This window comes from Myiozetetes cayanensis, unplaced genomic scaffold, assembly GCF_022539395.1.
Source record: "Myiozetetes cayanensis isolate MyiCay16 unplaced genomic scaffold, myiCay2020 scf16, whole genome shotgun sequence".
In the NCBI taxonomy this organism is placed as follows: domain Eukaryota; kingdom Metazoa; phylum Chordata; class Aves; order Passeriformes; family Tyrannidae; genus Myiozetetes; species Myiozetetes cayanensis.
The window spans coordinates 13,255,922-13,328,010 of NW_026087270.1; positions in this window are offsets into that span (position 1 = coordinate 13,255,922).

The window sequence follows — 72,089 nt, forward strand, 5'->3', positions numbered from 1 at the left end:
AAGCACTGCGGTTTATTTCATACCTTTTAATGAAAGACTGTGTTAATCAAAATACTTTCAAAATACTTTCCATGGAATTAACTATCACTGGTTAACCTGGGTTTCTCCCTGACATCACAGAATCCCAGAATGTGCCAAGTTGGAAGGGTTCCACAAGGATCATCGAGTCCAACTCCTGGTCCTGCACAGGAACCTCCCCAAAAGTCACACCATGTGCCTGGGAGTATCCTCCAGATGTTTCTTGAGCTCTGTCTGATGAGTGTTATGCCTTAAGATGCTCCACCTTGGTCTCTTGTGATCATCTGTCCACGTTCTTACTCTTGTTGGAGTTGAAAGCTCTATGAAGTCCCTTAAATATTGGGGAAGGAATTCTGCTTCCTTGCATAGCCTTTATCCTTCGGGGCCCACAGAGGACCAGGCGTCCTGGTGCAAGTGCAACTCCGGATTAGGGTAAACGGCCACATGAAAATTCTGGCATAAGAAGGAGACACATCCAAAGGGCATCCACAATGGAATGAAGCACTGAATTAATGGTGCTGTGGAAATGCACAGCTGCACCAGGCTGGGAGGCAGCCCACAGGCACAGCCTGGAAATCTTAACAGGGAGAACAGGGATTTCAGATCCTCTCCTATACTTTCCCTAGGCCTCCTGGAGAATACCCTCCCAGGAGTAGATGCTGCCATGGGAACAGCAAGAAAGAGCCCTTTAATATTCAGTGCATAAAGTAGACTTGCTGTCAATATGCTTTTAGGATGGGAACATTTCTGACTTTAATGATTAAAGATGCAAGAGTACGGTTTGGTTCTGTACTTCCCAATGAAAATTAGACCCTGCAGAGATTATGGATAAATGACTACATATCCCAGAACATAATTTGAGCAAGTTCCAGACCAGTGACCAGAAGAAAATTCAACTCCTGAACACAAAGACATGTTTGCAGCCATGAACACTATCTGACAGGGTAACTAGATTATGTCAGATTTTGCTTAAAGGCAAGTGAAAGTAAATAAACCTGAAAAATTACTTTGCAGTGTATGACTGTAGGTGGTGAAAAATACCCCTCATGAAGAATTATGATCCAAGCCAGAATTACCTTTATGTCCCTAATCTGCTCTCAAGGCTTCCTTTTTGTCTTTTTTTTTTTAAAAAAAAAGGAAGCTGCAACCTTAATATTTCTTACATGTCAGCTCAGACCCCCTTGGGTTAATACATTCCACAGTCTTGTTGTTTACTTCTCATTAAGCTAAATGTTTTATGCAAATCATCTGACATAAAGCCAGACGACCAATCTAGAAAGGCTGTAATTCCATCTGATGAGTTCATTCAACTGAAATCTGTACTTAATTTCCATAATTATACTACCCTATTCTCATAATGTGAACTGATTGCTGCAAAAACACGAAATAACTAAAATGCATTCAGATTTAAAATATGAAAATGATATGTCCCTTTGGGCACAAGAGTTATGTTTTACAAACAGTTTCTCTATTTTCTTTTTTTCTCCCACAAAAATATCTCTTTATTTAAGGCTTTGCCAGCCCTATTTAAAGACTATTAAAATGATAAGAGCTATTCCTAATGCAGTTTTACCTTATAGTGGGGAAAAAAAAATGAAAGAGAAGGAAGAATTAGGGGAAACGAAAACAAAATTGAGGAAAAAATGACACCAGGACATTAACAATCATATTAATGTGATGTGCTCAGAAGCCTGAAGATTGTTGTCTTCCTTGTCATGGAGCTTAAACTCAGAACAAACTGGCTGTGTTGATGCTGACAAGTCTAAATGTCTTCTTAATTATACAATCAGACAAATTAAGTTACTACTGCACCAATCAGGCTGCAAAAGACTGAGTGTCACAGCTTTTCATGGGGCTTGATGGAGCTGACAAGGGTCTGAACTTTCTCTGGGGAAACTCAAGTCTTTCCAAAGTCACACTCCAACATCTGCTTTGGTTGCTCAGAACCAGAGAGGGAAGCTGTGCTCCTGCTTTGAGTGGGATTTATTGTGGCGTTTGAAGGATTCTGGTCCAAGAAGTTCTATTATGTTCAGCATGCCCCATCCTACAGGTTCCTAAAGTATTCCAAGGTAACTCCCCTAAAAAGCAAGTCATGAGAAGTAATTAAAAGCCAGGCTTTTCCTCTTTTTGCTGTCTGGTTGTGTAACCACAGTCATCTTGTTGAGAACAGCACGGGAAACCTGATTCAAAGGGTAGGAATCAGAACAGACATTTAAAGGGGTTGAATGGCAATAACCTGATAATGATTCCAACTCTGTCAGTGCACAGCCTGCCCTGTTAGGGAAGGGAAAATCAAAGTGGTACCTCTTACCCAGAGAGAGTAAGAGCAAACCAACCCCTCCACCTCACCCGTGCTGTGTGAAAATCGCTCTGATATTCAGAAATGAAAACTTCTGTTGGAAACAAAACATCCTCTCGGTTTTCTGCCTCCTGCCCAGAACAATCCCACTATTTCCTTGGATTACTCAGAAAGGTAGTGGTTATTTTTATGTAGAAGTCATTGATCCCTCTCTCAGGTTGAGGCACGCCTGTGTGATCTCCTTCTCCAGTGTGAACTGGGGGGCCTTGTCTGTGTCCCAGTTTGTGACTGCCCATTTGTCTGTCATCCAGGATTTGTGTCACCCCCCTGCCTGGTACCCTCTCACAAGGAAGCAATGCTACAGCAATCCAGCTCTGCTAATGATAATTGTAGCATTGTGCTTTGAAACCATCTCCTCCTCTGCTGGGGGAAAAGGGAAAATTGCAGCAGTTTTATTTCTATTATATTTTTAATCACTCTTGTCTTCTTCTTCATCTGAACTTCTTTTTTGTGTGGTAGCTGGTCTCAGGATTTGCTTGAACTCTGTGTGCTCTTAATTTGCAAGGAGCTGAAAAATGTAGTTTTAAATCTTCCAGAGGCTTGAGTGTGCAGTAGACAGTTGTGTATGATGGATGGTGAAACCAGTTAAATATGCCACAGCACTGTGAGCTTGTGCAATAATATTGCTCCAGGAATTCTATAGAATGCAGATAATTCTGCTGTTACCATGATGACTTTTCTGGGGGAAAAAAAAGAGAGCAGAATCACATTATAGCTTTCTAATAAAAATAAGGAGTAATCCTGTTAAATTCAAGCTCATCCAGCTAAATCACTTTAGCTTTCCCATGTCCCTAGTTTAAATATCCTCAGCTGCCTCCCTTGAAATGAGAAACACTCACAGATAAACAGCAGCAGCCACTGCTGCGTGGGGAGATGGATGGCAGCCCATCTGTCATCCCTGCCCAGGAATGCTGAAACGTGCAGACTTTGGTCAGAGGGAAGTTCCTGGGGCCCTGGAATTCAGGAAGTCCTTAAAGAACTGGGGCAAACACAGGACTTGTGTGAAGCTGCCTCCATTCCATGATTTGTTCTGGGAAGGGATGTGTAGTCCAACAGAGCTCCTTGCTGGGGCTCTCGCTGTTTATGCTTCAGAAGCAAGAGTGTCACTTACTTAATTGCCACTATCACTTCCTGGAGCAACTGGTTATTCTGGAAGAATGAATTCTCGCTTATTCAATTAGTTTAATGGCCTGGAAGTCTCTAAACCCAAATGCTCGTTCCAGCTAACTGGAAAGCTTCCTGTGCTGAAAACAAAGGTTGTTCATGGCCTTACGGATTGTTAAGTTTATATTTTTTAATCAGAACTCAGAAAAAAAAAAAGAAATATTATTCCATAAGCCAAGCCCTGGAAGTTTTACAGTTGAGAGAAGTCCCTTTAAGAAACTAAATTGCATTTTACGAGTCTGCAGGAAAGGCTAATGAGGGCAATTTGAGAGGGATGTCATTTGTTCTGAAAAGTGTTGGCCATTGTAGATTCCTTCATCTATTGGAGAGAATGACCTAATTTTACACCAGATGAGCCTAGTTCTGGATCTAGCAGTTTGGATTCATGTGCACTGAATGAATCTGCTTTTACTGGGTTTATTTACATGAAGCAATTTGGATGCAGTTTGGTCATAAAAAGACTCTTCTCTGTATTTTGCTGGAGTTTCTAATCAATCCCAGTATGTTATTGCAACAGTTTTCACCAAATACATATTTTGGTTTGTTTCTCTCCTCCCTTCCTTTTCCTGCCGCTCAAAATTACATTAATTCAAATGGGTTGGGTTTATATTCCATACAATTTCCATGGGTTGCAGCACTGATTTGCATTCCAGTTGATCAGACTTAACCATTAATAGTGCTTTTACTGTGGTTAGAAGCACTACCACTTCAATTTACTACACAAACACCACCACTTTTATTTTTATCTTGAATTCTCTTGTAATGAGATACCTGTGTGCACCTCAGAATTTGTTGGTTTGTACATGTGAGGACTGAAATGAACCAACCTGATGTGAGCACTCTCTTGCCACAGCTTTTCTCCTTCCAGTCCTATTTACAGCTTCTCTGCCTGTACCCAGGTCTGGTACAGGCACATCTTTGGCTGTTCTGGTGCAGCTTCTCAGTATATTGGTACAAAACCTGGGAGATAAAGCACTGAAGGCACAGATGGCTATTGCTGGAAATACCTTTTCCTTGTTCAGCCAACTCACAAAGCACCAGTTAAAGCATTATCCAACGATTAATAACAGAAAATTGGCTTCTAAAGTCTTAGCTGCAGATCTGCTAAATATCAGACCTTGGGAGCGGAGGGAGTTGAATAGTCAACAAGAAAATGATTCAGATGGATTTTTAGTGGCTGCTCAGTGCTTTCAAGACAGCAGTTCACTAAGCAGAGCCTCCCACTGAGGATGCCCTGAGCTGTTCTAAAACCAGCCTTAAGCTACAGTGATGAAAGACCGAACTCAACTGGCTTATGGGGACGTGAGAAGGTCGCTTCCTTTGCTGGGCCCCAGTCCAGAAAGCAGTTTGGGATGTGCTTCTGCCTTGCTAGAGTCCAACAGGGCTTCAAACCCACCCCTTGAAAAGGAGTTTTGATGTTGTTTGCACCAGGTGGAACAAAAAACAGGATGAAATGAGCAACTAAAGAGAGACTTGAGGGATAGCAGGGGAACACATACATGTCAAGGAAATATCTAGTGTGAAAATCAGTGTTTATGAACATGTGCAAATATTGTTGTGTTGTACATGAAGCACCTCTGGTAACATCTTAATGCTTCTACAAGCTAAAGGGAAATTCAGTAGCAGAATCCTCCCTTTCCTACAACATCTTTCTGTAAGAAGTGAATGAGGGTGAAGAAGGAGGGGGAAAATAGAGCTGCCTCTAGAGGAAGAAATGAGATTAAATTGAGGGGTGTGGCTGAATATCTGCTTTGCAAACGTACACCAATTTTACAGACCCACAGATTAATTGAAGTGATTCAGGAAATCTTAAACTATTGCAAGGCTTTACTCACTCTTGGTCTAAAAGTTTTCAATGAAAATATACTCCCTGAATATTGGATCAGTAATTGGAATTCATGTACTGGCTGTTAATTGAATGGCTAATCAGAATCTATTACTGCAGCTCCTCCTAACAAAAAATACGTTCTGGGGTGTAATTCAGCTCAAATTATCTACCAGGTCCATAGATTCAGCCCTTCTAATCTTCAGAGAAACAATTGTGCAGAGCAAATATTGACACATCTTGTACATATCAAGTTGCCATCCCCATCATTCTGGTTTTCACATCACATTTAGAAAATAAACTTGATTTTAATTTTTCTCCAAACATCGGATGATAATCCATTCATGTTTACTTTACAAAGAAGCTAGTTAATTAGCAGGCTTCTAATTAAGTTCATAAACAAAATGGTTATATCAGGTCACTATTTCAAGCATTAGGATCTTTGGAACTCCCAGAATTGCTCGTGGCCCCAAATGACATCCCCATTTGCAGAAGCAAACAGTGTTTAAAGTACTCTAAGTTCATGTGCTTTTGCCTAATAGACTTAGTAACAAATCTTGCACTGCTGTTATAAGTTTAGTCTGAAGAAGGGTGCTCAGGTTAAGCTGCCCAAGATCCTGGTAATGGTTGTGGGACCTCAAGATCATCACTGGGGTCTCAGTCTGGCTGTGAATTAACTGACAAAACTAACCCCGTGCACGTGATTTTGAAAGCTTATGTAGGTGAAGTCAAACATTTGCCCACAAATCCCAATTATGGACACTTTGTTATGAGCCCAGGAATAAAATGAGAATTAGTAATTCTCCTGTTTAACAGTGCTGGTGCAGCACAAGGAGAGGTGCCCTGAGTGCTCAGCAGAGCATTGCCCTGAGTCGATAACGGCAGATCAAGCATTGAGAAAGCTCTGCTGACACATCCTCGTGGTGCAATCCCTGTGCTAATGCCTAATCCTGCCTGTTCACCCTGCTTCAGTGAAATACCTTGCCAGCAGTTTCCTGGTGTCAGAACTTGCTCTGTCTCCAGTGCCTGGAGCTGTACATGATGCTGCATTGTGCAGGGTAAAGAAATAAATCCATTATCTACTTAGTCTCAGTGTTGACAGTATGGTCATGCATAATGAGAGCGGAATTTGGTTGTTAATCCTTCATATGCAATTAATTTCTCTTCCAAGTACATGTTCAGTTCCTCCTTGAGTCCATGTAATTTTCTGGCATCTGTAGCTTCCTTTTGCAATTGTTTCCCAGACCTGCTCTGTGCAGTGGTAGGAATTACATCCTTCCAGGAGTTTTGAAAGTTCCCCCTGCCCCTTTACTTCATGTCCCTGCTCTTCCATGAATGAGACAGTGAACAGTTAGTCCAAAGTTTCTCCCCCTCCATCCTTCCAGATTTTTGTACACTTGTGTCATATCCCACCAAATCATTCTTTTCCTAGGTTGAGTAGTCCCAATTTACTCTATTATTGCTTTTATGCAGAGTTATTACATGGCCTAGTTTCCACTATCTGAATTTTTTCTACTTTTAGTATGTTCTTTTTGAGATGAGAGAACCAGCCTTATGCCCACTATTCAAGGTCTTTTTTTTTTTTAATTTTTATAATGGCTCTTGATACGGTGCATGGGATTGTGGCCTCCCTTTCCTGTGGGTCTGAGATGTTCAGGTCTCTGAGATGCCCCCTCAAGGGGACTTTTAGACTTCTTTGTAAGAGTTTGGCTTCATTGAAACACCTCCTTTCTTTCTTTCTTTCTTTCACTTTTATAGGCATCTCAAAAACATTCCAGAAATATTGTCATGTCCCTTTACACAGTTTGTCAGTTTGTTTTTTGTGGTGAGTACCCTTTACCAGATAACTGTTATCAACAGGAACCATAAAACAATTAGAGGAGCAGCACTTCCCCTCTCTATGAATTGTTAAGGAACATGGTTACTTGGAACCCAGCTGTCTCTCCAGGTTTTTCCCTTTTATTTTTATTCACTGAAAGGCAAAACACTGACGGAAATGGGAAATTTGAAGCTTATTTTGTTATCAACCTGAATCTTGGACCTCTCTCTCTCCTGCTACTCAGTCATTGTTATGGATGCAATCTGATGTCACCTAAATGTCAGATGCATTGTTGGAACACCCACCTTCATTTTAATTGGTGCTCTCTGGGTATTTGGCTGCCACTGGGGCCAATTGTTGTGCCCCAAAAATGCATTACCAACTTTTCAGCTGAACCCTCCAGATTACCTTTGTTATGGCTCTCAGTGAACCCTCATTTGTTTTGTGAGAGGATTTTCACCTGTGAGGCCATAATGAGCAGGTTATTAGAAGCCAGAAATATTTCACTTTGATCCTTTGGAGAGATGACAAGTTCCCTGCATAATCGAATGACTGCAGCAATCAACCTCAGCAGGACCTTATTTTCTAGTTCTAGTTCATTTATAATCCATACAATATTTCACTCTGCTTTTCACTAAAGATATATATGTTCATTTTTATATACATTTTATATGGACTTTACATTATGGCTTCCTAGATGAGAGTCTTAATGGGAGATCATGTATACATTACCCACATACAAATAAATTATACATGTTCTATTAATTCTCCTTTTTCTTCATCACCTCTCGTGTATGGCCCAAGATACCAAAAATACATATTAAATGCCTTGCAGTGCTGCTTAGGGTTCTTCTACCCTTCTGATACATTACTTAGTCCTATTTATTGGACTAGAATGGAGATTAAAATTGGAAAAGATATTTTCATAGTTCTGCTTAGGAAGAGAAATCAAACAGAATGGCCTGATTACTGCATCAATGGAGACACAGATTTAGTGTTGGCTTGTGGGAGAGAGACTGATTGGAATGAGGAATGATTTGTGTTGGTAGCTTATATTTATGATGGATTATAAACCACAGTGATTTACTATTTAATGCAGGGGGAAGAACTGTGGCACTTCTAAGCTTTGATTCAGGGAAGGAGTGAAATATTCACACAGTTCTCAGCATGCAAGTGGCCCGTGTTATTCTAATAACAGTCCCCATAGGTTGTAAGTCAGAGCCAGCCTTGGCACAAGGCACAGCTTTGTAGTAACCATGGTATCACTGCCTTTCTAAGAGCAGCCACTGCAGCAAGGCTGATGAGGAATTCAGGATGCTGAAGTGAATCATCTGTTGGATGACTGGGTAATTAAGTGCCCTGTTTCTGAACACAACATTCTAAAGGACTTTGAAACAGTGGAAGGACTTCCTGCAAAAAAAGAGATGAACAGCAGAAAGAGCTTGGAGCTGTGCTGAGCAGCCTGTGGCAGCTCTCCCTGGAAGGAAGTACAGGTGAGAATCCTGGGTTTTGTAATGCTTAGGGGGATAAAATGGAAGTGGAACTGCCCCTGAATCCCGGGTCAGCATTTCCTGCCAGAGCAGTGCTCTCACACCAGTAGTTGTAGCAATCTACGAAATGTGACAAGTGTAGAATGACCCTCTCTTCCTGGTAAATGCATTTCAGGAGGTTAATTAGGATTCCTTAGTGCAGTGCACCTACACTGCAGAACATTTATCCTCTCAGTGTGTGTTCTGGGGTTTGGATCAAGTACATCAAGGAAAAATAGCCTGGTTTTGATGCCTCACTATTCTGCAGCTGCACTGAAGGCTGGCAGAATATTTTCCATTCTCCACTCCCACCATCCCTCTTGAATACTTATTTAAGTTCTGAAAAGAACTTTCATCAAAATTGAGTTCAGTCCTTCTCCAGACTTCATTTCTTTTGAGTCTTCCACCAAGCAATTTTAATCAAAATAGCCAACCTAAGAGTAATTTTAACAGAAAGCACATTTGTAACTGTCAGGGTTTATTCCAGAAGCCTTGATCTAGATGTTAAATTTTGGGGAAACACAAATATACAATAAATTCTATGCATGCAGCTGAAACAATTTATATTCTTCATCCTGAATATTTGTAAATGAGCACCCAGGCAATAACTACTCAAATAAATTTATTGGAATTGAAATGACATCAGAAACTTATGAGCTGTTCATGTACAATTCACAGAAAGAAAGGGGTGAAATAATGTACAGCTGTAGCTTGAATTTTCTGTACCAAGACATTCACCCTGGCTCCCTCTTTTTTTCTCTTTCTCTCTGACTCTCTCCATCAGTAGCAAAAGGATGAATCCTTTCTGGAGAGGTTTTCCCAGTGCCACAGGGCCGAATATGTGTGATAATGTGCTGAGACATTATGGTTAAGAAACCAAACTGACTCCTCAGGTCTGATTCCTTGGTGTTGCAGCTGATTTGGGTTGTGTGTCTGGTGTAGAAGAGTGCATTTCCCCTGTTCCCTCTGGAGCTGTGTTAGTTTATGATAGGAGAAGAGATTCAGATCAGTGAGGGCTGATTTCTCTGAGGAGATGCCTCAGAGACTGTTTGCCATTTCCTTTCCAGCACCAACTGTGGCTCAGAGAAACAGGAGTGTGGTTTGGAGGAGCAGGATCTGGTCACAGCTCTCCTTCAGGCCTATTGCCCAGATGGCTCTGGGTGATGTGCAGCCAGTGTGGTGCTGGCAGACCCCAAACCAGCCAAAGTGCAGGGAATTTCAAACACAGCTTTCATTCCTTCTTTTTGGCAGCACCCACTCAAACCAAGAGTGCTCACCCCCAACCCCTCTGCTCTGGCACTGTGGACCTGTTCCAAATGCACTGCCACAACAGGTTTTGGGGATAAGCTCGTACAGTGCTTATGCAAATAGGAAAAAATGCGTTTCTAAGATGTATTAAAATGCTGTAGATAGAAAATGCATTTCCTTCCTGCAGTGCCATTCAATAAGAAAACAGTCTTCCACCCCGTCCCCTCATCCTGGATGCAGTACAATGCAGTCTGTACACTGCAGCCCTTCTGCTCCTGCCTCCTTTCCCCTGACCTCATTGCCTGGATGTCAGCGCTCTACAATTAAATTTCCAACCTTATAGAAATAGACTGTACTCCTTACAGTGAGCATTCCTTTCCACCAGGATCATTGAACACCTTTCCTTTCCCTTTTTTCTTCTGTGCAGCCGTAGCTATGATCAGTCTGTTCCCATCTGTTCATGCAGTGGCCCTCATTTAGAAAGGCCCCTCTCCTTGTCAGTAGATTGTATTCTTCTTAAATTCTCAAGCCTTTTAAGAGAATAACTGCATCAATAAGGACCATGAAATAACCTGGTGTCAAACACAGCCTGGAATCCAGTGGTTCTATGCCAAGCTGCAGGGTGAGGTTCATTGCAGATGAGTGGATTAGACACACCAGGGTACAAGCAAACCTATGTATTTTCTTAAATTTCTATACAAAGCATGAATAAACCAATTCTTAAATACTCCACTTTCCCCCCAAAGTGTAAAGACAGATGTCACTTAGCCCTGATCTCATTTCTGGGTGTTCTCTTTCCCCTATTAGTTAGCACAATTCAAAAAGCAGATCAACAGTGAGTGGAGAAAAGCTCTTGTGCTGCCTCCCTTGAAGGGAGCAGGCTGAAAAGAGAAATGAAGGTGACCTGTGACAGTCTCCTCTTGGACTTGAGTGTCCAAGAGCAAGATTTGAATGGCCTTTGCAGGGAAAAGGATTCTTGTCTCCCAGACTTGCACTCAGCCAAAAGAGAGCACCTGGGAGCAGATAACATTAACAGAGCAGGAGTGGAAGCCACTCTATTGCAGAAGGCAAGAAAATCTTTAATTAGGAAAACAAGACACTTAGGAGAGGGTTGCAGAACACCTTTTACAGGATCTGAAGGTAAAAAAATCCCAAACTGTATTTGACATTTTTGTCAAAAATAGGTGTTTCCTTTGGCTGAAAAGTTTCTTTTCGGAACTATTTGTCATGATGGCACTAAACCACCTTGTTTGCAGGGCATTTGCAGATGCAGTGGAGCATCAAGGACACAGTTGCCAATCTCAGTGCCAAACCACCTTTGTTCCTCTACTTGACTGATCTATGGAAGCAGAAGAGGCCTCTTAAACACTCAGGTGTAACCCAAGAGGTTTTGTCTGCTGGACCAGTGTCCACCACCTAAAGGAACCTTTGTTACAACCTCTGGAAAAAGGGTTTTAGGCTGGATGGAAGTACCTTGTAGTTGAGATCTGACCTATGACTGTACCTGGCCTATATGATCTAAATTTTCCAGGGAAATGAAAGCTCATGGATTTCTCCCATGCTGCTTTTGCTCAGGAGTGTTATACTGAAACACCTTCTGTAAAGACACATCCAGACTGAAGCTGAAAAAAAAACATTTGAATTTTCCAGGCCTCTATTCCATTCTCTTATCTTCCTGTCTTTTACTCCACTAGATTAAAAATACCATAGGACATGGCATTTTTATCTTCTTCGTCCTCAAGACACCTTTTTTCTTTTCTATGATAAGCTAAATGGAGTGAGATTTTAAGCACTTTATTGTAAAGCATCTATTTGAATGCAGGAATTTCTCTATCAGACTTGAGTGTTCAGGTGAAGATAAAAATCACATTTCTGTTTCTACTCACATTGCCTCTGTTTATACAAAGATTTCATTAGTTCTTTTTGTTGCAGCATCATCCTGGAAACTCATCCATTCAACTCCATATCCACTCTGAGCAGCAAATCTTTTTGGAGTAATTTCTTTCCAGGCTATAAATCCTTTGTGTGACAGGCATGGCCAGTATTCCTTGTGTTTCCTTCCTTCTTTCCTTCCTTTCACTACATCCAGTTGCATTTGACTGTGTGTAAGTGTCCTTTGCTTGAATTCCCCCAATTTACCAAGCAGTTTTGTTCAGGTTTCTTACCAATTTTTCTCTCATGCAATAGCTACAGCAGCCACCAATTTTCTCAGTAGTGATTTTATATTTAATTCTGGATCACTGATGAAAAGATTGAATTCTAGGAGGCAGCGATGCACTAAAATTCCATTTTTCCATGACAACTTCCCTTTAAAAAAGGTTTGTAAAATCTGCCATATGGCTGGTTATTGATGCACTTAATGTTTATCTTGAGATGGTACAATACTGAATTGAAACAGAATATTGTAAATCACACTTCTCTACCATTACATTTATAGGAATTTCGGTTTTACCTCTATAAACCACACTTGCAATTTTACCAGGATATGAAATTAGGTCAGTCTGACAAAACTTTCTGTCATAGAACTCTGGTGAGTCACAGCCCCTTTTAATTCTTTATCAAATGAGCTCCTTTTCAGATCTTTGATCATGAGCTAATGAGCCTTAGCTGAGTCATTTCACTCAGTTTTCCTGAATACTGGCTCAGCAATTCCAGTCTTACATATTTCTAAATTTTTTCAGTGGTTTGCTGGAATAGTGTAGGTATTTCCTAAGCCTGTTCTCACTGAGCTCTTGGAAGATATCCCTTCTTTCTGATCTTTGATTTTCTGATAGACACTATTGAACATGCTCTTGGAAAGTATTTAATCCCAATGACTAGAAAGCATTTCTATATTTCTTTCACTAGAGCACAAAAAACTTACAAATATAAGATTTTAATAGAAAGCCAGTCCCTTGCTGTTGAACCCTCCTTGCACGTGTGGGTTTTGTTTTCTTTCTTTTTCCTGATGAATTAAAACACAAAGGTAAGACTTTGTTTTGCTGGAAGAACCTCTCTGTCCCTCAGGCTTTCCTCCTGCATTTAAAATTCCACAGTACTTATTTAGAAAGACTTTTTGGGTATTCTAATTTCAGTAAACTCAGTATACATGTGCTGTTTGAGCTGAAGTCAACTGGGCACTGGGAATTTAAAAGAAAAGCCACAGGAACAAAACAGTTTGTGAAGGAGGAAAAAAAAATCTCCTTTTGCAAAGCAAAGAGTTCTTTTTCTGGTTTTCCCTGGATACATTTAATGAGAGGAAAAAGACTCTTGTGGTGGCACCTAATTGCTTTTGTTCCTTCATATTCCCTCTACAAAACATTAGAAGTTGCAGGATTTGAGGACAGTTGTCAATCACTTTTCAGTGACAAAAAGACAGAGGATCAGAGCCTCCTCCCATCTCTCCCATCAAAAATCTGAATATATTTTCCATATTTCCCGGCACATAATTTTTTCATATTTCTGGCCATAGACTCATTTCATACCTCATGTTACCTCCATCACCTGTAGGACTTGCACCACTGGGTCAAAAAATGTCCCATATTGGGTGGTCACCCTTCAGGTGACAAGATGTGGCAGAAGAGGGACTTGCCAGGTGCAATAATCATCTCTTTGGGCAAACTGATAAGCAAGTACTCACAGTTCCCCTGATTACAGGGTGCCTTTATTCCTAAAAATGAATGTGATGCTGTTTTTTAAGTCTTCTTTCCATCTCAGCCTACTTGACTATTTTTTCAAGCTTTAGCAATGGTCTAGAACGGAAAGGAAAACAATGGTTGCTTTCTAATTGCCCTTCTTATTTGAAATTTTCTCTCATTTAAATGAAATCTTTCCGAAGCAACTGCTCCAGAAAGCAAAGTGACAGCACTTCACAGTGTTCCAGCACAGAAGTCTGTCACTCAGACAGCTGCCTGTAAACACTTATAACCAACTTCATTATTCCATCAGAAATTGTTTCGTCAACTCGTGCCACAGTTCCTGTGCTGCAATACTGGCCCCATTTCACTGGGGAAGAATAGAACTTTTATGGAGCTGGGAAAACCAACGTTCAAAAAAAATTACTTATAATTTATATGTGCCAAATGGTACTCCTGGAGCCTTAATTATTCCTTGTTTCATTATCCTTGGGTTCGTGATGGCAGCCTGATTCATTGCCTTCGCTCGTGCTGGCTCGGAGATCGTACAGAGCGAGGCAAAGCAGCTGCTGCTTGCAGCGATTGCTGCCACAGGGGAGGCTGCTGAGTGCTGCCTGGGGGAGTCCTTTGAGTGAGGTTTGTATGATGTGCTGGTCTCTGTGAGGAGTTTTGGAATTCGGAGTAAAGTTAGTTTAATGATGCTCAGTGCTTTGTGGGAATGAATCACCCGAAATTCAGCAGCAGTAATACCTGTGTTCATAAGGATGTCGTCCTGCAGTACAGCTCAGGGAACGGACTGCAGGCACAAGGCAAACACACAGCACCATCACTTCTGCCAGCCACTCATTTTTTTTCCCATCCATGCAGCTCAAAATTCCTCTATGCTTAGTGGTCATGTTCTACCTACAACAACTCTCTGCAACTTATGGTTTTGGGAGGAGAGGGACACAGCCATCGCCATTCCAAATTCATCAGCCTGATGTGATCTCTATCCCATTTTCTGACACATTGGTGCTTTGTGAGTGGAGTGCAAGGTTTGGTTTCAAAAGCCAGAGCCTGGGGTAGAAACAACAACCATGGGCTCAGTGGGAATGGGAGCAAGGTGAGATCTCAGTATGTGGGTCCCTCATGCAGCAAATCTTCCACTTTCACTGGTCTGTGAATCCCTAAAATGGTTCTTTAGGCTGGAATGATTGTGCTTTGGGTGGGGGGGGAGCTCAGTTTGAAATTCATGGCCAGTGAACACCTTTGCCCACCAAATTCTGTTGGGGTCTAACAGGATGTGTGAGGTGGCCCTTTAGCCCAGCCTGGCCTTGCCCATCCTCCCCAGGCATTCCTCTGCTGTCCTGCTGGGTATGCAGATGAGTAAGAATTTCCTGGAAGCTGATTATATTTCTATGGCACTAAAAAAGAAAAAAAAAAAAATTCCACTCCTGGCTGTCATAGCTCAGTTTAACCTGACTAACACCCAACTGCACAGAGAGCAGCACTGGGCACTTAACCAGCTCAGGCTCTGCACGAGGGAGTGTGTAATAAACACCTCTTTTCCTTCACCACTCAATTCTTTCCTTCCCTAAACATTCCTTTTTATTTGCAAAATTGAGTTGAAATGTCAGTGCTTCGTGCTGACATGCTTCAGTTTCTGTCAGATTCATTTTTTTCTGTGCTTCTCCTTGTTTCCTTTCGTTTGTTCAGAGTAAGAAAAAGGTAATAACTAAATCAGATTTCCGGGTTAGCCCCATGTGTGTAATTTATAATTTGAAGGACCTTACATAGTGCTAAATGGGACTAATCCTTTGGGTAGTTTGAAAAGGTTCTCTCACAGAATTTTTTATGATTGTTTCCTTTGGTTGCTGTTGGGATTTCTTTAGCAATTACTTTGTCTTGTTTAAAAAAAAAAAAACTATGTTAGCAGAAGATACTAATTTCTTTTTGCTGAATACTTTCAGTTTCCTGTTAATAAAACACGTTCCCCTTATTTTAAAAGGAGCCTCAAACCTAGTCAGAATAATGAGAAACAATAAAAAGTCATGGGTTTTTTTTTTTAAAGGAGAAATTCTGGACTGCCTTAAAACATAACCATAGCTGTGCAGTCTCATTTCAATAATGGGCCTTGAAGCCATTCAATGAAAGGTGCTCTAAGAGGGCAAATTATAAAGAAGCTGCAATTTGCAAGGCCATACTGACATCAGGTATTAATTCACTCTGTGAAGAGTTGGGGCCTCAGCAAAATGAGATGAAAACCAACCCTTAGAAGTTTCTTTGTACTTTTTAAGTTATGACCAGATTCTAGAATTTATTTTTCAATAGCATCTTATGCTTGTCTTGGAGTGTATTGTCAGGATCGTTTTTTGCTATTAGAAATTACCCAGATTTATTCTATCCACAGTTTAGTTTCATGGTGCAGCTGTAGGAGGCATTGATTCTCAGTGATTTACATAAGAGTGGTTTGAGTTTTTTTTTTTTTTTTTCAGCCTGTACTCAAAATTCTCCCATTGTTAATCAATAGGTAATAGCAAGGACAAAGCATGCCAGGTATTCCTCAAGTTCCTTTAGCAGTCTTAAGTGATTCTGCCCTCCATTTTCATTTGTTCATTAAAACCCTGTAAATTTTAGACACAATGGGTAGAAGAGAATATTTTCCTCATTTGCCCTGGGCCCATCACATAGAAATGATTTATTTGGACTTGCACAGTTCCATTTCTAACAGGGTAAAAAGGATCGATCACATTATGCATTTCCCTTTTAAGTAGAAGGACAATTTAGAAATCCCCAAGACTGCGTATTATAGATGTGTGACCTGCTGAAGAAGATAAAATATGAACCAGACTCTTCTTGGAATGTGAGATGAATCTGGAAGAACAGGTTTAAAACTACTGGAAGATCTTGCAAGCATTCACTCCTTTACAATCCTCTATTTCCTCCTTCTGTGAAGGGCAATGGACCTATTTTTGGGAGCTGCCTAGCACTTGTAACCTTTCCTATATTCCCTGGGTTTGAAGCTGAAAAGTGAAATTCAGCTGCACACTGAAAGGGAGCACTTCTTTCATCCTATTTAATGGCTCTTCTATATAGGAGAAAAAAAAAAAAAAAGAAAAAAAATTGTGTCAGATTAACTTTTCAGTGTTGTGTGTGAGAAACACCCCGAGGAAATCTGCTGCTTGGTGGTCGAGGTAGATAGCCACAATTTCAAAATCTTTTCTTCTGTGATATTCCCAGTCCAGACTTCCACAAACATCAATTACAAAGATTTCATTCCTATAATACCATTTGCTCCCATATCACTTAGCAGAGACAGGAGAGGCCCCTTCCTAATGAACTTCCTGCCCAAATAAGGCAGCTCACAAGGCTGGATGGAGCTTGTTTTTGAGAGGGAGCAGCAGCTTCTCCCATTGCATGACACTTTTCGTGCACTTTTTCTATGCCAGTTCTGGGAATGACCCTTTCCTCAATCCCCTGGATAGATCAGGCCTCAATAACCCATGATATGTAGATGGTCCTGCAAACTGAGTCCTGTCTTTCCATAAAATTCATCCCAGCAACCAAGTAAAGTGACACACAGCCAACTTGTTGTGATTAAAAAACTATTATTTCTCTCTTTTTTTGACAACTGACCCCTGCAATTCTCACTCCCATCAATAGTCTACTGCCTTGTACCCAGGACCAGTTGGGAATTTAACTGTCCTGGCAGAAAAATGCTGGAGAATCTGACTTGTTGCTGCTAAAAAGTGACACTTTCAGTGTTATTTCCTGCACAAGCAGAACACAGAGATGTGCCATCTTTACTTGCTGCTTAAATGACTTAAAATTGCATTCAGACAATTTAAAAAGGTGCAAAAATGTAATCAAGAGCTGCCAACCCATAGTAAATTATTCAGGTTCTCGATTAGAAGGGGGATGCGGAAAAAAAAAAATAAGATTTGTTCATGTTTCTAGTTTGTGTTGTCTTGCTGTGGCAATTATACTTTCAAATAGGACGTGCCCGGATCCTTAAGGACTGTGTGCATAACTGATTGATTGGAGAAGCTGGGGATGAGCTGCCTGTGCTGTGCTAATTTGAGACAGGCAGGAGGCTCAGGATGTACCTCCGGGCTGAGGTTCCCATGGCACGTGCCCAGGGCTGAGGGTACAGCTCTGTGCCTTCAGGGCAAGTCAGCCCTGACTGATTTGAGTATATTTTTATCACCCTGTCCTAGGGATATTGTGACAGGAAGGAAGTCTTTGCTGGTAGTAAACTACTTGTATGTATTGAGACACATTTTATTTTCTTTCATGACTCACCAGGAGGGGATGAGCTCTGCCTTGGATCTCTTCGCCTCATCCTTCCTGCAAATGTACCAAGAGCTCCAGAAGGGCTTTACAAATTCTAGAGCTGGGTCTTATTAGGAGAGAGCCCAGAATCATGAGCTTTAAAAACAGGAAAAATGTCTGAGGCAGAGCAGCAATGTGAAAACTCATCCCCCTACAGACACACTTTGAGGATTCACAGCAGCTGCCCTTCTTTTCAGGTTTGTTCTCAGCCCAGCAACCTCAGGTAGCTTCCTGGGCTGCCACAATATCAATATACTTTTCTTTCATAGCTTGAATTCTTTTTATTTTTTTCCTTTCCAATGCATCTAAAACTTGAGTCTCCTCTCTCCCTTTATTCAGACATCTCCTTCTGCAGAAACTGCAGGTCCCTGCTTCCTTGAATGGCTTTTCCCCTGCCCTCATCATCATCCTGCACTGCTGGGTGTTGTTTCCCTGGTTTCATCTCCGAGGAGATCCCATGGTCTCCCCATGCTGGGTGCAGTGGCCATCACAAAGTGAAAAACAAAGCCTTCTGTTCTGTGTCCAACCACAAAACCTTGACAAGGGAATTGCACACGGTATAAAGAGCTGCTGTGAGCAGGTGCATTAAATCATGGCACAGCTACCACACAGTGTCACATCCACACTGCACGTGTTACACACCCTGAAGGAACTGAGGGGGTTTGGAGACTTCCAGCACAGCAACTGAACTTCAGTAAAGTACAGCTTAAGAAGTGGCCTTGCTTAGCTGGAAAAAATGTCTGTGTGGGGATAGTTTCTGTCCAACCTTCCGCCTGTTCTGAGACCTCTCTCCTTCCTTGCTTTCCACTTCTCCATCATGTAATCCCTGCATACATTTATTTTCTCATGGGTGCAGTTTCAGTGCCAGTCACACTTCATATTTTTTTTGTTAAAAAGTTGTATAAATCCTGGCTAAATATCACAGGATACATCCCTTTCAAGCTTGGTGAGAACGTGAAACTGGAATATACACTCACATTAAAAGTGCCTTCCTCTTCTTTTCCGTGTATCCAAGGATGCATTGCAAGGAACAGACACATGTGCTCCTGTCCAAACTAATCAACACTCAGGGACAGAGTTTCTTGGATGCAGAGGGGAGTTAAACATCAGCTCCTCCACAATAATTTACCTATTTACCACCACTGTTACAGCTCAGGCCGTCTCTGTTCACTCCTTTCATAATTGTCCCTCACAATGTTCCTCCAAATAAGTCTCTCCTGTGGCTTGCATTGAAGGCAGGTAACAGCTGATTGTTTGTGAAGGGCCAGATTCAGCTGTTTTCCAAGTGGGTACAGTTCTGGAGGTGTTGCTACAATTCCATTCACTGTCACAAAAGCAGACTTTAGCCCATCATCTCTTCCCCTAGCGACAAATCACAGCCTGGCTTTTGTTCCTCCCTGATGGATTTATTTCCTGTCCTGGCCCGTAAGAAGCAGGATAAGCTTGTAATGAATACAAATGGATTCACATATTGAGGCTGCTGGACACAGATAGACTCTGCTTTTCCACCTGGCTTTGCAAGCTGCCAAAGGGGCTGCACATGCTCTGGTTTGTGTCACCACTTGGAACATCCATCCTGGAGGCAGCACTCACTGAAGGGACGATGCCACGCTTTCAGCTGCCTTGGTTCTACTGGAGAACTGTGGCTTGTCCCTTATCATTACTGTTCATGCCTGTTTGAGGGGATTTAGCACATCATTTTACACTGTTTTTTTTTTTCCCCCTTCTCTCAAACTGTCAGGGATCCTCTAAATAGAAGTGGAAAATTAATTTCCGCTTCAGAAGTTGCTTTCAAACAGACAATACACTGCAATTTGATTTTTGGTATAACATCTTTCCTATATATTGAATCCATATCTCTACAGTAATTTTGCTATTATAGAAAAACAATGGATAGTATAGTTTATCCATCCCCTTTTCTCTCCCTCTCAAATCTTTTTAAAACTTGGAAAATAGCCTGAGGAGTTCGTTCTTCATACCCACCATTTAGAATCATTATCATCAAATATTTTGCAGGCTGGACATTATCTTGTCTTAGCATCACTTCCCAAGATATAAACCACTGGGGGGTTAATAGTCTATAGGAATGTCTTGCCAGAGCTTATGGACAGCCTGGTTAAATGACTCAGTTCTATTCTTCATAAAAAGAGATTTTCATGCATTACTCCCAGCACACTGAGACATGAAATGTCTTGCTGTCTACATCTTAAGGTGTCCTTGAGAAATTTGCCTGTGACAAGAATCATTTGTTCTAATAGCCTCAAAAATTCACTTCCAGCGGAAAATAAAAAGGACAGAAGCAATGGCACCAATGAATTCATACCTGGTGTCAAGACAGCAGGTACAGCAAATGGGACTAGAATATTCACAAGTGCACTGTTCTCAAGTAGGTAAAGAAGTCAGAGATGGAGAGTTGGCCTTTCAACTGTTTCTCTCTCTTCCTTAGCCCTGAGTACTTCAATGCCAAGGCTCAGTTTCTCTGCCAGAGAGGAGCAACAGGACTTGCATATTTTAAAGGTGAACTTGTAATTGGATCCTTCACAAGAATCCTGAAGAGGACTTGGTGATATCATCTTTATTGGTACTTCTCAAACTGCAGCTGGTTCTAACTAATCTGAAAGACCCAGAAACAGTGTGATATTTCCTGGCACTTCTCTTCCCTTGCAACAGAGTTGAGAGTTTTTAAGGTGCCTGTTTACGAACAGGAGAGACAGAAGTGATGGGGAAAAGCAGAAGGAACAAAGCAAATCCAAGAGTTCGAATTCTGCATGAGGTAACATCATTGTGGTTGGGACAGCAATAGAAAAGGGTGCCCTGAAATCAGAGCTGGCTTTTAGGCAGGCAGAAGTGAGGCTGTATTGTAGTATTCATACCTAAAGTGACACGAATAAAAGAGGAAATCTGAATTATGGGGGAAATTCTGCCATGGACATGGCTGTCTTTGCACAGTGGGTGGGCAGCCCAAAGGAGGTAATTCCTTTGGAAAAAAAAGAGGAACATGAGAGTAAAGCATTGACATTGTTGCCTTCAGCTTTAAAAGAATGAGGACTAGTTGAAAAACTTAACCTCAGAAAAAAAAGAGTTGAATAAGGGAATCTAATTAAAGAGCTCAAACCTTGTAATGGTAGAGCTAATGTCAGCATTATTCATAACTCAATGTGGGAAAATTTGACAAAAGAGCACAAATGGAATTTAAATTGAAATAAAGACACGGGGGAGCATCTTTCCTGTCTGCAAGTAATAAATGTTTGGAGCGAACTACCTGGCAAGGTTTAGGAGGTGATGACACCAAGGGCGTTTTCAAGAAGCCCCTAAATTTTTGCTCTGTGGAAACAAGGCATTAATATGGATGAGCTGAGATAAGCCAAATAGCCAATTCTCACATGTTTGCTGCCAGCACCAGCAGCTGCTGGTCCCTAATGAGCAGTGGATTGGCAATGGCAAGTGGGGACCTATTTGAGGCTGACGGCACAAGCAAGACCCTGCAGTGACAGGGACGTGTTTACCCTGGATTCATGTCTGACTGCTTCTTTACTGCAATCTTTATGAAAATGCTTGTCTGAAATATTTTGCAGCTAAGAGAAAAAAATGGTTAATTTTTTCAGTTGCTAAATTACGTCATTTGTTGCTATTTGTTCATAAAATAATAAAGATATAATGTATTATATAATTGTATGCTATAATATATAAAAATAATAAAAATGAAGAAGGAAATGGAGGAGAATGGTTTGGAGTCAGCTTTACTAAAAGGTACTTTAAAGACCAGCTTTTACCTTTTGCTGGCCCTTATTAACACCTTTGTTCATATATTAAAGTTCATCATTGATCCCAGATGAAATGCTGCTCATATTGGCATTTGGGCTGTCTCTTGAAATACCCACCTCTTTCATGGTTTAGTATTTCCCCTCTGATGAACTCTGTTCTGATTATTATTTTTTTTTTTCCCCAAATTCAGGTCACTGCTAAAATTTTAAGAGTCTCAGAGAGGAGTTTGATTCCATATAATGACATGATATCAGTTGTTTTGACAGCTCTTTGGAGATTCTGAACAAACACAGGTGTTCTGGAGGAACTGCAGTTTCAGTTTCTTCCACAAATGCAGTGGAAGTGAAAAATCTTTAATCCACCATCCCTGGTCATTATGAGTTTCCAAGAGAGAACTTCAAGGACCATGAGCAGATCTACCCTGTGTTTTAAGGTGCATGTTGCTCCTTTTAGTTACACCTTGAGAAGATGTCTTTCCATGTTTCCATAGTCTGAGAGTGGGATCTGTTTCCATTTGAGAATTGATGTTTTTTTTACACAAATCTGGATCAGTGAAATTCTTTCTGCAAACATATTCTGGATTCAGTGCCTTGAATGTCTTTTTTTTTTTTTTTTTTTGAGGACCTTTGAATGCTTCATTAAATATTTCACCATTTCGAGAAAGTTTTGTGAGAATCCCCAAAATGCTTATTTTGTGGGAATTGAGGCATTTACAATAGTAGTTTTCCCGGTGAAAAAAAATTAATATCCAAGTAGAATACACAAGGTTGTTTTCTCAGCTGCCATGAAAATCATCATTACATCCATCTGTGCGTGTTTATCAACATTATCTGTTTCAAACAGGCCAATTTGGAGCCTATTTTCATGTCCAGTCTCATCTGACACCCGTATGGTGTGACGCAGCACATGGACCGGCACACAGCACGCACTGACAGGCTGCCACCAACCCCAATTGCTGCAGGTCACAGCTCCCTCTGGAGCTCATTCTTAATCCTCTGCTACAGAAATAGCCAGGAATCTGCAGATCCCAAGTACAGGCTCTTCCACAATTCCCTTAAGGAACCAAGGTGGATTTTAATTGGGACCTCAAGAAGCCTTTTTAAATTGCGAGTCGGGTCAGAATCAGCTCAGTTGAGTTCGGTGTGGTGCTTTCAAATGAAGTTCTACAGTTCTGGTCTTTTGGGAGAAATTCTCCTTATCCCTGGACACCAAGTGAAATTGTGTCTTTCTCCTTAGAGGCTCTCCGCAATCACACTACTTTTATAAATCTGCTCCTTTACTACATCCTTTAGATTGCTCAACAGAGCAGGAGGCAAGACTGTTAAACAAACTGCTTTTTAAAAATTTTTTTAATTGTTATTTTAGAATACTTAAGTGTGTATCCTGCATGTAGATATGCAGAAGTCTACCTTTCAAAAAAAAAACAAATGTCTTAAGGTCCTATAGAAAAATAAAATGCTGCAAAGGGAAGATGCAAACACAACAGGAGAACAACTTCCTATGGCTGATTTCTATTTTTGGCAGATTTCTACATTCAGTTTGCAAGAGTAGAACTGTCAGTTCAACACTTGAATTAATCACAGTAATTTATTCACACTGACCAGGAACAGAAGCGCAGGGTTCTTTTAATTAAATAACAGTCCCTCAGAATGCACAAAAAAAGTGATGTCCATAGGGGATTATTATTCCAACTTCCCTTCTTTCAATAAGGACTTTCAAAACCCTCAAGAGTCACTTGTGGTCCTTTCCTATTAATGAAACAATTAATAGAACATCATAATTACTCTTTAAAAAGGCAAGGCACACTTCCTTCTTAGCCAAGGGGAAGAGCAAAACAAGGATTATTCTACAAAATTTGGTCAAACAACTGAGAGGTAAAGAGAGGAAAATAAAAACCAACCAATCAAACCAAACAAAAAACCCCCCAAACAAACAAACAATCAACAAAAACCCCAACAAAACCCAAAACCCACACAAAAAAAAAAAAACCAAACAAACCCAAACCCCAAGCTGCATTACACAAGAGTATCAGATCTTTTAAATTCTTCCTTTGTAAAACCCACGTGAAGGACATGGATTCCTGCAACCACTTGAGTTTCTGCAGGATGAGATGAGTTATATTGAGGAATTTAATTTTAGCATTTACTGGAAATCGTGAAATTTCCCTGCTCTTTCCTCTCTGTTTTATGTGTTCATTTTCTTACCAAAGGCAGACTGTACAACTACTTAAACCGGTGAACAAGCAGTGAATGTGAGCTTTGGAATGATGTCCTGACAAACTCAGAGCACATTTATTTACCTACCGTGTCACAGAGCCCAAATTTGACTGGCAGAAGTTCTGGGAAGACATAAGCTCGTCCTAACTCAGTCTGAGCTTACCAGAAGTTGCTGCTGTATTAACACAACACTGAGTCCAAGCTAATAAACATGAGTAGAGTGGTCTGTGATAGACAAGGTAGGACAGGACAGATCCATAGATAGTTTGGAAAAGCCCAGGAGCTGTGATATGCTAAGGAGACTCAAGGAATCAGGCAAATTCACCTGCTGACTCCCCACCTAATTTTGGGGCAAGTTCACTTAACCCCTTCTATCTGCTTTTGTCACCCATTGACTGGTAGTTAATGACACTAAATAAACAATTCTGGTTCAAGGAGTGTTAGTTCAAAGAACAGAAGGGAAGAGCAAGAAGCTCAGGCATTTAATGTATCTTATTCCTGGGTGGTGCCCTACAAAAATATCATGTCTAATAGGCAGTCTGTCTCCAGGAGTCACAAATTACTACAGTTAGAATGGATTATAAATCTCAAGTAAAGCCTAGTCAATTCTACAAGTGATATATTTCTTTTATTACTGACCCTTTATTGCTTCTCTCTCTCACATGCATCCATCTTTTGTTCTTGGGCACAGGGGGTGTCGTGCTGCATTAATGTGATTTTCAGCAGCTTTTCTAGCCAGACCCATTTTCTTTCCTTCTTGCATCAAGAAACTTGAATCCTTTTTGGTAGATCTTGCTTGGCTATGAAACAAAATATGGCAATAGGAGAGGTATTTAAAAAGGTAACCTGGGAAATTTGGACATTTAAACCCTCCATTTTTTCCCTAGAATACAGGGGGTTCTTTACTATCACGATTTTTTTGGAGGAGGGGAGAGAATAAAATGGTCATTTCTGTTAATTTTGCATCAGAAAGACAAACTTTTAAATTAGAGAACACTATTTTAATTGGTCTGGGTTAACATTATGAGAGTGAAATGATTTGTTGCTTCTAAATAAACATTTCTGGAAACTTGTATTCCCTGAAACATCTTTCTTTTCCAGTTTTCATCTTTTTTGGGGTAAAAGAGTTGAATCATCCCCAGATGATGTCCAAGCTGCTGAGAGTGCCCGAAGGAGTGAGTTTCCAGCGACGTGTGGGGTGAGTCCAAATCCAAGCGCTGGAGGTGTGGGATGTGATGATCTCTCTGGTTGAGTGTGGCCATGAACAATAAGCTGTGAGGCAGAGCTGTTTAACAGCCACTTTGGACACCAGACCTTCAATCCTGAGCAGTCAGAAAAATCCCAAATTAAACCCAGTTGGGCACTGCAGGAACGTGTGGGGTCCAGTCTGTACCCCAGGGCAGAGGAACGGGAGAGATAAAACCCCTCATGACACGTGCAGGCTGTTGAGGGACAATTCAGACCCTTTATACTACAAGAAAATCTTGATGCACTCTTGGAAGCAAGCAGGCAAGTCCTGCAGATCTCCAGGTCCGTGGTGTTTCGATGTTTGAATGTAAAAATCTCTCGGAGCAAACACGCGAAACACGCGGCGACGGAGAGAGACAAATCTCTCGTCTCCCCTAGGGGACCGAATGCAACTTACAACTGCTGAGTGAATAATTAGCGTTAATTAGCACTAGAAATTGATGCCTTTGGAGATAGTCTGCCAAGTTTTTAAGCACTTTAATACTAATGGATTTTTTTTTTTTCTCTGGGATAAATCTTTATAGAGGAAGCAAGTGCAAATTGATTTTTAAAGAGCCTGTCCGATGCTGAATTTATCTTACAAAAACATTGGGTTTAAAAACAATTACATTCACCTTCAGTGTATTTTAATACTTTTTTCCCAGTGAATTCATTTCTCTTTAAATATTTTTTACTGCCACTTTTTGGTCTAGTTTCTTGGAAAAGGAGTATATGGAGTACATTTGCATGTTTAGGAGTCGTTAGGATAAAATACGCCACCCTGTCAAGTTACTTAGTTCCTAAATCATTCTTCAATTATGAACAAGTATTCTGCTCTAGTGATAATGGCAATATAATGACACTTTGGATCACAAGAGTAAAGTTTGCTGAGCAGAGGCAAAGACCCAAGTGTTAAGAAAATCATCCATGTTATTTCATGTCCAAACAGTTGCTGCCTGGACTCTGAATCCTTGTTTAGGTTTCTTTTCAGATCCTTCCAGTTAAATTCAAGTAATGAGGCAATAGGATTTGGAATAATGAATTGAAAAGGCCCCTGTAATTTATATAACCTATGGGATTTGGGCATTTCCATGGGGAAATCAACATTAAATGTGCAACCAGGAATTCAGAGTTGGTGCATAGACAAGTCAAGGAGTGTAAGAACGGGCTCATATTGTCCTGCTGGCTCTGTGCAGGGACAGGGATGTAGGCAGGTCTCTCTGGTTCCAGTTGCCTACCTCATGAATCAGACTGAGAAGTCAAAGATAAATACAATATCTCGATTTCCAGAAGTTTTGGGCACCTTGATTTCTCCCTGAAGTTTCTGAGAAAGATGTATATTCAAGACATCAAAACTCTGATCAGAGATTTTTGCAGGCAGTTGATAGGAAAAACAGAAATAGCACAGAAGGAAAGATGGCATTTTATATTATATGGTAGCTAGGTGCTGGAGAATTAAATCAGTGCCTTTGTTGTTATTGCCAGCAATTCACTGAGGAGTTTCTGGAGAAAGCAGAGCTGAAAGGAAGGGTTGAAACATATACGTGCTAAATAGTAAGTGCATTAATTACTGCAAAAGTATGTAACTTTTAAAACAGGTGGTGTAGGGATACCAGGTTCCATGCAACAGTTTGCTGCATTTTTTTTAACACTGCTCAAACTGTACAGAAAACACACAAATCAAACTAATTTCCTGCAGCAAGGACGAAGGACCAATATCTATTTACAGGGGAAAATGGTTCTTTTTCACTGCCAGCTCAAGACATCAGAATATTTGTTCCCAGCAGTATAAATATGAGAGTTACAAAATGAGCGAAGGCAAACAACAGCCTCTCTGCTCCTCTCTTCCTTCCACTTTTAGAGAGACATATTTTCTCATAGGTTATGATCCAAACCCAGCTGAAATCCATGAAATACCACCAGTGATTTCCATAACATTTGGATGAGGCTGTATTTGAAAACGACTGTCTACTCCAGAAGAGCAGATAATTCTGATTTATTTTCCCTCTTAATACCTTCACTTCACAAGAAGTGACTTGCTTTTATGGTGAATAAAAATTAATTAATGTAAAAGATACTGTACCCAAGAAATCCCTACTTCTGTTTGTACACAGACAGTACCGATGTGAAGTCTCTGCACATGTCCCTTGTTCGTCCTCACTGTTTGTTTTCAGGAGGTATTTCAGACACACAGCTGTGACGATGAACATTTACGCTTGTTTGGGTTCTGGAAGTTGTTTGGTTGCAAAAAAAAAAACACCAAAGGAGACAAACAGTGGGTATTGAATTATTTTTGTTTATGCCAGCTAACACCAGGGGCTTTGGGGATCACAAATATGCTGTGTGCTGGTATTAGGAAATTCACTACTTTATCAAGATTTGGAGCTTACAGTCCACCTGGGAGTCACAGTTTTCCGTTTTCCATTGGAAATACTGAGAGCCAACACTCTCTGCACCCCTCCTCAACAAAGTCCTTTGCTCTCTGGGTATCTTAAGTACAGCTTGATTACTCTAGGGATTATTTTCTCCTTTTTTATTGCTTTTGACTCTTTATTACTGCTCATTAGAATGTCATTAACGTGGCCTCAGTTGTGACAATATTCAACACCTGCTTCACATAACAACCATTTCCCTTCCCTTCCCCAGCATCCCACACCTGGGCCTTGAATTATTCCCTTTGGCTGACTTGAAAGAAGGAGCAGGAGAGACCAGGTCCTTGATTTTTTTCTCAGGTAAGGGCTTTTTAATTTGTGACTGCCACAGGATTCTGTTTTTATCGATTCTGAGGCTTTTCATCCTGGCTCTGTGGAGTGACCCACACTGTCAATTGTTTTGGAAAGGCAGTGATGCGAGTGCTGGTTTAGTAGGGGGAAAAAAAAGAGGCAGGATTTTGTCTGCTTTTAGCAGAACAGGATGGATTGCTGAAAAATCTCCATGGTGAGAACACAGACATGAACAGACCTGGCTGTGGCTTGACTGGAGTGTGCAGGGTGCCACAAGTCACCATCCTCTGGAGCTCCAATTGTATTTTCCTTCCACCACTGTTAACAGCAGGCTGGAAACTCAGGGTCACTATTTTTTTTTTTTTTTTTACTCAGAGAAGGCTGAGCTAAAGCCAGATTTCTCTCCTTATGAGTAACATTTCTGAACGTGAGGATATTAAATTATAGCAAAGAAGAGACCTGTAAGAGAAAAGAAAAAGCATGAAAGAAAGGGAGAGTATCAGGTGAGATTATCCTGTGGCACCTGAGAACTGAAGAAAACTGCATTGTTTGGGACTGGATTGCAGGGGAAATGCTTCCCCACCTCTCTCAGGATGGTTACAGCTCACAAATAAAGACCACAGGTGTTTTCTCTCTCTTTTTTCCCTTTATTTAGCCTGGACTTTTCAGTTTTCAAAACTGGAAAGAAATCACAGCAATATCCCACAGAGAGGAGAGTGAGAACAAGGGAATAGGGACAGGACATAAACCTCTCCATACAATTTAGATTTTGTTTTTACCAAATCATGCAGTTCCAGAGCTCATGCACTGATAATCCTAAACCAGTGCTGTGGGAATTGTCTGAATTTTCAAGGAAATAAGAAGCCATATAACGTCTATTTTTATCAGTGTGAGACACAGACAATCGGAGAGCAAAGTTGTAATAAAGAATAAACTTCATAGCCCTTTTTATCCATTAAAATTAGCCACTTAATGAAACAGGTTTTGGATCAGGTCTCAACTCCAGTATTTATAAAACTTGTATGTCTTTCTTTTTCAAACACAGTTCCTACATTTCCAAATTCTTTTGATCTGAAGAGACCTATATTTATTCCCAGGCTTTCTGCTAGGCTTTTTTTTTTTTGTTGGTTTGGGTTGGGTTTTTCTGAAAGAAAGAACTGAACAAATTCAAACTGGTAAATAGTGGATTTCTAAATGTAGAGTTTGATGTTGCAAAAGTAGAAAAAAAGAGAATTCAGCTGACAAAGGGCCCTGTTGTCAAAGGAAATCGGATATTTCATTGGCAAACTGAAAATGTGTCATTTAAAGTCATTGTAGTTTGTCTACGATGAATTGTCACCTTTAATTATAAAATTATTAGCTAATCAACATTTTTAATTGAAAAAATCATTCTGAATTGGAAAAAATCAAGCCTGTTTTCTGGAAAATGTGGCCACTAAACATGTATATTTTTTAGAGTTCAGATTGATCAAGAAAAATTAGCAAAAAATAATAGTGGTTTGATGACCTTTTGCCAGTTTGTACCCAGCTACTGCTTTGTGTGTTGTGAATGTAGGAGTTGTTTGAAGTGGTAAACACGTTTGCATGACATCCAGGAGACAAAAATTGAAGTTTTATAGCAAGTTATCAGGCAGCTTTTAAACTATTTGTGGATACATTCATTTTTCTAGGCACTCTAAGATGATAAAAAGATGAGGATTTTTCTTTATAGCCTCAACTCTTTGACCCAGTCTGGTCATAGATCTCGATGTCTGGAAGTGGGGGAAAAATTCAAGGTGGAATATTTCCATCCTGGGTCAACTTCCTGCAGCACCCAACGCATACCAAGGGGGCCTCCAGGAGATTTCACACACACTGGAGAGTGAGATTGGAAACCACGAGCTCCTGGCAGCTCTAAATGTAAATTTGTCACTGAGGATCCTTCCCAGCCCCGCACTGGAAGGATTTTCTGTTGTGTTTCAAAGGGAAAGGAGAGGGAATTCTCCAGTGAGCAACCCGAGATGGCACTGATGGATTCCTGTCCCCTGGGTTTTGTGAGAGCAGCTGCTGTTCAGGTTCCTTCTGTAGCTGTGGTAGCCACAAATGTGAATCAATATTTGTCCATCTGAACTAAAAAGGAATTAATAACGGCCTTTAAAATAGGAATCTGTCTCCCATTAGATGCCTTTTTAACTTTATTTTTGGCATCCACTGCTAGTAATGGATATTTATGAACCCAGTTTTCTCTGCATTTCTCACCTCCCGTCTTTTGCCCCTATTCATTCACAATAATGTGATTATTAGTCACAATAAGAGCTACAGCAACTGATTGTGCTGCTGGAACCGAGGCTCTACCAATTTTTCTGTAATGACCTGCTTTTTATTTTTTCTCAAGGCTATAAGTCAGCCATGAAATAGCTGAGAGTGAGGCAGCAGAAGGTCATAATTTTGGAAAGCTTTTTATTTTTGAAGAAATATTGATACAATGGAATGGACTGTTTTGAAGTTAAAATAAGGCAACAGGCACTTTTTTGTTTGGTTCTTTTTTTGGAATGAATTTTCTGTCTCAGCATAATAATGGCCTTCTTTTATCTCTGAAGAGAAAAAAATGAGTTTTTCAGCTTGAAACGCTGTAATAGAGATTGCTTAAAAAAATAAACCCGATATCTGTGAAAGCTAAATTCTTTGGGGGAGAGATGAATGGAATCATTATGTGATATTAAATTAAAAAGTAAATTTGGGAAAAGGAGAGATCTGTATTTTAATGCAGGTACATAACCAGGAATTTGGCAGGTCAAGGCTCTGAAACCCAGGCACCTTAGGACGTGTTTTAACTCAGTGTTTCAGCATCTTTGCTTTCCCTTCAGAGAGGAAATGCAGAGTTTACTCATCTAGACTTTGGTAGAGCAGCCTCAGGTGCTGGCCTGAGAATAATTATGATGATAATTAGATGAAGAATAAGTTACACTTAAAAATTGTTTGCTGCTTTCTTTAGCAAAAGAAAATGTCACGGGTGCATTGTTAAAGTAAAGCATCTAATCTGAATAAGTATCATCCATTTCAGTCATAGGAAAAATACAAAAAATACAAATACTATTAGACAATAAACCCTGTGTGTCCCCAGGGCTGGGACATGAAAGGCTGAACACCCCTAAATATTTGTTAAGAAAAGAGAAAAAAACCATTAAATTTGTGTTTTGTAATGTTTGCAGTCCAGGCTGAAAAACAAACAGTTGTCATTCTAAAGTACTTCTAGTATGTTAAAGGTATGTTTTATATCTATTCAGTCAGAACTGTATCAGCACTTCTGACTGTGTGTCTCAATCATATATTGACAGAGATTTGTATTTGACTGGTTAAGCTATTCTTGATTTTCATGAAGAAATTTCCTCTATCTTATGACACATCAGAGGAACAAAAGGACATCCAACAGATGCTGTTTATTATTTTTATATTTTTTCTTGATGCACGATGCTCTGTTTGGTTGGGTTTTTTTTGAGGGGGATGTGATAAAATGGTCTGTATTACTTTCAATTGCTTTCACTAATTAGAGTCTATCATAAAATCATCCTGGTTTTCCTTACTGTCCTGGTATGAAATCCTAGTTTAAGGGAAGCCTTTGGGAGGCTGAAAGGCATGTGTGTGTGGGGGATTTTATCTCATCTAGAGATGCAGCAGGTGAACATCTCCCAGTCATGTCACACCCAAATATCCCAGTTCTCCAGAGCTGCTGGTTCCATCCCACGCTGGGCCACACTGGTGCTGTTTGGTAATTACAGCAGCAGCATGATGGGAATGACACTCGTGTGCCTGAGGGATGCCTAAATCTCCATTTTCTTCACTTGAAAATGCTTATTTTTGAAGATGACTGTTATATTAGAGCTGAGTCATGCTGAGAACCTTCATGGTCTGTTTTGGGAGCAGATCTCAGTTATTCATACAGAATCCAGCCCCTGCTTCCTGAGCATTCCAGACTATAGCAATGACTCCAGGTTTCTGGGCACTGCAAGCACCAGGTGACATCCAGCTGATCCAGTTTTCCATTCAGAAAACTGCTGTTTTGTCTGTGCAGTGTCCCTTTCTTCTATTCATATTTCAGCAGGAAATAATTGGTTTTCTGCAGAAAATACCTGCATATTTCTAAACCAAGCAAAAAATGCTTTAGAGACCAGAAGGCTTTGCTAATCAGTGTGTAATGTGCAACAGAAAAACGTTTGCTGGGTTTTGCTCCTGGAAAATCTGAAGGCTGAAGGAATTATGCCATAACTATAGGGTCTGGACAATTTTCTTTATTTTTTTTTTTTTAAATATATTTCATTAGATTTCACATTATACACACACCCAGGACATGGCTGGAAGCCTAAATCATCAATGAAGAGAAATGGTAGTTCTTTTTATTCTGTAAAAAGACAGATGAAGAAGGAAGACCTTAAAGACTGAATCTTGTTAATGTCTTTTTGTCACTTTTTTTTTTCTTTTTGACTCCTTTCTCATCACACAGAGAAATGTGCCCATTGGTTTCTTTTGTTAACGTTTTATTGAGTTTTGTTTTGTTTGTTTGCTTTCTGTGTTTTAACTTGAAATGTATGTCTGTAGACAGCTACATGTATTGTGTTCACAGACACAAATCCCACCCCTCCTCCCAGGCACCATTTCTATATCCTTAACTGCACAGTTCATAAAATCATTTTCTGCTGCTCTATGAATATTTTCTAATGCCATTTGCTGCAGTGATCATAGTACAATAGTGCTTTCCCAATAGAAATGTTTATGGCAAACTCTATTATTGTTACAGAAACAATCACTCTATTTTGATTTGTGTGAGGAATTGACACGTTTCCTGCAGACTTTATTTTCATTTCCCTTAGATATCATGAAAGTCAAATCAAATCACCCCCAATTTATTACAGCATTTAACACCAGCACAGCAGCAACACCCTCTACTCACTTGTTGGAAAGTGCTTTTTAAAAGACAGTTCTGTGTCTTCCCCACCTCCTCCTTTGAATAAAGCAGCAACCATAAAAAACCCCGAGGATTCCAGTACAGGAGGATAATTTGAACAGCTTTTTAGTTTGCTGCCTGAAAATTAAAAGGAGTTGGAGTCTTCCCAGTGCCACTGTGTGCTCTGGGTCAGACCTGAATTTTCTGGAATATGCCATCTCTGGTGAGCAGACAGGCTGGATTTGCATGGCAGAGCTTTATTTATTCTGCCTTAACCATATTGTTTGTCAAGCTTAATATTTTTCCTTCATTTTGATATGTTTGAAGTGTTTATCAGGAAAACTTACAAATTAAATTTTATCAGCCTTTCAAATGCCAAGACTTTGTGTTTTCTCTGCACATGTACAGAGAATAAAATTACTGCAGTGAGCAATGCTGGGAGAGGAGCCAGAATATAGCTTTGATTAATACTTTGAACCCATTCCTAGATTAAATATATATAAATATATATGAAAACATTTAATAATAACCTTTTTCCTGGCTCAGATGACGTGCTTAGCATTTTATTCTCATCTGTTTGTGGGCTTCTGGTTTGATTTCTGAGGTCAGGTTTTGAATGTTGCATTTCTCAAGCCACACAGATATGGACATTTATTTTAGTGGATGAGCTGGAGGAAAATGTATTTGCAGCAGTAGCAGGATGGTTATAGCAGCAGCACAGGTGATTATTCACGTGCTCAGGTGCTGATGTGGTAAACACGGCTATAAGTTAAAGTGCAGTAATCCTTTTTGTCAACGCAGGTATGGCTTGGATACATTAAAGACCCCCTGAAAAAATAATATGTAGCATTTCACAGCAACTAATCTCGCTTGCAGGCCTTGCATCAGCACCACAGCTCAAAGCTGGGCTTGCTTTCCTGCTGAAATGCTTAGTTTAATATGGTTTTATACTAAAGCAACCAAGAGAGATGAGCTCGTGGTCTGGGTGTACTTTAAAATGTGTGGCTGGTTGAGAGAACCCTGGCATGGGAAACCACCTTCCAGGGGATGGATTTTAGCAGAAGATTGGGCTGTTCTACAGGAATGGCTTTAGAGCAGAGGTGGTAACATTTCATGGGCATGGTTTCAGTAGAGAATCTGCAAATGCAGTGGATTCCAGAGGTGAGCAAGTGTTGTCTCAGCTCAGGGCCAAGGTGGAGATTCTTCCCACCTGGGAGTCATGTGTGCTGGCAGCACACAAACTGCACAACTTCTAGCCAGCAACTTTTGAAATGGTAAAATATTAGACAAATCCAACTAACATGAGGAGCTCACGGGTTTAATATGAAGCCTGAAACACTTGCAAGGAAGAAACCTTAACAATATTATTTCTTCACTGATAAGATCCCCAAATCCCTTGCAGTTCAAAAATTACAGAGGATTTAAAAGGTTTCATGCTCTGGGTTATAAATTGACAGTGAGCCAGTCACAGTGAGAAGTTCTGTCTTACAGGGACACTGAACCACTATTACTTTGAGCTTTGTAATTCTCTGCAACCCAAGTCTTGACAGGTGACTGTGAAGAGAAGCCAGAAATGTCATTCTTTTCACCCCCTATCATGGCTTAGTTATTTACTTAAATGCTCCCTACACCATCCTCCCAGAGAGGTGGGAGAAGAAGGAAAATGGAAAGGAAATCTGCCTTGAAAACACAATTGAGCTCCTCCTGAGAATCTGCTCCACTGGAGCACTGAGGGGATTCTTCAGGGAGACAAACCCTCGGAATGCTGAAGTGGGGAAACCAAAGAAAAGGGGATGTTCTGCTGCTGGGCTGCAACAACACAGGCTTTGGAACAGGCAGATTATTTATCTTATCTATCCATCCATCCATCTATGTATCCAGGCACAGGCCAGACTAAAGCTCAGCAGCCCAAACATGGTTCTGTCAAGAGCTCCTCACGTGCCTCTTCTGCCCATTAGATCTTGGGAACTTATTTATTTATTGATTGAAAGCCAGCCCTGCTCTGTTGTGGTGGTGGTTTTATGAGAGCAATAGAGGGAGAGCAGGAACATGCAGGAGCAGAGCAGGGAGCTCTCCTGTTGGGGGTTGCACAGGGGGAGCTGAGTTGACTCTCACTGGCTGCTCCTGGAGATTTACCTCAGACAAGGTGTCTTCTCTCCCTTGCTTTGGCTGTGAAGTCTGAGTTGTGCCACTCAGTTACAGAGAACCCAAAGGGCTTTGAACTAACAGTAAACCAATTTCTTTGGCTTTATGATGTCAATGGGCACCATGTGGGGTAAAGGCATAGGAGGTTTCTAGGATTAAGTATTTATTGTAGCTGCCTTCCCTTTTCAGTTCATACGTTTCAGGTCCCAATAGGTTTAAAGATAGAACAGGTCTCTTAAAGGAGTTTTTGCAGATATGTGGACTTCTTAAGTTCTTTTCAGGCCCTTTATTCCCTGGAATAACATCATCCCCCAACCTGATTAAATGGGTCCATCATCTGCAGAGCCCAAACTCAGGTGGAGGTAAACTGTGGTTGTTAACACTCAAATTAAAGCAGCTGTGATGACTTGCACCAGCTGAGAATCCAGTGAGGTGGTAGAAATGGTGTCTTTAATTTAAGCAGTAGCTGGAATAGAAAAAAAATTCCTTTCCTCAGAATTCAGGCTGGGATCATTTCTGGCTGTGAGTGTAGGGAGCTGATCTGAAGTGCAGCTCAGCCACAGCCCCTCAAGCACAGCCAGCTCCTCAGGTCTCTGGTGTGTTGAGTCAACACATCAGATCTCATGGGTATGTTCAAGAAAGCATGACTTAATGGTGCAAAACTGCTAAGTTCTGCTTTTATGGAAAAGGCAGTGCTAATTTAATGAGGGCCTGTGTCTCAGAGAACCAGTTTCCTCCATGTTTCTTCTACTGGTATTAGAAAAAGAATGAGCTTTAGGTAGGCAGTAACTGAGTCCATCAGGATGGTTTTGTTCACAGATGTTTTTACATTTAGCTATTTTATAAGTATACAGAAAACAAATATAAGCCTTCCCCGAGGGAAATAAGAGCGTTATTTTGTCTAAAATATTCTTTTTTTCCACATGGATTACTACCCACACGCAACAGCTCAGCTGACTCATGGCTTCAATACCTTGAGAAGGGTTTTTCAGCACAGCTGAAAGGGCTTTCTAGATCTTAGTCAAGGCCTCCCAAGAAGTATTTTCTCCTAATGGAAAACACCTGGATTAGCCACCTGAATTCTATTAATACTTTCTGGAGGGTGTACTCAATGGGTTGCACATATAATAGGAGGTTATGGGTGTTGTAGCAGGATGGTTGCGTCACAAACCTGAAGAGAAATGCTTTGCTCGGAATTTTTCTTGCAAAAACACACTTTTTCCAAGAAGTATCTCTGTTGCTCTTGGGCTTTGCACTTCTGTTTGCTGCTGCTGGAGGTCTCTGGTGAAAAAGTAGCTGTTTGGGGTATGGATTTCTTGCCCAGCTCTCCCTTAGAGGTGAGTAAGATGTGAACTCATAACCTTTCCATAATGTCAGGTCTGTATTTGAGCACCAAAATCAGAAAGCTGAAGTTGGGAGTGAGGAGCAAAATAGTGATTTGCTCTTTAACTGTGTGCAGGGTTTTTTTGTCTCATTTTGCTCAGGTTTTTCTAAAGTTCTTTCTTTTTCCTTGGGAGTACAGAAGATAAAGTTACTTATGGGTAATTCATGAACTACAGACTGAAAATTTGGATTAAATATTAAAGATTTTTTATAAACAATTTAATGAAATGAGCAAATAATATATAGGTATTTTCCTTTCACGTGTCAATCATTCTCAAATTATGCTAACTCCTTTTTTTTTACATATTAATGATATCTCATTATTCCATTAATGGGCTGCAGCAGGATTATCTGTATTTATTTTCCATTAGTGATTCAGGCATCTTGGTATGCCTGAACAAGTAATAGAAAGTTAAGTTTTGTCTTTCCTTGGACATGTGGGAGAACTGAGGCTTCTTACAGACTTTTTCTCAGCATGGGTATATGAATGTTAGGCACTAATTTTTATTCGCTTTCTATTCCTGTAAACTTTATTCTTTTGATTTCCAATCACTGAGTGATTGGGAAGCTAGTGGGAGTAAGAGCTGTCTGGTTTTTATATTTGTAGGATATTTGTATTAGGAAAAGGTGGAATAAAATCAGTAAGTTAGAGGCAATTAAAAAAATTGAGCATCTTTCAGTTTTGGGATTTTTTTTTTTTTTTCCATTTATTGCTGAAGAAAACCCTTGCAATCAGTCCTAATTTAGCAACAGTGTATGATTTCCTAAGCAAGTACTTTGCTGACTTGTTCCAAGATATGGCAAGATCAGGAAGTTTCTGAAATAGGTGTGTAGATTGAAGTCACTGTTATCCAACTGAAAATATTTTCTAAGCTGTGAAATAACATCCATTCAGGAAAAAAAAAAAGAAATTGGATTAAGGCATCTGGTACAAGGAGGGGAGGTATTGAATTCATCAAGGGTGACCATTTCAACTTGGCAATGCTAATTGATGCCTGAAGATTGTCCCACAAGGAAATCTGAGCCAGGCAGTGACCTGATCTGTCCTGTTGTCACTAAAGCAAAGGAACTTGTCACTTTAGAAAATAAGCAGCTGGCAGCTTTTCCAGGACTTTAGGATGATAATGAAATATGACATTTGATCTGTGGTTCCTGTTTCTTTCATGCTTTTTCATTATTTTCTGCCTTAGCTGGTTTGCCTCTCCACAACAATAAATCTTTTTTGTGTAATGTTGATTAAAATCCCTGCAATGATTGAAACTTCCCTTAAGCAAGTGGAGACTTAGTCCAGAGGAAAAGTTTCGTTCCTCTTGGCTTCCTGTACTGAGAACATCAGAGTTAGATGAAGGCAAGCTGATGTATTTTCTGGTGCCTGTCATAGTTCTGGAAAAGTTTGGATCCAGTCTGTAGCTAATTTAAGTCCAAGAAAGTGAATATTTCCTTCCCTGTAGCATTATATCACATCAGAAAATACTTGGGCTTGTGATTTCATGTCACATTGACTTGTACTACAGCTGGTTGTGGTATCTGATTAGAGAGACAGCTAATTTGGTTTGGTGGTGGCTACTTTTAAAAGCTCCCCCTCCACCGTGAGAGAGAGGTGAGATTTTAGTGGGACTCGGTGGAAATGCTGACAGAATGGAAATAAATGTGACTGTGGGAGGTGTTGGCCATGCCAGAATTTACAGTGCAAATCCAGGGGTCCAATCACTGTCCTGCATGTCTGGTGTCTTCCCAGCTTTGGTTCCTTCATCTGCCTTCTGATCTGGAGGTGTTTTGCTGGTGCATCCGGAGTGTGTCAAAAATTAAGTTACAGCAAACCAAATCTGCCATTGAAAGGTGCAAAAATTTGATTTATACTGAGTCAAACTATAAAATCGTCTTCTGAATGTTGATTTCTTTACTTTCAAAATGATGGAAGCGACAAGAATGTCCTACAAGGCAACGCCTCCTGTGTCTGAGAATGCTTTCAAGGAGAGATGGCAGAATGTAAAAAGAACTACCTGAGGTGGTTCCTTGACTGCATTAAAGTAACAGAAGAGAAATAAATGTGTTTTACCTAGAAATTAAGAAAAATGCATTCCTGACAAAACAGAAGTTGCCACTCTGTCACTGTACCACACATGCATCAGCTGAGTTGCTGTTTTCAGGAGCATCTAGAGGATGTATTGTTACATTTGCCTCTCTCCCAGCTGAGTCCATAAGGCACACAGGCTTCTTCCCAGTCCCCTTATAGGAAATCACTAGAAAACACACAGGAAAACACCTGTAACTCTGTTCCCTTGGTGCCACATTTGAATGACTCTTTTTGACTACAGTGGCAAACAAACTCAGATTTATTGTCCCTTCCAAAAGTGCTCCCCGTGTATCTTTGCAGCATTCCTTTTTTTTTTTTTTTTTTTTCAGGATCAGTAATCAGCTGCACCACAAATTTATTAGACCATTTTACCTTTCTCTTTCTTTGGCTCTGCTTTACATCACCACATTGCATTTACTGAGAGATGATTTTTACCCATCAGTTTGCAGAAGGTCCCACACAAGTTGTAAATAAGGAGTTGGCCATAGGGCATTGTGGAATAATTCTACCTTTACCTCCTGAGTAAGGAAGCCAACCTAATTAATGACTTCCCTCCGACTGGAGAGGTGCAGAATAGTAATTTGGATACTGGCAAACCTGGGATTTATTGTCAGTTCAGGAGACTGTGAGTGCCAGCTCTGCAGTTCTCCACAGCTCAGCTTACAGCTGGGATCAATACTGCAGTTGCAGCTTCCACTTGTATGTTTTATTTATGGAACACATATTTTGAAACTTTTCTTCCCTGTTGTTTTTAAAGAGTTACTGACACTTTGATTCAGGCCAGCCAGAATTTATTTTGCTTTCTTTTGAAAGTGGGGCAACAGATGCCAGTGATAGTGCTTCGTATCTGTGCACCTTTCCTTGTGTGTACCTAGAGGTAACAGTACATGCAATCTGTCAATTTGAATTTCATTTAACTTAATTTCTCCTTCAGCCTCCCCTGGCTGATCTGTTGTCGAGAGTAGCGGAATGGAATAAAGCCTTTAGCATGTGTGAGAATTTGGATATAGCTGGAAAATTGCAGTGAGCTTTCTGTGGGTAACTGCACAGAGGATATTTAAACCAAGGTCACAACTCTGAACATCCCTTCCCTCTGGAGCTGAGGGCAGCACCTCTATCCAAATGCTCCAGCTCTTTCAGGGATGTGCTGACACTTACAGGTTATACTTGATGATGTATTTACTGAGCAAGTGTACATTAAGTGATCCTTGAAATGGGAATTGCTACTTCCAAATCCTCCACATGAATATTGTGTGTCTGTGTCTACATATATTTATCTATATATATAGCTGTGCTTTAGGGAGACACTGGAGGTGCTCAGATTCACAGCACTCTTTGAGTTGCAGTCGCAATATCACATTAAAAAAATCATGTAGTGACTCAAGTGGGCAAGGAGAGGAGATAATGCAGCTTTTTCTTTTAATGTAAAGGGGAAAGCATGGAATTTTAATATAGAAACCATGTGATGTAAATTATACAGTTAAATAGCAGAATAAATGAATAAAGAAGAGAAGATACTTGACATTTTGTCTCACGTTACCTTGCTGTACTTTCTCAGTAGAGTTGCAGTGTTGAAGTTTGTGAGCAGAGATCAAGCTGGAGTCATTTCCCAGTTGTTTTTATGGAAACTCTTCCAGTTTTGTGGGTGGAGGTAGCTTTGGGGTCCACCTTTAACAGATGTCACAAACCAAGAGTAAACCCTATTGTTCTGTCTGTCTGCCTTCTCTGGTGCTTTATCAATAGAAGATGAAAATTAAAGTACATGCCATATATTTTAGGTACCTCTAATTATTTGCTGTAGCAAATTCTTGCTGATGAGGCTTGACTGAAGTCTTCCAGTAAATTAGAGAAGTCTGTTTGCTCAGGATCAGGAGTCCCAGCTACCAAACTCATTTCTTGTTTACTGCTGAACAACCTCAAAACAAAATCAATGTGGGCTGGATTCAAGCATTAAAACAGAAATGAACCTGTAAATCAGTCCATTGTTAGTCCCCTTTATTCTCACATAATAATGATTTGAAGGATCTAAAATTACTTAACAATACCTCTGTTTTCTGCTTCTCAACCTTAATTTTGCCTTAAAAATAATTATGCTATTAATAATAATCTAATGAACCCTTTTGCAGAAGGATTTCTTGCATTTTAAGTTAGTGGCATCACAATATTGTCTTTGTGTGGGAGTTTGTGTTCCCTGGTCATTGATCTCTACTAAATACCTGGGAATTTTAATTTTACTTTCTTTTTGGACCAGGCAAAGAGTGATGCCAACTGAACAAAATGGAAATCTGACAATTATAACTCCCACCCTTTGCAGTTACTGCATTCACAGTCTCTGGGTTTTGTGCTTTACTTGTGACCATGACTGTGTTCAGGCCATCATGAGATCCCTGGATCTCAGGGCTTCAAGAAAAAACAGATGGAAAACTTGAATTCAATCCCTCTTATTACCACTACCCAAATAGTCTGCCCCCACCCCTGTAGGGTATATTTTTGTTTTCTATTCTATAAACCACAGCTCAGCTGGTGCCCAAAAGGTAATGTGATGGAAGCCTGGCTATAGATTTGATATATTGCAGGAAGGCTGCCTTCATGAATTGTGAATAAGAGCAACAACTTTTCAAATATATATTGTCAAAGCCATTTTCTCCCCAATAACATTGCACATAAAATGTTACAAGTGTAATGGCTATTTTACTTGCAGTTAAAAAGTGCATACAATTGTAATATATCAGTTGTTGTTAAAATGGCATCTGGGAATATAGGGAGATTTTTTTGTTTTTTTTTCTTATCCTGTTTCAGACTTCTTTACTACCAGTATTTCCTCTTAGAAGTATTACTATTAAAGAATTACTCAAGGGAGAGGACAGCACCTCCATATATATGTGTGTATTTATATATGTGTGTATTTACACACATATATATGTATTTGTTCTTGGAAGATCATAGCAGTTGAATTTAAAACATATTCCTGTCTGAGTGACACTAATTTCTCTGTAGGCCAAACAGTGGGTTTTATGTTTTGCCTTACATCTGCCATTTACAGAGTGACTGGAGCTGGCCCATGGCCATCCTGGAGAGCTCTTAGTTCCCAAATCTCGTAGAAGGAAATGGTGGGCACTCGATGCTGCTCCACACATCACACTGAAAGGGACGATCTTGGTTCAGCTCCTCCAGAAAAGTCCAGCTGCAGTCCAATTAATTCTTCAACTGCACTTCAAAGGGATTCTAATACAGGTTGTTAAAAGCTCAAAAGGTCTGACAAAGGAATTCCAAGCGACTTATAAAGAGGGATTTCTCTGTTCTGAGCAGGCAGCGTGCAATCCTTGATCAGCTGAGGACAAATGCAGGGCTTGCCTTCTGCTGAGGGCGGCATTTCATCCACAGGATGGGATTTTTGCAAAGTTCTCTTCACAGATGTTTGAAGTCTTTATTAGAAATACCAATGTTGAAAATCCTTCTTAATATGCTGTGCATAGGGCACACACAGAGCATCGTGTTTCTGCCACAGACCCTTGAATAAGTCATTGCTTAAACTTAATGCCTTATTTCTCCACTTTCTGCTTGATCCTGTACTTACAGAATACAGGCCAGGCTCTGAAAGAATTGATGTTAGTGACTTCTGCTTTGGACCAAGGTTTTAGAAGGTTAATCCTTAAGAATAGGAAACTCTATTTTTTCATTTAAAAAGCTGTAAAACTCCTCACCTTAGTTTTAAGACTAGTGTGTGACACTTTAGAACTGTGACCTGGGTCTACTGGATTATCTATAAGAATTTTCTCCGCATTGCTTGACAAGCCATCTGGATTAGCCAGCACTTGTTTCTTACACAAGATCTCTGCAACTCCCTTCAGTGGTCTGGGATGGAAATATAAAGATCAACCTTATTTCAAACCCTAGAAAGGAAGAAGTTAAAACCAAGACTCCATTATGAAAGTTAATATTGTTAAATACTCCTGCTTGGTCTGGAGTGGCTGCCTTGCCCTGCCTGCATTTCTTGAGGCCTTTGATGCTTCAGCAGGTGCTTTATCAAGATCTGCCCTGAACTGGTCAGCTCATCAGGTTCAATGTTTTATAACAGAGTCTTTAAAGTCAGAACACAAGCTTATCCAGTTGTCCTTTTGTTTCCAGTAATGATTTGGAAAATATGCAGAGTACATGTGATGTAACTTTGTCATGGGCAGGACAGAGGGAATGACAGTTTCTAAAAATCAATCCTAGACAAGTATTTTACAACCCAGCGTGTCACCCGATATTTGTGGACTGAAATTGCTAATCTAAAGATGTCATTATTAAATTTCTAATATGATATTTGACAAGAAGTTGTTACTAGATCTTTGTACTTTGAGCCTCTTGTGAGTGTCTTTTCTGGTTGTGTTGAACTGAAGAAGTTGATTTTCATAGGATTCAGTCCTCTTAAGAGAGAAGACACAGAGGCTGACATAATACTGAGTCAGGGATATGCCACAAGACAGCATTCTTAAGGCTTAATACCACCCATTCCTAATATAATCATGCTGAAATGATGGAAAAATTGAGCAAAGCTATGATCAAAGGCCTGTGAGCTCTTTTTTCTCCTTAGCAGACTGTAGGCTACTTTGGATAATAAAATCACGTGTGCCCCTGTCAAAAGGAGAAGCTGCTATTGTTTTGTAGGATGTTATTTTAATGGTGATACTTAAAAATTAAGTTCTGTTGCTGAAACCTGAGTTGTGAATTATGCTTCCTATGCTCCAGTGAATCTACAAAACATGCACCTCTTGGGAGGTGGTCAGGGGTTAACCTTGTCCAGTGTGCTTGTCTAAATTGTAATGGCAAGCTCCAGAGAAATGGTCCATTAAATCCAAATGTAATAAAAACAAACATGTGCCGATGCCAATTAACGTGCAGAGTGGCTTGTAAGTGTATGAGTGTAAATGTTCCTCTATCCCTGCTGTCTGTGGTGAAGGAAAAACAAGGAGCCTCTGACAGAGTCCAGGGTGCTCTGTGCCTGAGTTCAGCTGGCTGAGCAGCAGTGGAACCTTTTCCTGGACCATTTGTGGTCCCTTCTCTGTTGTTCACTCCTATTTACTGTGTCACAGTCAGTGAATGATTCCCCACAGGCAGCTCAACCCACACTGTTTGTACCTCACCACTGGGTTTTCCTACTTCAGTGGCAATGGGAACAGCAAAATCTGGATCTAGTGGGTTGTGTAAGGAATGTCAGTGTGAGCATTAGTAAAACACACACAGAGTGCTGGCTTGGGTCACAGAAGCCTCTGGCAAGGAAAAGAGTATATTGCCTTGCTGCAGGGGCAGTTGCTGACTTGGAGAGAAAATCCATACAGTAATAAGCAGTCTGAAAGGTTTTATTGTGTTACTTGCATAAAAATGAGGCCTCTGAACTACTTTGGTCATTGTATTAAAAAAAAGAGAATAGACAACACTTGTTCCTGAGCAAATGGGAGGCACTGGGTAATTTGGGGAGGTGGCAGAAGAGTTGATGTAGATGAGGGGGAAGAAGCAGAGGATCTAAAGAATAAGGTTATAGCTGGACATGGCAGGATGTCCACTGGCTTTGTAATTCTGCATAGCAGCTTTTCTTCTCTGATCACCCTCCAGCAGTTTGTATTGATTCTCCTGCTACCTGCAGAAATGGCTTGCTTGCTTATAGGATCAGTACCCTCCAGCATTCAGTAATGAAGTAAAACCCACAATCTATGCATTTAATTACATGCCCTACACCAGCTGAAAATAAATGTCAAGGCTTACTATCAAAGGCTCGGTCATATGGTGGAAAAGATAGATTTGGCAATGACACACCAGGTTGGTGAAGGGGGAAACCCAAAGCTGTGCCTTTATGGTGTGTCCTAAAATGAGTCAGGAGAGTTATGAGAGAGGGAAGCAGAGAAAGAATTGCTATTTAAAAAAGGAATTTGACCTAAACCAGTATTTGGCCAGTAATTCAGTTCAGAAAAGCACATGGATGTGTCTTGGGAGTTATTAGAGATTTAGTTTGTTTTTAAAAGTGACAGTAAATTCCTTGCTGTTATGGTTTTGTAAGATTTTAGAAATGTTGTAACCCAAGCTGAGTTGTTTCTGAAAGTCAAATAGTATGAAAGGCTTAGTACATACTGATGAATATATCGGGTAAAGTAAGTTTTATCTGGTTTTAATTTTTTTAACCTTTACAGAAAACCACATACTGTGTCATTTTTGTAGTTACCTGATTTTTAAGAAAACATGAGGAATCACAGTACTTTACAGTTTTACTGTGACCTCATTTTGGTCGTTTTTCAGTCTGCTGTTTCTCCAAAGAAAGACACTTTCCAAGTCTCCTGGCATTGTCCATTCTGATTCACCTGATGTAAAAGTCCAGGTGTTGCATGGCCACAGGTTTCATCTGAAATGGTTTGAATCACAGAATGGTTTGGGATGGAAAGGATCTTAAAGGTCATCTTGTTCTAACCCCACTATGTGCCCTTGCTTCAGTCCTTTCCCCCAGTCTGACAGAAAGGTCATCATTTTCGAATTAAAACTGTTATTTTTTTATTTCTGATCACTAAAAGATGAAAGCTACAGGTAAAAAGAATATTCCAGTATCCTCCTTAGTGCTGTGCTCATGGTGACAGAAGGTCAAGGCAGCAGGGGCAGGGAAGTGAAATCAGTGATAAGTCAATCCTTTCTTTTCATTGTAGGAAAGACATTTTAATTTTACAAGGGCTGGTTTCATAAAGAGAAGGAGCAAGTTTGGCCTGGTGAGGGACATAAAATTACCCTCCCTATCACCAGGAGGCAAAGCAGAGGTGAGTAGAACATTTCCATGGGGAGCCCTTCCAGTAGCAGCAGATAGTGCCAAGAAAAGTAGCCACAAGTAATTCAGAAGTAAATTGTGGTCAAAAAGGAGTAAACACATACTTATGATTCAATGTACATCCCCAGGGAAGCATATGGGTTGCAGATAAATACCAGAAGAGGATGTAAGGGAGATAAGGAAGTTACAATGCTGAACTAATAGAAAAAGAAGACATTACCCAATATAACTGAGTACAAATATGGTGCTGATGCTCTTATTTTACATATTTCCAAGGCATCACATGGGGAAATGACACACAGTGGGATAACTGCTGTGTGTTTGACAGTCTTGTGTTGCATCTTGCTTACACAAAAAAGTCCTTTTATAGTCTGCAGGTAAGGGCTGTGCAAAGGGAGTAAGAATTGCAGCTTGTGATTATGCACCTGGCCCATAAACTGCTTCCTCAGAGGGAAAGAACAGAAAGTCATGAAGTCATAAACCCAAACTATCTTTCCTCTGCTCTCTTTCTTTAAGTTTTGGTGAGGCTGAACTCGAACTCCCTCTTGCTCCCCAGTGACTTCAGTTCAGTATGCACAGGTGAGGAGAGAGCAGATCCAGAGGCACTCCTGCCTGTCTGCTGTTCCCTAACTTCCCTTGGGTGCTAATTTTTAATACTGAGAACAACTGCTCCTGCATAAGCTGTGCTGGCTTTGACATGTCCAGGTGGTGGGTAAGACAACTTCATCTTGATGGGGGCAGAGGAGCTCTGAAGTCCTCTGTAAGAGCCCTCTGGGGCTGGCAGGAAAGGTGCTCTGGAGCCACCCCCGCAGTGTCTGCCCCTTGGTGCTTTTCCTGCTCTGCCAAGGTCACAGAGGCTTCACTGTGGTGACAGGGAAGGACAAGGGGAGATAAATATCCTGCTTTTCCCCTGATTTCAGTCCAGGGGATGGAGCAGCTGGGGTTGGTAAGGAGCTGTCTGAAATGGTTTACTGATGTCAGAGCCTTCTGGACAGTAAAAGTGAAGTACAGGAGTGGAGGGTGGAGAGGGCAGGGTGAGGATTAAAGAGCATCCTGAGGCCTTTGGAGCTGTGCAGGAGGTCCTGTGACAGATGAGCAGTTTTGGGCTGCCCAGCAGAAAGCAGTGTTGGCACTCCCAGGTTTTCTGGAGGGCAGAAAACCTTTCCTCTGAGGGTCTTCTTGGAGGGCTGCTCATTATTGGGAAGGTGGGTTTAGCAGCAGGCCAGAGGAGCTGTCAGTGTTTTCAGTAACCACCCGATCTATTTGTGCTGTTTCTCCTCTCCCTGCATGTTTATTTTTCCTGCTAGATTGCTGCAGGCTTCCTGAGCATTAAAGTAGCAGTTTGATAGTGAGATGATAGCGTGCCTGAGCTAGAGAGCAGCAAATTGGCAGCATCAACATTCTTAATCCCCAGCTTAAACTGCTGCATAGAGCAGAGAAGGCAACATTAATGTCACAAAAACATTACAAATGCACATTTGTTTGAACACAGTTACCCTGATGCTGACTTTCCTCTCTCTCTAATGACAGGTGGCTGCACAGCAGCACTCAGATATTCAGTTTGATGTCTCCTTTCTCATGAAGCCTTTTTTAATATCAAGAATTCCCTTTCTGGCACAGGCTCAGATTCCAGATTACTACCTTAATCCTTGCCTTCACCATTCTTGAGTGCAGGGGATTGACTAACAGCAGCTCTTTCAAGGGACATGGCCACAAGGGACTGGCATTAACAAAGTCATAGTGGTGGGGATTTCAGCTGAGCTCTCAAGAGTTTTTTTTGGAAGGGGGCAAACACAAGCTAAAGCAGAGGCTCTCCGTTAATTGAGATTTGGATTTTTCACCTTCACTTGTTACTTTTTTAAACATTGCTGATGACGAGGGAGAAAAGGCATTTTAAGATAAAATCTTGAAGTTTCTTGAAGTTCTCACTTGATGGAAAGTTTGGAGTCTGGGAAAAAGAACCAGGGAGGTGAGAGAAAGCATCTGAATTGGACTGAAATTGCTGCTGCTATGAAAAGATACCTCAGAGCCTTTAGTTAAGGAAAGGGCTTTTGGTTTGGAAATTTATACTGACAGTTGAATAAGCAGTTCTTTCCATATCTGCCTTAAGAAGCTGAGTGGTAAAGGAAGACACAAGTATCTTGTTGAACAGTGAATTAATGGATCATGGTCTTTCAATATGAATGTGTTGTTAGCATCATAAATTTGAAACAAATTATTTCTCTGCAACTTTTCCCTCCTTTCTTTGGCGTGTGTGTGATTTCAGTCCCTCTTCTTTTCCGCTCTGAGACACGGGAGGAGAAATAAAGGTCAAGGAAAATAAGTCTTGAAAAAAAAAATGAAATGCTTTAAAAGCTTTCCATGGAAAAATATTTCCTTTTTCATTTTGCTGTAAGGACGGGACTGAGGCAGTGTGAAGTTGTCTCATCTTTGCTTTACTCAGAATCCCTGTCATGGTATCAGGAGCTAATGACTCTTCTTTACCTATTGAGATAGTGGTAAGTTCTATTTACTGTTGTCCCTCGAACAACTAGGACAGAAGGGGATGAGAGAGGATGGGATAATCTCTTGGAAGGCAGCGCTTAACACCTGTCTGGTAGAAGATAATTACTGCATTCCTGGGGGATTAGCACGGAGGAACTTTATTATAGTGGAATGAGACTGTACCGGGATATCTCCCACCAGATGGATGTCAGAAGACACAGAGCACAGAATGAAAGATGCATGAACAAAGCCTGCTTGTGCAGATGAAATGTGGTCTGTGCCATCCTCTCTGCCTCGAAACTGGAGAGAGATTTTTCTTTCCCGCTGCTGTGCTGCTTCAGGATGGTTTGAGGAACACTTGGGAATGACTAAAGTGGTGTCTGTGTTGCAGTTCCAGGAGTGGCTGTACAGGAGGCACAACTATCTATCACCTGCCTGCTGGGTGTTTCATAGCAGTGTGGCTTTTGGGGTGGGGAGCCCAAAACAACAACCTCAATCAGAAGCCAGGCTCATTGTGCTTGTGTTGCTCTCCACTGAGCAAGCAAAGCTAAGGAGAGCTTGGGAAACATTTGCTGCTTCTCTGGCCTATTCCTACTGCCATCCTTTGTTGGTGCAGTGATTTACAGACCAGTGTACCTGAGCCACTGGGAAAATGGCCTTTCCTCAACTGTTCCCAAAGTACTATCCCAGGGGTGTCTCTTCTGCTGTTTAGAGATAGCTTGGTGTTTTTTCACTGACTGTCCTGCTTTTCAGTGGATCCTTGTGACTTACAAATAAAGATGAGTTATAGTCCAATGCATACCAAGAAAGTGGAGCTTTCCTACAAATAGGCAAGTCCCTTGTCATGTGATGCTTTAAATTAGGGGATGTTGGTGCATTTTCAGTAATTGTAGTTTGCCTGTGGTTGGATCCTCAGCGTGGAGTTTGGACTGTGATGGATAATGTACTAAGAAGCAAGGAAAACAGACAAAAGAGAAAGGAAAAGAAGATGAAAATTTAGGAAAGAGAAACTCAGGAACTGGCATATACTCTGTAGCCTTTAACTATGCTCTGCTTGTTGGTCTGACTGCCAGTTCCTCACATCAGCAGGAAGAGCAATGAATGGCTTCCTCATTCTGCTTTGCTCATTTCCTCTTTGTTTGAGTCTGGTTTACAAAACACTGCCTTGCTTTTTCTGAGAGCCTGAATGTGGAATTGCATCTGTTGTTAGTACACAGCACATAGGATTTAAGTGTCCTTGGGAATGCTGAGCCCTTATTCTGATTATTTAATCATATTGTGATATAAAGGAAAATATCTGGTAATTTTACTGCCTGCCCCATAATATCTCCATGCTTTAAAACTGGGTGACCAAAATCAAAAACTAGTTTAAATTTTGCTTTGCAGTTTTCATCCTGTGCTGGAATGCTGCTTGAGCAACAAAAGATGCTATTTTTGACACTTGTTTTACAATACAGAACTATTCTAGGAATAGACTTTATTTCATCTACTTAATATAATTCTCTAGGTTTGAGGGTCCAAGAACTGAAAGTTACTGAGAGGTTTGTGACAACCACAGAATTCCAGGGGAAAGGAAATACTGTTTACTAGTTCTCTGAAGAATAAACACAATACTTGGTGTAGCATTTTGATTTAGGAGCGAAATAAAACTCCAGTAAGATTTACAGTTCCCATTGTGGCCGTGTGACCACTGTCAATACAGAGCATTAATAGCACTGTGTAAGTGTAGAGTTCTTTACCTGCCAGAAACAACCCAGGAGTCGAATTTCCACATCAATTGGCCCTGCAAGGAGCAGCGAGTTGGACTCGATGACTCTTATGGGTCCCTTCCAACTCGGACTCTGAGGAGTTGATGGGCTAATTGCAATGGAAGACAACAGCCTGTTTTGTGCACTTTATCCTGAATTTGATCTGCTCTTTACTTTTCAATATACACAGACTTTTATCATTTTGTAGTGATCCTCGCTGAATGAACACAAATCTCTTGCTGTAATAACATCTCAAGTTGAAAAATCTCTGGTTATATTGTGTAATATGTATATATTGTCTCTTGTGCTGTCTCGGATGAAATTGCAAATATTGTTGAAAACGTCTCAGGAATAATAATTCTAAATCATCCTTATCCTGGCATGCTTTGAAAATTGCCTTCCATCTTGCTGCTGTGTTGGGAATTACCTCTTGTTTAGCGGGCAAGGTGAGTCATGACCCAACAAACCACGGTGGCCTGAAAACACCCCATGGCAGAATAAAGATTTAATCACAGTGGGGAGGCAAAGATGAGCTGTTTATGTTACAGTTGCTTTCCTGTCACACTGTGTGATGGTGTTAATAGAGAGGGGACCACAACCACCAAAGGTGTTTTCAGCTAATCTGTCCTACTTTGCATTTGGAATAGGCAAGGAATAGGCAGCAAAAATTGCTTATTGCATTATGACTAAATGCAGCTCCTTCCCGGCATCAGCTGAGTTTCTTGTTGTCACACAGAGAAAAATCTTGTGCCTTTACCTGATTTAAATAGATTGTCTTCTTTTTTTTTTTTTTTCCTGAAAACACACCTTCTCTCCTGCTGGAAATGTTCTGCACTGGCACTAATTTTGCTGTGAAACCAAATGATCAGAAAATGGTGAATGATCCTGCAATCAGAAACAGCAAGTGGAGTTTAATTCATTTGCCTGGAGAGTGCTTGCCAACAGTGTCGTGTAGAGCTCACTGCTGTTCCAAAAGCCACTTGTGCTTATAATAATTAGAGTTCCAATGATCTGGAACTGCTTGATTCAGCTAAAGTTTTGGCAGGTGGTTGACACACTGAAGCATATTTAAGCACTGTGCTAGCCTTGGAAAAAGTCACTTCAAATTATTTGCATGCCTTTAATGCTGTTACAGTCATCAAAGAAAGGGGAAAAAAAGTGGCCCATCTTTCAGCTGCGGATGTGTAGTTATCATTTTCTGTCACATAAAACATATGAATCGCTGATGTGGGGGAATAAACGGATTGAGAAAGTTCACTTGGTTAGTTGCATTAGAAATTTGACCATTATAAATTAAATTGTTCCTCTATATAGTTTGATATATGATAGCTCATGTACACTTGGCACTCTTTGTAGGCTTTCATAGCTGGAATTGTGCCTGATGAGCAGGTCTAGATGTGGAATTACCAGAAAATGTATGAAAATATATACTTCCCCTTCCAACAGCGAAAGAAACCCCAAACCCATGAAAAGCTCACAGTAAATCCTAAATTTTATTTTTGAAGTTGTCTGAAGGTTCTTGAGCCATGTTTAAGTAGAGGGCTGAAAGTTCCTCTTATAGTCAGGATCAGTGAAGAAAGTTTTGGAGTAAATCGGATTCAGTGTTTCAAGGAACAATAGGTGTGGTTCTGCAGGGGAAAGCCCAAGGCTCTGGGCTTCTGGATTCACTTCCAGTTTCACTACAGACCTTCTGGTGATGTTGGACAGATCCTTCTTTGTACTGCCCTTCAGGCTTTTCTCTGCAAGCTGAGCTTGGCATCCTCTCTTTAAGATGAGGCTGTGGATGAACTGCAGAGGTTGGATAGAGGAACCCCAATACTGTCCCTTGAGGAGCCAGTTTTCCTTGGGGAGTAACAGAGCCTTCTGTGCTGAGTGTGTTATTTGCCTTGTAAACTGAGATGCTCGAGTCAGTGGGGATGTGGGAATGGCATTTTCCCAGGCTCGGCAGTGGTGCGGATCTTTATCTTCTCCCTTTTCCTCCCTGGGTGTCTTGCTCCTCAAATTCTTGCATTGTCGGTGTTTTCCTTTTGTCTAACCCTTTGTCCTAACCCTTCCCTCCCTCCCTGGCCTGGATAATGGGGAGCTGAGGGAGATGTGAAGTTAACTACAGCAGAGGTTGTGAAGTGCTTTCACAGCGTCTGCTGTGATGGTGCTTAAGTACCTGAGAGCGAGGGATGGATACACACAGGCACAAGACCTCATGACACACGTACTTATTCTTGGTAACAGGAACATCTGAGCTTCCTCGATACAAAGCCTGGTTGTGTAGCACAGTAGTTTCCTCAGGCTTTCATCCATTCTGACTCCAGTACTCTCTGAAAAAGAAGTCACTTATTCCCTGTCGGTGGCATACCCCCAGAGGAAGAAAATGTAAATCAAGTTTCAGTCTTTTCAGTAATAACATAAAAGTTGGCCAGTAAGAGCCTGCAACAAAGCTTGAAAATGAAGGTTGAAAACCTGCATCTGTAGACGAGTGTGGTGATTTTTGTGCACAAAAGTGTCAGGTTCCACATCATGTTATTCCAGTTGTAGTTCTTGGAAATGAAGCAGCAATGTGCAGCAATAGGACTGTGATCTTATCTTCTGCACTGATTCATCTCAGCCCTAATATCCAAATGTGGATGCACACGAGCCAGTCCATGCACTCAGGGCAATGTGTGTGTGTGGAAAGTTGCACACACATAGACAGTCTGAACCGAACCTCTTTGAGTATTCAACCCTTAATGTGTAACATTTAATCACTAAATACTGACTTCAACCAGAACTGTTTTGATGATGATGCTGAAATGATTAATAAAGTGGTCTGAAATGCAGTTCAGAGCCTCTCTCTAGGGAGTCTTACCTTGCCAGTTTTGGCAAGATGGCCTCCTGTAGCAACAGAATCAGAAATGCCGTTTCTAATTGAGGTCTTTGATTACATTTCCTGCTTTATTTCAAGGTAACAAGCATTTGGGTTGGTGTGGGGTTTTTTTCTCCTCTTAATTTTGATAGTGCTGAAAATGTGTATAGGCTTCTTGTGAGCCCTTGGCTTTCTGAAAATAAAAAAGGATGAGCACAAAGGAAAAATCAGTCCCTTCCAGAGATAACTATAGTGTTTTGTAAGCCTCTTCAAGGTCCTGTCAGGCACACTGCAAGTTTACTTAAATGAAATCTTCAAATTCCACTTCATGTTAAAGGAAGATCTGAGCAAGTAGGATGGTGTAGCTGTACAGAATGGTGTGTACAGGGGCTCTCAACCCTCACAGCATGAACCAAGTCCTAAATCATAAATCACAAAGAAAGGGCTGAAGGAGGCAAAACCAACTAAGGCTTTTCTTAGTGAGACAATTTCTTTTACTTCTTGTTAAAGGTTAATGCTACCATCACCCTTGTCAACAAAGGAACACAAAAGGGCCAGTGGGAGAGTGGGTGATGCTACCAGGAACAGACCTGGATAAAATAACTCATCCTAAGCATGAGGAAAACACCAGAGCCTGGTCAGGAGGTGCTGAGTCAGTGCTGCTGCAGACAGTGCTCTGGCCTGGTACCTACACTGTGCTTTGTGCACTCAGTCATAATGCTGTGTTTGTGCCAAATTACTCTGATGAAGCTATTTGGAATTTGTGCAGCCCTGAATTAAAATTGTACAGGAAAAGGCAAGAGACATCTCCCCAAATTGTTTCCCCCTTGTTGCCAATTAAGGCAATATGCAATTAAGGTATTTTAGTTACCGACAGTTGCATTTTGCAGTGATGCTTTTTTGCACATCTAACTTTTTTAAACATCCTGATGATTTAAACAGGTCAGCAGGGAAAAAATAAAGTGAGTTGCAGTTTTGACACTGAGCAACTCTTCATTAATGAATGTCAGTTCCTCAGCAGACCATGAGCTGGCTTGGTGGTTGTCACAGTGCTCAAATGTGGCCCTGCTTGATGGATTGCAGCAGGGACCACACCAGCCTTTGCTCTGACCTGGAGTTAAAATGCTGCAAGTTGCATCCTTTGGTTTCCTTCATGTAGAAATGGGGAGGAAGAAGCAGAAAGAGGCCTTTGAGCTGACCTTGCTTTCCCCTGTTTTCCTCTGGTGCCCAAGAGCTGCCACGAACTTGAGAGACAACTGTCACGTCTCCAGCAGCAGAATTGCTGGTGCTCACAAATAGCTGCTCTTTCAGACCTACTTCTGGTCATCCTGTTTCTTCTGGTCTGGAGATTAATTGGCTCAAAACTGGCATTACCAACTCTAGACCCCAGTGTCTGTATCTTGCTTTGGTGATGTTTTGCCTTTTTCAGGTGGGTTTAGTTCTACTTTTCCTACTGAAATAGAGCAAGCAGGACTGAAGCTTTGGTCTGAAGAGCTACTGTTGGACACCTTTTACATTTTATTTTTAAACACAGTTCATTATTATGCTAGATGTCACTCTGAGGGATTTTTTGATGCCTAAAGCTAACACATGTCTTCCTGAAAAGCTTCTGTTAATCCTGATATTTAGATTGGCCATGACTTTCAAACTGAAGCCATGAGTTGCTTCCTTATGGAAATGCAGTGAACAGCCTCAGTCTGTGGTGGCTTTGTCTGTTTGGGATAGAGCTGATGGCAATGGTTCTTAGGCACAGCAAGGTTAAATTCCTCCTTCGTGTGTCTGTTCACCTCCGAGATGTTACAGCAGAGATCTCCTTCAGGCTGTGTTGTCAAAAGATCTCATCTGCTGCTTGAGAACCAAAGTTTCCCAGTTTTCAGAATATATCAACACAACAAGGACACCTTCAACACAGAATTCTGTGAAAACAACTGGGGCTTCTAAAGTTTTGTCCTTAGATGCGTCAATTGTAGCTTAGCTTCTTAGAAAACCTTGTCTGGGCAACAGTGCTGACAATGTTAAACTCCAAGTCTGAACATTATATAAACTAAGCTCTGTTCATGTTAGTCTAATAAAATCACTAATTGGGTTTTACATTGGAGATTCCTGTAAGTATATACTAACTTGAAACATCCCATTTAGAAATCTAAATTATGAATGTCAACTATTTCTTTTTCAGGGTTTCCATAATGCAGTATTTTTACTTTTGAAATACTTTTTTTTTCATTTCCAATTTACTGTTCTATTTAAGTTCTTCTTTTCAAGAAACTAAAATTGTTTAAACTTCAAAGATACAATTTAAAATTCTTCATTTTTAAATCACAGGGAGAAAAATGCAAATCCATTTTTGAATGAAAATTCCAGTGTGGAGGAAAAATTAGTTTTTGAGTTGTTAACAGGCATTTAAAACTCCTTTTAAACTCTACCATGTCTGAAAACAACTGTGAAAAATTACTTAGCGTTTCTTTAAGTGTGAATTAGAATAACCAGCATTTTAGCAAATGATACGGTAAATACTGTTTGGTTGGCTGTTTTTTTTTCCCTGGGGGCTTGAAATGTAAAATTGTCTCTATAGTTTTTTTTTTTTTTTTCTTTAGTAGAATTCCAGCTTTTTATTTATTTATTTGCTCTGCATTGGTTTATGCTCCAGTTTTGGCTTCATTGAGATGCCAACTGCAGCAGAGGCCCTGGGGTGCTTTGTCTGTGTTTTGTTGGTGCTTGTCATACAAGAGGCGGTTTTTGTAAGACAAGGATGATGTGGGTTCAGGCAATGGAAATGCTGTCCCTGGAGAGGAGGTCACTGGAGGAAGTCTGGCTTTATTCTAAGCATGTTTGCTGTAGATGGTTTCATGTGGCTAAACCCCATAACTGACTTAACACTTCCCCAAAACCCCTGTTGGCATCCTCAGCAGGGATGGAATTGGTGCCTGCAGGGGACACGGTGGTGCCCCAAGTGCTGCACAAGGAATATCTGCTGTTTTCTTGGCCTCCCTTGTTCTGCCAAAGGGAGATGCAGCACTTCAGTGCCAGAGTAACCCTGGACATGCCTTGCTGCTGCTCCTCCTGCAGCTCTGAGAGAAAGCAGGGGGTGGTTGGGAGGCAGAATCCCAGGGCACACACAGGGCTGCCCTTGCTCATGCCCGGCAGGTGCCTTGGCTGTGGATTGTCTGAACCGTTAATAATTTCTTCTCCCTTTTCTCTGGTGCACACGCATTTTGTGAGCGGGATCATTGCTTACTGCCTCTTTAAAGTCACCAGGAATTTCCTCAGGAGATGAATGGAAACACAGCTACCAGCTCCTTTCCCCCTTGATGATGCAGTAAAGAAACTTTCATCAGGCAGCCAGAGCTGTCTTTATTCACTCGTGTTCTCCTTTCCCCAGAGCTTGGTGTGCCTCACTTGTGCTGTTGCATAATTATACTTCAAACTGAAATGAAAAACTGACTTTAAGATGTTTCCTTCATGTGAACACAGTGCTCCATCCCAAGGCAACATTTGCAGACTCAGATTTAACTGTGACTTAACGGAAAAGGGATAGAAAGAGATATAAGTTGTAAGAGAATCTTACAGTCCTTGTTCCAAAAATTATTGTTTTATAGATTTTTTTTTAAAATATTTTTCCTAAATTCTTATAGTCAAACTTAACTTGAATGCTCAGATTCTTTCCCTATGATCTCTGGAACATAAAGCTATTCCTAACCATCCTTGCAGGTAGCATGCTCAAGGAGGTTTGTATATAAGGTGAAGCAACATCCTTTTGTTTCCCCTTGGTGCTCATACTTGAATCCATTCTTTTGCAAAGATCTTTTTACCTTATCTGCTCCTTGAACCGTGTCTCTGCTCTCTTTTTACATTCCATCTTTGCCTCTTTCTTTATCACATCAAATCAAATCTCTCAGGTTTATTTTTGAAGCTATTTGCAGCCTCTCTTTGCCTTAACCCTTATCTCAAGGCTGGTATCCAAAGCCAGCTCCCATATCTGATGCCAACCCCTATCTCCCAGCTGTTAATATGATGAGCAAACAACTTTCTGCTTTCCCTTCATCCCTGGGGAGAAGATTCCCATGCTCACCTCAAAACCACATCTGGGTTCTCTTTGAAATTCCTCTTTTTAAATTAATATCTCTTCTAAAACTCTATTTTGCTATAATGCCTTCAAAATTCCTGTGTGATTACCTGGGACAGACCATTGGCACGTGATGTGGGTTTAGCACTGGCTTGCTGTTCATTTCTGCTGCTTTTATTGTCTAAATTCACCTGTTTGCTGATGTGTTAGTTCTTGCCATGGTCCCCCCTTTTTCTTTTGTGCCTGTATAGACTCCAACTGGCCCTCAGTGATACAGAAATGCAAATATTAAATGCATGTTATGCAAACAGAAAGATTTATCTCCTTCATGCCATCCTTAAACATCTGTAACATTAGAGGGAAGGATTCTGTCTGCAGTATGAAATTTCTCAGGTTTCTTATAGACAGATGCTGGATTTCACTGTTTCAAGTACTTGTCTTTGGCTCCTTTCGAAAGCACCACTGTCAAACCATTCATCCACACCGTGTTGGTAAATTAAATCTGAGCAGCTTTTTCGTGCTGTCCCAGTGTTTGTTTTCAGGGTGTGTAGAGGCAAACAAACTGTTAGACACATATAGGGGTGAGAAAAGCCACTTCCTTCCTTGTGCCACTGCTGGCCCTGCAGTCACACACAAATAAGGGAAATGATCTGGTGAGCACAGACACAACAGCAACAACAACAACCAGCAACTAAAATGATCAATGGCCAGGAGAGCTCCCTGCTGGGCCTTGTTTGTGTGAGTCTGGTGCAGTCACAGGGGGGAGATGGAAGAAAAGCATCGGCCTGGAGGTGGCACTGGCTTCTGTCAGCACCAGCCAGCCCCTGGATTGCAGCTGCATGGATTGCAGTCACAAGCCAGGATGCTGAAAATGGAAACAGCAGAGGTTCAATGAGCAAAACTAGTGGGGTTGTCAGCTGATTTATATCCATTGCAGTGCTCCCACCATGAAAACTACCTGGAAATGACCATTTCAGGTTGTCACTTCTGGTTTTTTGACAGAGCAGGGGTGGGTGAGAAAGAGCCATATTTCAGGAGTCCATATAGGTCACAGCCAAAGAAATATGTTCAGTACAGTAAGAGTTTTGGCACCAAAACGATTATACAAACAGGGCTGGTTAATCTCAAATGAGAAACCATTTTAACAGACTACCAACACCCCTTGTGGGAAGCAGAGAATGCTTTCACAGAGGGAGTGTATCCTTTATTGTGGGAGAAATTGTTTTTCTCTTTCAGTTGCATAAGTAGGTCACTCAAAACAAGTAATAAATTAATATTGAGCCTGTAAAAGTGTCTCAGTCTTGACAGCAAGAAGGTTTGAGATCAATTCTGAAAAGCTGAGAAAAGGTATATTTTGACACTCTTTAAAATTTTTAATTTTTTCAAATGACAACTCCTGCAATAGATTTCTTTTTTAAATGCAAGTATAACAACTGGAAAACATAATCAAGTTGTATTTTAAACTGAATGATGTGAGTTTGGAGGATAATTTAAGTATAAAAGTTCTTTGGGCTATATTAGGAGTTGTAAGAACATTCCCTCTGGTCATTCCCACTTATGGGAATTGTACAAATCTGATACAAACCCAGGGTATGTCAGACCTCAGGTTCCTGCAAAGGAAACGGAAAATAAGACCTAGACTAGGCCTGAAAATGTCCTCCTGCCCATACTCTTTCCCCATCAAGGTCAAGAATACTTTCAAGGTCCTTCAGACTCTGTAGCTTCCAGAGTCACTCTTTTAATATTTTCTTAGTCTGAGAAGGTATTTCTTCTTACCTATTGTGATTTTTCTTGTTTCAGTTTAAACTTATTGTTTTGTCATAAGCAGATTTCTCTCCTCTATAGCTTCCCTTTCTGTTTTTATTTATTTATTTATTTATTTTTCAGTCTTCACAACCACATTTGTCCTCTAAGGAAAGATGGGATGTATTTTTGAGACCTCTGAGCCTCACTGGAAGTTGGTATAGATGTGTGCTCTGTTCTCCCTTCATCTCCTGAGCTTGTATAAAATTCCACACTCTGTTTTCTGCTCTGAAAACATAAAACCACTTGAAATGATATTCAGCTTCACAGAAAATTTGTGTCTTCACTGAATTCTAAAGCTTTCCTGAGAACAACAACGACAACAACAAAAAGATAGAAATTTGATCTCAGCATGCAAAACCAAGGACTTCTCCAAGTTCTGCAATCTTAGATGGAGAAGGAATTCATAGAGGAGGAAAGTTTCTGCAGCAGGATGGGTGATTGAATATCTAGTTAGGAATTCAATCACTGTATAGATTCTCAGTAGGCCTTAATTACACCCTTCCATGCGTGGTCCCACAAGCCTTATGAGAACGAATTTTCATTAAAACTGAGGAGAGGTTTTTGTTGCTTGAGAATTACAAGTTTTGGAATGTGTTGATTTGCTTGTTTAGTGTTGTGTGGTTTGGATAGATACCCAGTACTTAACTTTTTTAAGCTCTGTGTTTCAAACACCCAGATCTGCCCAACTTCTCTGTGGTGAATAAGGAGAAAACCAGGCAGGGAGAGTTAAAGAAATAACACCTGGTTATTGCTGCTGAACAGCAATCTTTGTGTCTTCAGGAAAAAAAAAAAAAAGTTCTGGGATGTATCTGACTCCCTGTTTTTCCAGAAGATTCCTCTGATGGAAGGAAGCAGTAAAGCAGCCACAGGAAAATAGTGGGCAAGATTCTGAGTGGGTATAGAGGCAACAAAAATCTGAATAGGAAGGTAAATCAGATTGCAGAGCTGGAGCAGTGTGTGTGTGGTGTTGGAAAGTTCTTGCTGGTCTTCGTAAAAGAACTATAAAGTAGAGGCAAATCTTCCTAAATATTCATCCTCAAAGGGATTGCCAGCCATGAGCACAAGTTCCCTGCCATGAATATCTGCTTGACAAGCTTTCCTTTGCATCCTTATATAAAGCTGGGAAAAAGCATTTGGAAAATATCTTTTCAGAGCTAGTATGCTGAAACCCCTGAATTTTCTGTACTGTAGCATAGCTTCATTTCCCTCCTCCCCTCCCAATATAAAGATGGCTTTATTCTTTCAAAATGCTGAGGGAAAAATGATAAAATTCACTGTCTTTGCTCTCTGCAGTGTTAAAGGTGGTTATTTTGGATAATCTGTATACAATTGGAAAGTTTTGCGTGTATGAGGGAGTCGAATTTTCAGACTGGATTTCCAACCTTCGCTGCTGGTGAGTGGCTCTAGGATGGCAGTGGAGTCCCTTCCCTCTGTGGGATGGCAGGGTGTGCATTCAGGGCTTGAGGGGAAGGGTTGGGTTTGAAAGAGATGTTTCTGCTTCTGGTTTCCAATTTGGATATTCTGTTTCTCGGTACAGCAAGAGTAGTTAGAAGTGATATTGGAGTTGTGGTGGTCTGGTTAAAGTTCACTGCCTGTGCTAGGGAATGAATTGCACATCCTGCAGCATGAGCAGCTGAAATACTTTGGAAATTATTCACACAAGTGATGTTTGAATAATTGTGTGTGATTGAATGTGTCTGGTAAGTTTGTCATTAGAATTGGGTGATTTGGGAAGGACGAAGAACAGGAGGAAGGATAAAGGTTTATGTGTGAGATGCAGCATCCTCTTACACTGTTGGCTTCAGGGAAATAGGCCTTAGGATGGGGCAAGGGGAGAAAAACTTCTGGTCAGGCAAAATACAAACCTGACTGCCCTTGAGTAACAAGAATTGATCAAATAAATGTATATTCCTGGCCCCTGGATTTTGAATTGATAGAAATACGAGAATTCTGCTTTTGTACCAGCACTTGGGGCTTGTAAAAATACTTTTGTTCCCTCAAGTTTATGAGATGTGCCATCACTTGCCTTGCCTGAGACATTGTCTGCTGCAAGAAAACCTGTTAGTTCACTCAGCACTGAGTCCACTGGAGTTTTTTCCTGGGACTGGGACTTGAACCAATTAGAGCTAATTGCTGTTCTGCCCCATGGAAGCAGAAACAGCCTGTCGGTCTCTGTTTTATTAAATTGAGCTTCCCGAGACTCCTAAATTGATTAGGAGATGAACACATGCACCTATTCTGTAAAATAGATGATTTGCTGTGTTCTTTTCCCCCCTTGGTTGTTAACTTGTGTTTGTTGTATTGTTTTTCTCGAAAGAGATGTTTCACGGGCATTAAAAAAAAATCGAAATAAAAAAAAATTAATACACCAACTAGAGAGAGAGAGGCAACTGCCTGTTTATTTACCTGTCCTGAGATTTCAGTTTTTAATAATATTTTACAGCCTAACTCTACTGATTCATCGCTTCTGAGAACAAAAGTATCATGTGAAGGGAAAAAAATTTCCTGTCGTGTTTGTTGTTTGGGTTTGTTTGTTTGGTTTGGTTTTTCCATTTGTTTGTTTGTTTGCTTGTTTTGTTTTTTTAATTGATTTTAGGTTTAGATCTTTAGGGATGACAAATGAAATGTTTCTTATATACCATGAAGAAAATATTTTTATTTTTTTGCCATTCGGTCAAACATCAAAGGGGAGGATAAATGCCTGGTGTTTTTTTTCCCATTGTGTCTTGCATTACTTTTCTAATCTTTGGGAAGCCTTTTTTGAGGACACAGTTACCTCTGTTCCAAAACACTGTGACATTTCCCAGGCTCTCAGGAGAGCTCGTGTGCAAGATTTAAATCAGGGCACAGGTGCAAATGGACACTCAAAATGGTGCAGAGGAAAAACTGGCTTCTTTTCTGCCCTCACTGCTACTTGAAAGGCACTGAAAGTAGGTGTCTGATTTTACTCACTGGTGTTTCTCGAGAATTGTTCACTAATCCAACTCTTCTAAAACCTTAGGAGATGTTTGGCTCTGACTGAAACCTTGCAGTGAATTTACTCATTCCTGGAAAAGGTCCCTCATCCTCTGTAAGATCAGGCTGGCTCTGACAGATCTGCTTTATTTGTGGTTATAGTCATTGACAATTACTTTGGTAACTATAACTACAGACTAATTAGGAAAAAGCACTATTTAAATGCTAAATAGATAAGGGAACTAGAATTCTTTTAGCTTGTCAAATTGATCCATTAAATCTGTGTGTGTTGCACCTGTAATTGCAAAGCTCCAATTATCATACACTTAGTGAAAGGAGTGATAAGGTTTTCTGGAGCAGAAAGTGATAAGAGATAAAAGTGAAAAGTTGCCTAATAATAACTTTCAGTAAAAGCTATCAACAGCAAAGGTATACTTCTGATAAGAACCAGAAGCCAAGAACTTTAAATCCTGATATCTGCGAGCAAACAAAATGAGGGAAAGCAGAGGTTGGAAGGAAGTGCCATCACATTTTTCAGGGAGGTGTTTCAAACATCGTCAGACCCTCCGGTCTGCACAGCCCACACAGCAGGTGGCTCCTGGGAAGGGCTGTGTGAGTGTCCATGCACTGGCATGGAGAGCCTTTGGAGAAGTTTAGTGCTTCATGTTGTCTAGGATAGAGTCATCTTCCATCAGGGAATAAGGATCTGACCCACAGTGACGTTCTTGTTCCTCCCTGGGGATTGTTTGTGAGTGTTGCCACTCCTGGGAGACAGAGAGATCTCAGGGATGGTCAGTTTGTTTTAAAAGGGTTTTCTCACAGGTTCCCTCTGGGATAAGATGGAGAGGAATGAGCAAAATACAGATATGAATCCAGGCACTGGTGAAGACTGAAGAAGTTTATGCAGAGCAGAAAGGAATTAGAGGTGCTTCTATTTCTGCCATAATTCACTGTGGTGCAAAGTTGAACAAAGTATGTCCTCTCTCAGTACCTTTCTGTTGATCTGAAGCTTTGAAGTGGGAGCTGGAGAGGTTTTTAGAAAGCCTGGAATCAATTTTTGAAAGGGTATAAAGGTGAAAGATTGTGTGAGGGACCAATAATTTTGAGAAATAGATAAAAGGAGGAGGAGGAGGGTGGCCTTAAGAGCAGGTGAGATAGAAAGGATTGCTGTTGTTAAGCAGAACTTCTCAGAAAAACAATACAGACCCAAATGCTGTTTGTGAGAAGGGGAAAGAAAAAGAATCATTCTTTCCTGAGAACCCAAGAGGCTTTATTCATTTTAAAACCAATTCCATGCAAAATAATGGCAAGTGAGCATCTGTATCCTAAATGACACTTCAACCTCTCTTCAAAAAAAAACCATCAGTGTTAAAATAGGCATCATTACCCCATGGTGTTGCTTGCTTTCTTTCTTTTTCTGTTGGTGGATTGGAAATGACAAGCCTGGCTTCTAATTGGTTTTAGCAGCACTGTTTGTGAAGTTTTGTATATAAAGGGATCGAAGCTGATTAGTTTTTTTTCTGCTTGTGTCAAGAAAAAGAAAAAAATGAGAAACATACAGGTAGAAGACAAGAAAATGGTAATAAGTTTTGCACTCAGAGTGCCTTTGGAAATTTGACTTTTAATGAAGGGATGTTTTCTTTGGACTGGTTGAAATAAAACAATTAAAAGGTTCTGCTTCTGATAAACAAAAGTGTTTGTTGCAAGAGAGCAAAGGCTGATGGTCAGATGCTAAAATTACACTTCTAATGCCTTCTTAAGCTGAAGTGAATCCACTGAACCAGTGGCAGCCACACAGGATACTGGGGGTTTATAGGCAGGTGGCAGAAAAGGGAGTGCTGGGGAAGAAGGCAGGAAAAGCATGCAGTGGGAGTCTTGTATTTTCAAGATTTCAAAACAAATTGGTATAAGATATCTTCAGGTTTTGTTTTGCAGAACCTTATTCTGAAAGGGATTTATTTTTGGAACACTTTTAAATTTTGTAATAACGTTTAGGAAGGAGGAAGATGTAGTAGAAGACAACAAATGAGTCTGTGTTGGAGGAGGAGGAGGAATATTCACACAGGTGTCACTTAGGGTAAGAATTGCCAAACTGTGTTCAATAGAAGTGGTCCTAAAGTTGTAGTTCAGCTGTCATAATATTTTCCTCCCTGCTCTTATAAATATGTACCATTTTTTCCAAAGGTTGTTAGTAACAGAATAGGTTAAGAATTATTAGATGGTGAAAACTGTGAAACCTTAAATTTAGTTTGATTTCCTTATGTGGTGGGAAGGTCTGGTTGTGTTGTGATTTTGTTTGACAGACTGATAATGTCCTATCTGATGGGACAAAGAGGCAGTTACTCAGATTTAAAAATTTTATTATACTTTTTCTGTATCTTGGGACAATTTGACATCAAATTAATAAATAAAGAATTTAGGTGCTGACAGAAAAGGTGGGTGGTGAGAACTGGCTGAATATTTTTGGCTGTGTGGATGTCATCTCGAAGAACACACTCTCCCAATGCCAGAGATTGTCCAGATTGTCCCCAAGAAGCAAATTGGTACAGGAGAAAGGTGTAAGGCATAGCTGTGCCAATATTGCCCTGACAGGAAGCTTTCCAGGTGGAATAAACTTCAGTGTGAGCAGAAATAACCAAGCAATATCCTCCTGTAAAGGAAAGCAGCAGCTTTCACTCTGGTTACTTCCAGGAATGTGCTTTTGGCTCACCCAAGGATATCTGATGGATAAAATAATCCATCTTGACCAATATTAAAACTCAAACCACTCACATTTAAATCCAAGCACTTTGCACTTTTTTGAACAACACTTTTTTTTTTTTTTTAATTTTGGGAAGTGAAGGATGACTATTGATCACATAAAGAGATTTCTTTAGGGAAATCAAAGATTCTTAGAAGACTACAAAAAAATCCCTTCTCTGAACTGCAGCTGCAAAAGGAGAGCTCCAGCCCACTGTGTCATGCTAAATGTTCCCAGCAGGAAGAGAGCCAGGTACTTGAAGTGACATGATGGATTCCCCCTTCACCTGCTGCCTCTCTCTCATTAAATTGCAGTGATTAAAGAGTTATCAAAATTTAATACTTCAAAATGACTGCACAAAAGCAGCTTCTCCTTCTGAGGAGGCGTCATTACAAACTGTCACTCACGTACACAGAATTTCTCACACAAATCTCTTCCCCTGTGCATCCCCCCCTCCCTACACATTCACTCCTTCAATTTATGAGGAAGTGGTGAAACCTTTAGCCAGCAAGAGCCACTCCTGAGGATAAATATGGGCTCTAAATTATTTGAGCCCATCGGGCTTATTGGTTATTAAACTTTGCCTGGTGCAAGAGGGCAGAGGGATGTGCTGTGTCATTGCCAGCTGTACTAATTGCATGCTAAAGATTTTCGATTTCTTAGGTAGAAATATGGATTGGAATTATACCAGGATTATTCAGGTGACTCTGACAACCTGTAGCTTAAAAGATGTATGGAAACAAATTAGGTTCAGCTTAGTTTGATCAGGTATTGACTGTTGTCACCTTGCTGCTTTTTTTCTTTCTCCTTTCTGTGCAGTCCATGCAGAGGTGGGATCAGCCCAGAGGAATGCAGGCATTGGAATTCAGTGCTAAAACAATGAATTCCCAGTGTTTTTCCATCAGCAGGTCTCTGTGAAGTAGATTTGCTCCCACCCTCATTACACAAGGGCAAATGCTAGGAAGCCAAACGATTTGCCCAAATCCACTTGGAGAGAGGTGTCAGTGTGACTTACACAGTCTGCTTATCTCGAATCCCAACACAGGGGGGACACGAAAAGAACCTTAAGGGGACATTGCCTGGCCCAAGGATCTGCACAGACCCTTCCCAGTAGTGCCACAGCCCCTGGACAGTGTTTTTTGCTCAGCAAGGGCAGCTTGGAGCTCTCTGTGCATCAAGCTCCAGAAGCAAGGAGATGAAAAAGTGGGGCAAAAAAAGCTTTGGAGCCTCTAATTCATCAAGTTTGCCTGCAGCTGACATAACATGTTTGGTGGTTTTTTTTTTCTCTGGATAGCAATAGATTCTGTGAATGATGATACAGTGCCTGGCAAAATTCAGCTATCCAACGTGGGTGCTGATAAAGCTGGCAGTTGTGTGGGATGGGGTCCCTCAGTGCTGCTGGTGCACTGCAGTTTGGCCATTTGGAGCTTGGATGTCTTCTGTTTTAGATATATAACATTTTCATTAACTAAAGGGTAAATAATAAACAACCTTTATGTAAGAAATGTAAGAAATCAAAAAACTTCATGCAAAAATGTAGAAGTAAACAAACATCACAGTACAGTCTGAACTGTGTAAATCACTTTAAAGTTGCACTGATACCTGTATTAACCACCTGAGATGCTGCTCCTCATACTCCAGTTTATACCCCTGTAACAAATCCAAATTTATATAGCCATTTTTATATGTGCACTGGCTATATATTCTCAGAGATTAACTTTAAGGAAAAAGAAACCGTTGCATAATACATGCTGTGATTTGTTGAGTTGGGGGGAAAGAAGTTATTTATTAAAAATAGTCAACCTGCTTTCTGTCTCCCGTCACAGACTTGGTTTAGCAGCTCACTCTTCTGCATCAGGCAGGAAGGGTTATCCCTCTGCTTTTATATAGATTATTTACTTACTAAAAGGTTATGTTTAGTTCCTAATTTCCATTCCAGTATATTAGTGTGCCCCCTTGGCTGCCTCTGTGTGTTACCTGTGTCAAAAGGTTGTGGCCAGAGCAAATAAATGTTAATGTAGGAGGTGCAGCAGCTGTTGCAGCACTGAGCTTTCGAGTCAAAAACTCCTAATATCATTTTCAGAGCATAGAAGTGTGTGAAAGTAGTTAATTGGTCAGAGACAGCACAGGATAGCAGTGGCTGGCATATATGTATCATATAATAGCTGGTGGTATTGTGTGGTTTTGACCTGGTGTAGATGGGAACCCTCCCCAGCTTCATTATCATATGTCAGTTTATGTTAGGAAATGTAAATGATAGCAGAGACACAAGCAAAGAGACAAAGTGGGAATGGAGTTCATTCTATTATTCATATCATGCAAATAACACAGGTCTACCCATCCTGCATGAGGATTAATAAGCAGCAGAAGGGAAGGAACAGTTACATCTGTAAGAACACGAGAGATGAGGAGTTTATTTCCAGGCAAGCTCTACAACTGTTTTCATAATCTCTCTGTATCACACAGTGGTTTATTACTCTTTTTCTAATTGATTGCACTTATTTGTGGTGCAGGCTTAAGTGGCCATCAGGACGAGATGCCCATCCCCTGCAGCTCAGAGTCGAGAGGCCTGACCTGGCATAGCACTGACCACTCTCAGTCTTGTATAGGTGCACTCAAACCAATTCTGTTCACTTGCTGCACCTGCAAAGACAAGGAGTTTGATTTGTTAAAGCATAAATACCTTTAACACTACTCTGGAAGCTGAGGGGAGCTTTGACTGTGAGCGTAAATGACCTTGTACAACAAACTGCACAAACATGCACACTCTGACCCTTAGACAAATGTAATTTGTGACAGCTTGTGAAGCTTCTAAAGGCTGATGTTTTCTGCTTGTGCTGACTGAAAGACAATCACAAATGGTGGCCAAGATGGCCACCAACAGGTTTGTGTAGCTGCAATGCTGGAATTGCTAAGTAGTTTTTCGTCTACTTGTGTTTTTAACTTGTTGTGCTCTGACCAAACCCAAGGATGTTGCTGTTCACTGGATGTCCCAACGATCTGGGAACTGTTGACTGTAGATATGAGAGTTGTAGCTCTTCTGTGCAATAAGGAGCTGCACACAAGCAGGGGTGATAATGACAGCATGAATATGCAAGTAGTTCTCAATGCCAGCACCATCATCACAGATGTTCTCGTGCATCTGGGGTCCATGCACGACTCACTCATTTTGCACATGTTCCCACTCAACCAGCTACTCCGAATATTTCCACCCAATGGGGGATGGCTGATTGTTCAGCCTTTATCATATTTTCCTCAAGTTTACTCTGGTAACATCTGTGTACAGTCATTATAGACCTGGCACTTGCTCTGTGTTGGTACTAATTTTCTCTTTTGGTGACAGCAATGCTCTCATTTTCTATCCCACTGAACATGGAGAATAAAGCAACGGATGCTGTCAGATACTGTCAGGCTGCACTCCTTCCACTGAAGCCTGGAAGTGTTACATTGTCTTATCACTTCTGTGATAAACTGTAGAGCACTGGCAAAGCTGATGACAGCACCTGTTCTACCAGGAGACCTGGGCTGTGCTTTGTCTGCTGTTACCCTCAAAACTTGGTTGCCCAGCAGGACATCACGCTGCAGTGTCAGGGCATTCTCTCAGCTCTGAGTGTGTGAGACACTCCACCCACCCACCCATTGGAGTTTACATCCCCTCCTTCATTTCTGACATATGAAAAACATAAATGTAAGCAGCCTCTTAATCAGTGCTTACAGGACCCTTCTGGGCTGTGAGTCTGGTGGAGTCACTCCCTTTTTGGGTAAGGAAGGCCTAGAACCCTGTGGCCTTTTTTGGGAGTTGGTGAGTGATTTACCTGCAATGTAGTTTTCCAAAAACTTATCTGCTGCTTCTGCCATGCTATGTGGAGAGTGAATGCAAGAGTTGTCAGCTCAGCATAACTTTACCCTGCCCATATTTGGGTTTTGAAGCACCTCCAGTCATGTTACAGGAGCCTGTGAAAGCGTGGGATGGTTTGGATTGGAAGGGACCTTAAAGATTGTCTAATTTTCAACCCCTGCCATGGTTTGCTGCAAACTGGCCTTGAACACTTTCAGTGGAGTGGAGAAGTCAGGTGCTAAACAATCTATGATGTGTGCAAGCTCTGACAGTGACCATAAATGCAGGATTTTCAACATTCCCTTGTATGTTCCCCATGGTACTGTTTTCCTCTTGGGCAAATAGAAACAGTTGAAATGAAGGAGCTGAACAGTTTTGTGGATTCCCTATTCCTACGAGCAGGATTGGGGTGAAGTTATTAAGAATATGTTACAGTTTAATTATCAAACATGTTTGCAGTAGGTTGGCTGTTCAGAAAGGAGATTGTTCTTGGCTTGCTTGTTAGTGGTGTGTGCTTTCCATGAGCAATAATTGAGATTAAACATTCTCTGGGGAAGTAAGTAATTTATTTTGTGGTAAACTGATATCTGTTGATATTTTAACATTTCTTACATTATTTATCAGTAGATTTGCATCCATGAACTGGAAAATATAATCTTTTATTTGGTAAGAAAAGTAATTTAATGTTAAAAATTTAATAAAATATTAATTACATATGAAAAGACTTATGTAGCACAGAACACGTGCTGTATGTTATTACAAATTGTTCATGCTGAATAAATTGCTTTGCACAGGAAATGGGAATACATTAGCAAGAAATAAAAACACTGGAAGTTGGCTGTTCACTTTACTAGATTGGTAGGCATGGTTGAGCAAGTTGTACATGTGGATTCATCTCCTGTACCTGAAAACGGGAAAGCAGGAGAGAAATTGTTGTATGGCAGCAATCTGTCCTTGCTTCTGGAAAGGCTCTGCTGGCTAAAAGCTTCCTGACTGCAAAGCCCTGTACCACTGCAATAACAGAATTGTTTTATGTCTCTTTTTCCTCTCCTGTTGGACTGTTTGGGAACCTGCAGCTGGGAAATTTTGGGCTTCCACAGTGCAGTTTTCCAGTTCATCAGAACCCTAACGATTCAAGCAACAGTGTAATTGGGCAAAGAGCTGGATTGACGTTACAACAATTAATTTAAGACTTTAATTCGTGTCAGGCAAAGGACAAGGCTGGCTGGCGCTGGGGACAATGGTTAAATGGTGCTGGGGAAGGCATTTCATTTCATGGACAGTACCAGTATCCTCTATTAGCAGCAGATTTCATTGCAAGCCATCAGCACACAATTATCCCTGGATTGGGTATTAATTTCTGTGTTGAGTCTTGGCCTCACTTAGTGTTTTATGTGCTGAACCAAATGACATCCGAAACAAGGAACTGCTTGCTTAGATGGATAATCTGCTGGCAGTGAATGCAGCATTTCTGAAAGCTGTGTGAATAATGTGCATCCTCTCTCAGGCAGAAAAAAACCTTCCTGACTCTCACATGGTGGAGAGAAGTCCTGGCTTTGAACTTTTACATTGCTTTGGTTCAAGATGATTTGTTCTGAGGCAACACTCTTGCCTCACTGCACTGTAACCTTTGCAAGGCTTGTTCCATTACACCTTCCCAGCCTCTTCTGCAGCAATGGTAGTTCCCCTTCTAACGTGCTCCGTGGCTAAATGGCAAGGTCACACCTTTGTAGGATTTGCGACAAAGATGAAAGTTCTCTCCAAGCCTTTTTCCTGAGCGCTAAATCCACCATAAAACCAGGGCTTTTAAGGCTTTTTTTTTCTAAGCAGAGAAATGTTGAACACTCAGATAAAGATCGTGCTATTTTTTTTTTTTCATTGCAACAACTGCAAAAGGCATATTTATTTAATTCTCAGATACTCTGCATACATTTGGGACTGTCCTTCAACTCCCAGCACTTTTCTACAACCACTGCTATACTGAGCTAATCTGAGTGGTTTTTGTTCTTCTTATACCAGCTATGTGTTTCTGTGGGCTGGTTGTTGAGAGATTAATCATTAATACTTGTGTACAGTTCCTCTGAATATCTCAAAGCTCATGATTTTTGCAATATCCTTTGGTGCTTTGGATTAACAACTGTCAGTTAAAGTTTGTGCACACAAAGCAATTGTAAAATTTATGGAATGAGGCCTGAATAGCTGTAGCTAACTATGTTTTAATAATATCCTCCACCAAGTGATACAGCAATCTACATATTCAGTATCTGTAATTGTTAGGGCATGTCCATTCCTCATATTTTCCTTATCTGTCTAAGGGCCTCTGCATCGAAGACCCTCTTTGGTGCATGCAGCCATGCATACATTTTAATTCACCACAGTGAGATGATTTTCCTAGTATTTCTTTGTGCATTTGATGATAAAATTCTAGTGTGCTACTTGGTTATGATTCAGGATGATCCCTGCTTAGTTGTCTCTCAAAGCTATCAATGTATTTCATCTGTATTTCCCCCTTGTCTCTCTGAGTGCCCAAGAGCAGTGATGAATTCCACCCTTAAAAATGTGCTGGATTCTGGCAACAAAGACAAAAAAAAAAAAGACATTAACTATACAGAACATTCTGAGTTTGAGGAGAATACTGTTATGTGTCACAAGCTGCCCACAAACTGTGCTCGGGGCAGCTGTGCTGGAAACATCACTTGCCCTTTTATTCAGCTGCTGTATGGACACAACAACTTTCACTCGCTGCAGATGGCAACAGGAATTCCCTCTAACACGTGCTCTCATGAGCATATTAAATTAATATATACCTGTGAATCAAGACGAGTGGATATTTTCTCACAGGAATGCTACGGGGAGTCTGTTGCCTGTCATAACATTGATCCAGGCAGTCTGCTCCGATGGATTTGTTAAACGGGTTTTTACATCAGCACATAAAGCCGGGAATTTATGGCTTGCCATAAGGCACACAAAGTGAGATTGCAGCTCCCTGTGGTGCACAGAACACCACGCATCAGGAATGTCACTGTTCCTTGTAGCATCTATTACTCCAACCTGCTGCTAAAATGCAATTCTAGGCTGTGCTTCATGTATTTTGGGAGATAGGATAAGACAGGAAGATGAATAAATTGCTGTGGGGTGGTGGCACAGAGGTGGTAAAACCTATCATTCTCCAAAACTTTTACTATTTTATTGCTGAACGTGGTCCTTTCTAAACCCACCTTTGATGACCCTGACTGTTCAGGTGACCACAAACAGAACAAATGAAGCGAGAAGTCAAAACACACTTAATGAGTTGTGAAAATCAAAGTGATGGAATTACAAAAGTGCAACAGATAAATGAGCGATTATCAGTCTAAAATGAACTTTTTCATGCCAGCAAACCCTTCTGCAAGCTCCATTTGTGCATAGTAGCTAATATTAATTTCTGCTAGAAGTATTTCTTGGGCTCTCCTCCAGTGCCTCTCTGTGAAGGGCCCGTTTGAGTTCTGAAGAGCAATTTTTGTCCCCTGTGCTGCAGCAGCATTTACCCAGCAAGTCCTTGCAGGGTTCCAAAAGCTTCTGCCGAAGCTTTACCATTTCCTTTCCATCTAGTCATGATCTCCAACCACAGTGCTCTCAGTGACAGTGGCAATTATCACCAAAGGGACACATTTATGGTTGAGTTTTGATTGTCATATAAAAAAATATTCAATACCCTTAAAACCAGTCATGTGCTTCAAAGCAGCCAGTGCTACACAAGCTTCCAACACAGCAGCTGCTGCTGTCATAGTCAAAGGGAACCTTTTATTCTCTTCAAAGAGGTGCAGAATCTAGTGATGGTGATACTTTGGGGCTGACAGGCACGAACTCCATTGTGCAGATTTTAATTGCATGTGATCTGTGTTTTTCTGTGACTCAAGGTATCAAATGCATCTTCTCGTGTGTCCAAAAAAGCCCTTGAGTTGACTCCTGTTTTGTTGGATGAATTTCAGCCTTGTTTCATTTTCATTTCATGCACTGGTGTACAAATTTCTTATCAGCTTCTTGCCAGAGTAGTGTGTGTACCATGCTGAGGAACTGGATGTCAGGGCAGTATAAAAATAAAATAGTTTTTCATTGGCTGGGCTTTGGGAATGGACAGTGAACTGAAAAACCTGTTACATCCCAGCCTCCATTTCATGCATTTCTCAGGTAAGTAGTGAGCACAATCAAATAGTTTCCTGCTGGCTGCTGGATACCTGGTATGAGGAGGAATAATAGTATTTGTTTCATGGAGAGCTGACAAGTCCTGTGTCTTTTAAAGGCATGATCATCACTGTCCCTGGAACCACTCATCCATAGAAGATGCCAGGGTGTCAGTATACATCTAATATGTGATCTATACTTATACAGTCAGACTTCTCCAGGAAATTGCTACTCAATCCTTCTCCCATCACATCCCATCTCAAGCTTTCAATCTCCAATCCTTCCCTGTGATCCAGTGTAACTCTGTGATGGGGATTG